This window comes from Panthera onca (genome assembly GCF_046562875.1).
Source record: "Panthera onca isolate mPanOnc1 chromosome Y unlocalized genomic scaffold, mPanOnc1 haplotype 2 h2.ChrY_unloc_3, whole genome shotgun sequence".
NCBI lineage: Eukaryota > Metazoa > Chordata > Mammalia > Carnivora > Felidae > Panthera > Panthera onca.
Genome location: NW_027675866.1, coordinates 1,957,800 through 2,029,888, shown reverse-complemented (window position 1 = coordinate 2,029,888; position 72,089 = coordinate 1,957,800).

Here is a 72,089-nt window from a genome sequence, read left to right as displayed (position 1 = left end):
GTTGTAAGAGAGATGCAAAAGTTACCTATGATTTGAAAAACAAATCACAACAAACAAACACCTAAAGCTGTCAGCTGATATTTCAGCAGAAAGTTGGCATGCTGGGAAAGAGTGACATGATATCTTCAAAGGCCTGAAAGGATAATCCCTCGACCAAGAAAACTTTACCTGGAAAGATTATCATTAAGATTTGAAAAAAAAGAGATAAAGAGTTTCTCAGACAGAAGATAAAGAAGTTTGTCACCACTAATCAGCAATGCAAGACATGTTAACGGGGGGGGGGGGGAATCATAATTAGATATTACAGAATTATGAATAAAAAGATGTAAAATATGACAACATACACATAAAATTTGGAGGAGGGACTTAAAAAAGTTTCTCTTTGTATTTTATTTTACTAAAATAATATGTTTTATTTCATGTTTGAGAGAGAGAGACAGAGTGTCAACAGGGAGGGACAGAGAGAGGGGGAGGCACAGAATCTGAAGCAGGCTCCTGGCTCTGAGCTGTCAGTACAGAGTCCAACGTGCAGTTCAAACTCACGTATTGTGAGACCATGACCTGAGCTCAAAATCGCACACTCAACTGACTGAGCCACCCACTTGCCCCAAAGGTTAATCTTTTTAAATTTCTAGAATGTGTTTATATTTAAGTGACCACCAAATTAACATAGACTGCTGTTTCCTTGAGATGTTATATGTAAGCCTTGTGATAATAAACTCAAAACACAAAATACATGAAAAATAAAGAAAAAGAAAGCCAAGTAAAGCACAACACAAATCCATCTATGAGAAAGAAAGAGAGTACGGAAAAAAAGAAACAGAGACTTTCAAAAGCAACCAGAAAACAAAGAACAAAATTACAATTAGTACATAACGGTCAACAATTACTTTAAATATAAATGGCTGAAGTGCTCCAGTCCAAATACGTAGGGTAACAGGATGGACAAAAAACAACCCTCATCCATATGCTGCCTAGCACAGACTCACTTCAGACCTAGACACATACAGACTGAAAGTGAAGGGATGGAGATACATTTCCCGTGCAAATGAAAGCAAACAACAACAAGGACAACAACAACAACATCAAACAACAACAACACCTCAGAACCAGGTAGCAACACCTATATCAAACCAAATAGACTTTAAAATCCTCAATAAAATATTAGCAAACTCCTCTCAACAACACACTAAAATGATTAAGTGGCTTTTATTCCAGGGAAACAAAGATGGCTCATCCAATCAATCAACATAATATCCCACCTCAACAAAACGAAGGGTAAAAATCATATGATTATACCAATAAATGCGGAAAAAGCATATGACAAAATTTAACATGTATTCATGGTAAAAGTTCTCAAAAAGTCGGGGGGGTGGACATGCCTCAACACATAAAGATATTATTTTTTATATTGTTTATATTAAGTTCACACCTAACATCTCAATGGTGAAAAACTGAGAGCTTTCCCTCTAAGATCAAGAACAAGATAAATATGTCTACTTTTGCCACTCTTGTTTAATATAACACTAGAAGTCCTAGCCACAGGAATCAGATAAGAAAAAAGAAATTAAAGTCATCTACCTTTGTAAAGAAGCTGAACTGTCACTATCTACAGATGACATAAGAATATGCTAGAAAACCCTAAAACTTTCCCCCAAAAACTACGAGAAGTAATAAACAAATTAAGTAAAGTTGCAGATATGGATTTGATACACAGAAATTGGTAGGGTTTCTATATAATAATAATGAAGTCACAGAAAGAGAAATTAAGAAAACAACACCGTTCCTAATTGCACCAAACAAAGAGAGAGTAAAATAGCTAGGACTAAACTTATCCAAAGAAGTGAAAGACCTGTAGTGTGAAAACCATAAGTCAATAATGAAATTGAGGACGACACAAACAAATGGAAAGCTATCCCATGATCATGGATTGGAAGAATCAATATCATTAAAATGTCCATATTACTCATAACTATCTACAGTTTCAATGCAATCCCTATCCAGATACCAAAGGCACTTTTCACAGAACTGAAACAACTAATACTGAAATATGTATGGGACCGCAAAAGACCCTGAAGAGTGAAAATAATCTTGAAAGACAAAACCATACCTGGAGGTATCAAAATCCCAGATTTCAAGATGTAGTACAAAACTTCAAGTAAAGCAATTAATATGGGTAGTGGCCCAAACACAGACACATAGATCGATGGGACAGAATAGAAAGCCAGGAAATAAACCCAGGCTTATGTGGTAAATTAACCTATCACAGAGGAGGCAAGAATAAACTATGGGGGAAAGACAGTCTCTTCAACAATGGTATTGGGAAACCAGGAGATCTACATGCAGGTAGCTAGGACCTAACCCTAACGCTGGCCTGGGCTCTGGCCCTATAGGGACCTAGCATGGACGTCTGAAAGAAATAACGGATTGGGGCCAATTACCATTGGGGAAACTCCTATGTGGAAGTCACACTCTCTCCATGACATTTCCATGGCCGTGATGGAGATGGAGGAGGAGATCCTGAGACAGTTTCAGTCTGGCCCACCCATATGTTTGGCTCCGCTCTTCCAACGCTACCCCTGACCCATAACTGCACATGGGTCCTCATTTCAGTCCTGCAGGGAAATCACATCACTGTGGGGTGTTGGAGCAAAGGCACTTCCGGAGAACCAACCCTACCCTACCCACTACTCTGCCTCTAAGCGGGATCACCTTCTAAGGCTGAGAAAAGAAGCGGTGGGGCATGGATTCCTCCTTTTTCTACCCTGTGTTCTCTTCAAGACCTCAGGACATTGAATGCTGCCCACACTCACTGGCGATGATAGTCTGCTTTACTGAGTCCACCAAATCAAATGCTAATCTCACCCAGAAACACTCTACAAATATCCAGAGAAAAAATGTTTAGTCTGGGGCACCCCATGGCCAACTCAAGTAGACACGTAATAATAACCATCACAGGGTCATTCCTGTTTTGCTTCCCTTCCCTCATTCACCTCCTATTGCTAACTTTCAAGTTCTGAAGTCCTTGCTTTTTATATTCTGACCAGTGTATAGCGTTAAGAGAAATTTGAGGAATGTTGTCTTGTGCAGGGACTAGTGTTTCAGTTAATATGAAACTGTTTTCGGTCAGGTAAGGGAAAAAGATCTTAGCTAGGGCACCAACATACTCCATGGTACTTTATCAGGGTTGGCCCTCAGCTTTCCAAACCCTTTACATGCTAATGGGAAGGCAGTGTAACATGGGAAGAAGAGCATGCATGTTGGCATAGGAGCAGAGCTGGTGCCCATCCCAGCCACACCACTTGTGTTTGTGTTATCTAGGATCAATTACTTAACATATCTGAAAGTCAGCTGCCTAATTTATAAAATGGAAATAATAACAAAGCGTCAAAAAGTTTAAATGACAGTATTGGCAAGGTGCTTAATCCAACACCTGACAACACGGAACAAGTGCTCCACCGATGATAGCCATCATTATCCTCATTTGAACAGCTAAGACAGGCTAATATTCTGTGTGGGGTCAGATACCTACGGGTGGATCTCAGGTCTTCTGACACTGATTCTTTAATTTGGAGGGAGCCCAGGGCCAGGATGGCTGAATGAGTACAAGGAGGTAGACCAGTAAGCCAGTCCTCTATCCACCTCTTATTTGATAGTCCAGTTGTATATTCATCCCTTTCCTTCCACTAAAAGAAATGCAAATCCCTCCCTCTAGAAGAAATAATACACAGACGCTTGCATGTAATATTAAGTGTTAGGCTCTGTAAAACTGGCACATGCATCATCTCATTTAATCTCACAATGGCCCTTCATATGGGAGTCCTTATTCCAATTTCCAGGTGAGGAAATTGAGACCTAGGAAAGTCAAGTGCCTTCCCCATAACTTGTTTATGACTGTGTTAGACAACAACCCTAGACTCCTACTCCATGTCCAGTGTGTTTTCTTCTGTGCCACAGTTTGTTCTCTTCCAAGGCGAACACTGATAAAGAATCACTTGAGCATAGCAGTAAAAAAAAAAAAAATCATTTAAGACGTCTAGTTTTCACCCAAACACTGCTTTCTGGGTGATTTTGGTGTGGTTTCTCTCTGAGAAACAAAGGTGAGAAATTCCAAACCTCGGCCTTTGTTACAGCGTTATGAAGACCAGTAGAAATTAGTAAAGCTCACTGGCAGATTAAGGTTTCCAAGTTGAAGACATTACTTTGAATTCTCATATTATGGGTGTTAAAGTGGAAGCTGGGATTTCACATAGCTTTGACAATCACCATCAATTCCTTTCTTCAAGATTTGACTGCATATTTTCATTCTTTCCTTTTTTTTTCTTTTTTAACTATACTTCCAATCTGCCAGCTCATCCCTAGTTTCTCCCTATGTCTAGCAATGGCCATTCTCCATATGTCCACATTAAATCTATCATCAAAGAAGAATAAAAAGATAAAAGAACAAAGCCAGAGAAGTAAGACTCAATACTAAAATGTAAATTGGTGTTAACACTTCTACTTCCAGCCAAATGTAATAACAAAAACCAGATTTATACTCCTTATGGAAGCAGCTAAAAGCGTAGACAAAATATGTAAGAAGCTGTTCTCAAAACATCAGACATCAGACAGTGAAGGGCAGTGATCCCTGATATTGGCAAATAAATGAAATGGTACCTATAGTGCCCTAGCTTATTGACTAGGTGGGGATTTGAGTCTGTGGTTTAGAGAGGAGGAAACTGGCATAGCCCAACAGTTTCCCTGAATTGTGGAGGAGGTAGTCACTGATTCAGGAAGACTGCTATGTTTCACAGAGCAGAGTGACAAAGAAGAGAAAGTTGTTCACAGAGAGAACTCCAGAGTTCAACAGATTGCCTGCCTTGAGTATTCAATTGGATATGGATAAACTCTTGTGTATGAGGAAACTGAGACCAGGGGAAGGAACAATACCCACTGCCATACAGGGTCAGGAATAATGCCTGACAGCCAGTGTGGAAGACCTCACAATTTACATGCCATTTGGAAAATACTTGATTTTTGTGTCAGCACTGGACAAAAATTATCCCTAAACTAAGTGCTGCCTGTGCCTTGCCCAAAATATATTTAAAGAAAGACCTGAAAGGATCAAGCTATTTCTAAGTAACTAAACTATGTCCCAAAACAAAAACCAAGAATATTTTTAGGAATCTAGAAGTATCCAGCCTCTGACAGGCTAAAAGTGACCATGTTCGGCAACCCATAAAAATTATCAGGCATGCAAAGAAGCAGGAAACTAAGACACGTAAGGAAGGGGAACTGAACTGACACTGACCCAGAAATTACACAAATGATATAATTTATACATAAGAACATTCAAATAGTTATTATAACTATTATCAGTATATCCAAGAAATTATAGGGCAGAATGAGCATGTTACATAGAGACATGCAAGTGATATGCAAGACCTAAACCAAACTTCTCATGACAAAAGCAATGACTAAGATAAGAAATCTGGTCTATGATTACTGAATGGAATTAAAGGCATATAGACAGTGCAGAAAAAAAAAAGTTTCATGAACCTAAAGACATAACAATGGAAATCATCTGAAATGAAACACACAGAGAAAATGTGACTGCAAATCATCCAATATACATGTAATTGTATCTCCAAGGAACACAGACAAAAAAACTAGTTTCAGTAAATAATGAAACTAATTTGAATTTATAGTTGTTAAGGTTGATGCAAACTAAAAATATATAGTTCCAATAAATTCAATGAACCTCAAGGACAGGAAATAGGAGGAAAACTACACCAAGGCACCCCACAATCAAATTGCTTTAATCCAGAGAAAGGGAGGAAAAAGATTTCTCATCAGAACCAATGCAATCTAGAATACAGTATGATAACTTTTTTAAAGTACCTAAAGTAGGAGACCATTATGATCTTGGATTAGGCAAACATTTCTTAGCTAAACCACCAACAATATGATTCATTACAAGAAAAAATATGATTGATTGGATTTTATCAAACTAAAACTTTTGCTTTTCAAAGATCAAAGAGTTTGAAATAGAAGACTGAAGCTGGGAGAATATATTTACAAATCACCTATGTGAAATGGGACTTATATCTAGAACATATGGGCCATCCGCAAGATTCAACATTCTGAAGCGAAATAATCCAAAAAAAGGCAAAAGATTTGAAAAGACACATTACCAAAAAAGACATATGTACAGCAGATACACACATGAAAATGTGTTGAGCATCATGAGGGGAAATGCAAATATAAACTACAATGAGATAAATGAGATAGAATGAGATCAACTACTACTTCATACCTACGAGATGTCTAAAATCAAAACACAGGGCTCCGAAGTGTTAGCTAGGATATGAAAGAACTGGAATTTTCACATACTGCTGATGAGAATGTAAAAGTGATAAAACTACCCTGGCAAACAGTTTGACAGTATCCTAAAAAGCTGAACATGCAACCTATTCTATGATTCAGCCAAATCTACTCTCAAATATTTTCCCTAGAGAGAATAAAGTTTATGATCATACAAAACAAAACAAAACAAAACAAAACAGAGAGAGAGAAAAGAAAAGAAAAAAATGAATGTTTATAGAAGCTTTGTTTTTAATAGGCTAAGGAGCAGCTGGTGCTTCAGTTGGTAGATTTCTTGATTTCTTGATTTCTGCTGGGGTCATCATCCCAGGGTCGTGTTATTGAGACTCACATTGAGCTCCGCACTAAGCATGGAGGCTGCTTAAGATTCTTTTTCTCTTTCCCTCTGCTCTCTCTTTCTCTTTCTCTTTCTCTCTCCCTCCCCCTCTCCCTCTCCCTGTCTATCTCCCTCTCCCTCTCCATCTCCCTTTCCCTATCTCTCCCCCACCTCTCCTTCCACCCTCCCCTCTCCTTCTTCCCCCCTCTCTCTCTAATAAAAAGAAATAAATACGCCAAATGTGGAAATAATACAAATGTCCACTGAAATGTGAACGGATAAAGAAGTAGTAACAGACTATTGAAACACACAACACTATGGATAATATTCAAAATACCAAGTGAAAGAAGTCAACTCCCCACCCCTAAAAAATAAGGAGTATGTCTTATATAATTTTATTTGTATACTATTCTAGAAAGTGCAAGATAATATGTAGGGACAGAAAACAGACCAGAGATTGCCTAGGAATGGGAATCTGGAAGACGTGGGGGACGGAGGGATATCTAAAGGATACGAGGACATTTTTAGTGGTGACACACATATTCTTTTCCTTGTTGTTATGTATACATTGGTGTATATGTAACCAAAATTTACCAAATTATGTAATTGTATTTATTAGTATTAGTATTAATTATTAATTATTAATTAAGTAATTTATTTATTAGGGCTTTTTAAAATTTTTTTAACGTTTATTTATTTTTGAGACAGAGAGAGACAGAGCATGAACAGGTGAGGAGCAGAGACAGAGGGAGACACAGAATCTGAAACAGGCTCCAGGCTCTGAGCTGTCAGCACAGAGCCCGATGCGGGGCTCGAACCCACGGGCTGTGAGATCATGACCTGAGCCGAAGTCGGACGCTTAATCGACCAAGCCACCCAGGCATCCCATAGGGCTTTTTTTTCGGAGAGAGAGCTGAAGCGTTCATAACTGGGGGAGAGAGGCAAGGGAGAAAGAGAGAATCTTAAGCAGACTCCATGCTTAGCATGGAGCCCAATTAAGGGCTTGATCGAACCTGGGATCATGACCTGAGCCAAAATCAAGAGTCTGATGCTCAAGTGAGTGAGCCACACAGGTGCTCCACCAGTTACGTACTTTAAATATGTACAGTTTGTGTATATCAGTTAAACATTAATGAAGTTGTTAAAAAAAACAAACATGATTAGATATTGTGTCTTTTGACCTCTGGGACTGCTATTTCAAACCTGGTCCACCAGCATCTACTGATTCTCGGAATCCCCAGTATCTTTCATTAACTCACATAAGTTCTTCAAAAAAAATGTAACTTGGGAAAAGGGGAAATACCCTGGCAGTTATCACGTGTATCAATTATAAACGTCACAACACTTAGAACTATGATCCATATATAAGAGGGGTGATATAGCATATGTTTCCTTTAGACAACTGAGAGCTGGTTGACTCCCAGCACCCCATTACCCTTGTAGACTTGTTAATTACTTGTTTACCAGTTAATGGTCCTCTGCCTCCTTATACTGTATAAGAAGGGACTTGGTCTGTCTTGGTCACTTCTGTGTTTATAATGTTACAAAACCAGGCTGGAACGCTGGCAGAAAAACCAAGCGGCACTCGGAGATCTTCTTTGGGTTGCAGATCTTGGTGGAACGGCGGGCTCAGAGGACCCTGTTTCTCCAAACTTCTGAGCGCTGAATGCAAGTGGAGCAGGAAATTTACAATCATCAGCTGCCATATCTGTGGGGGTTTTCCTGCACACAGAAAACAAAGGAAGAAGACCCAGGAGGAGGGGTCTCTAAGATAGAGACCAGAGTTCGTTTTAGTCCCACCGGCCATCTTTGGTGCAGTATTTTATTCACTCCTCCAACATTATCCCATTTTATGCCTTTTACAACACCTTTTTAGTAGGTATCACCTTTCAGTTTTTTAGGTTGGTACCCTCAGAAGGCTAAGATGCCTGCAGTAGTTTGGCGAGCAACAGTGTTTTCAATAAAATGTACCATGGTATTCAGTATACAGGGCACAATGGATACAAGTAAAATTAGGGAGAAGAGGGGCCCTGCCAGGGCAGGAAGCCAGGATCCCAATCTGTGAGATCTCATTTGTTCCATTGATTGGTACTTTAATGTTGTCAATGGTGAATTATTATTATTAATTATTATTATTATTATTATTATTATTATTATTATTATTATTATTATTTTTAGTTCCTTAATCTTAGTTGTAAGTATTTCTGACTGGTTTAAAAAATAGCAACATTCCTCCCCCGAAAAGATGCAAGTCCCTCCATTTTCTGAAGTGAGGAGGTCGGGGGCTTGTCTATTTTGGGGGTTACTGGCACCAGAGAGTTTTTTGGTTTTCTAAGGTTACCAGAGAATTGGCCACCCGTTCCATGTCTTCATTTAGCTCTTGAGATAGTCTATGGTACAGTCCTATGCATAAACCTATGCCCCCTTCTCCAGTTCCTATTCCTGTCACAATTTCTGAGCCTATCCGAATGGGTAGCAGGACTGCCCGTTTAGCCTGAGACTTGGGGCTAAAGGTTGTTAGGAACTGATCTTCAGTGTATACAAATATCCCTGGGGTCCGGAAGATGGAATAACATTTCTGAGTCCAGTTGGCCTCTAAGCATCGATAGGCTGAATTAGAACACAGATAGAACACCCCAAGGGTGCAACGTATTTCCTTGTCTGCAATCTGGTGTAGGTCTCCTGGGAGCTTTCCTAAACGTGTGTGTGTGGGGGGGGGGGAGAGGGTAGCCCATATAATAACTCAAAAGGGGAGAATCCAGTGCCCCAGGCGGGCATTGTGCACACACGAGGGCCAGCCAAAATAAATCTGGCCATAGGGGTGAGTCTCTTGGTGGAACTTGGCCAGGGTTTCCTTGAGGGTGCAATTCATCCGCTCTACCTTTCCCTGAGCTCTGGGGGCGTTAAGTAGTGTGCAGTTTCCAGGCAATGTTAAGGGACTTTGTTAGGGTTTGTATAATGTCCGCTCCAAATGCAGCTCCATTTTTACTGTGTGTGATTAAGCCCAATCTCCTGTAGAAGAGCTTTGGCCACCTCGTGACTTCATTCCATTCTGGTCTGGAATGCTTGGATGCATCCCAAATTGTTGCAGATTGTTCCAAGAGGGTACCTAAACCCTTTATTTGTTTGTGTGTTGGTAAAGTCCACCCCTAAGTCCATCCTTTGTGTACCAGGCAGGGGCTGTGGGGCAGAGCAAGCATTGTTTTTGGCACATGTTACACATTATTCACTGACAGCCTGGCATAATGCCAGCAGCGTAGTTCTTTTTGAAGAGGACCTGTAGAGCAGTTTTCCCTAAGAGGGTGAGTTAGTGATATTCCTTCACTAGGTGCTTTCACATTGATGACGGGACAAGACTCACCATCCGTCTTTGCTTAGTGTGCCCACTTCTGTCGAGGCCCAACTTCTTTCTTCACTCGTGTACAGGGGTGGGGAGGCTTCCTTCTGGGGCGCAAGAGTCAGAGTGTAGGTAGGAGCTTCACCTAGGTCACCTGAGGCAGCCACTCTGGCTGTTTTGTCAGACAGGTGATTTCCTTGATTTATGGGGGCATCTCATTTCTGAGGTCCCTTACAGTGTAGGATAGCTACTTTGTCTGGTAGCCATATGGTCTCAAGAAGCTTTAGTGTTTCTTCCTCGTTTTTGATAGTTTTCTCTGAAGCGGTAAGGAGGCCTTTTTCTTTATAGATGGCCCCATGTACATGCACAGTAGCGAAGCCATACCAGGAATCGATGTAGATGTTAACTCATTTACCTTTGCGAAGGATGTTGGCTCAGGTTAAGGTGTACTGAGTCCAGCCCATTGTGCCGAACATCCTTCCGACAAGGCCTTGGCTTCCTGAACTCCCGTGGTTGTGATTACTGCATACCATGCTCTTTGGCTGCACTCCTCTAAATAGCTGCTCCCATAGCTGAACAGGGTGATCTCTGGGCTTGTTATACCCTGGTCTTGGAGGTCTGGGAAGTTGGCGTAGACTTCATCCACTACTCCAGAACAGTCATGGTCAGGTTCTCCCTCCTCTGTGGGAAGGAAGGTGGCCAGGTTTAGTGTTCCTTTACTGTTTTGAGAGTGAGCCTTGGGTTCTCATAGAGAAGGCCTTGGGATTGTGTCAGCTGAGAAATGGAGAGGAAACGATATCCTTGGGTGCTTGTGAGCCACACGACCGTGTGTGGGACCTTAACATTAAATGTTTGGCCAAGTGTGAGCTTGTCTGCATCCTTCATGAGCAGGACTGTGGCTCTGATCTCTGAGGCACAGGGGCCATCCTGCAGCCACAGGATCAAGTTTTTTTTTTTTTTTCTTTGTTTTTTTTTTTTTTGACAATCAGAACACTGGCCATTGCCAAGGCACCATGCTCTGAGTGAGCACTCCTTTTCATGTAGAAAGAAGTTAAAGGCCTTTCTATGTCAGGCAAACCAAGGGCTGGGACTTGACCCAGAGCCAACTTTATTTCTGTGAAAGCGGCCCTCGCCTCCTCAGTCCATGCGAGGGACTCCCAGTTTGGTCCTCCCAACAGGTCATAGAGGGACCTCACTATGGCTGAGCATCTGAGGATTCCCAATGCGAAAGAACCCTCCGGCCCCTAAACATTCACACAAGCCTTGTTTTGTTTGGGGCTGTGGCAGTGTGGTGCCACACTTTCTTCCTTTCCGGTCCTCGTTCTCTTTTTCCTTTTGTGAGGAGGGAGCCTAAGTATTGGACCTGTGGCAGACAAATCTGTGCCCTTTTCCATGAGGGTTGTACCCCAAGTAGGATCAGAGCTGTAGGAGGGCCTGTGTACCTTTCATACAGTCTTTCTGAGTGTCACTGGAAAGGAGGAGGTCTTCTACATATTGGAGAAGGATATACCCTGTGGTTTCCTTCGGAAAGTCAGCGAGATCTGAACCTAGGGCTTCCCCCAGAAGAATGGGCGAGTTGTTGTAACCTTGGGAAAGTAGTGTCCAGGTCAGCTGCATCTGACACTCTGTAACGGGCTTAGTGCATTCAAAGGCAAACAATGATTGACTTTGTGGAGCCAGGCAGAGGCAGCAGAAAGCATCCTTTAGGGCGAAGCACGCAACCCTTCTGGCTGACCACGGAATTTGGCTGAGGAGAGAATACTGAGGGTTCGGAATGACTGGGTGTAAGGAAACCTTCACTTTGCTAATGGCCCTCAAATCCTGTACTGGTTGGTGTCCTCCTGACTTCTTGCCTGGCAAGAGTGAGGTATTCCAAACTGATTGGCACTCAGTTAGAATACCTCTTTCTCTGAGCTTGGTCAGGTGCTCTTGTATGCCCATTCTAGCCTCTAGTGGAATGGGGTACTGCCTTGGTGTCTGAGGTTGAGCTTCAGGGATCAGGTCAACAATGATTGGGACACAATTCCAAGCTATTTTCAGGCGGGTTATCATCAGCTCATAGCGAGCTGATGTAAGCCTGAATTCTTAGGGGTTACCCGGTAAGGCCTGGGCACAGAACTGTCTCCCTTCTTCTTCCCTTGGCAGGGGTATCGCCAAGACCAAGGTTTCCTTCTGCCTTGGGTTTCATTGGAGGCTAGTGTGTCCAGTGGGTTCAAAAGGTATCTGGGCCCCAAGTTTGGAGAGTAGATCCCGGCCCAGGAGAGGAATCGGGCAGTCACGTAAGTATAGGAACTCATGCCGGACCTTGTGACCCCCAAGTGCACCTTGTTGAGCTTGACAGAAGGGCCGTTGCATTGCCTGTGTCCCAGTAGCCCCAAGTATGGTTGCTGTCTTTTGGCCTAAGTGCTCTACCAGGGAAGTAACAAAGGAGTATTCAGCCCCAGTGTCAACCATGAAAGTTATTGTTCAGCCCACCACCTCATTTCAACCGTGGGTTCATGGGGGCCAAGAAACAAAGAGTCCGGTACCCCTCAGTCCAATTCTACCCCGGCCAGATCAAGAGGGTTCTCACCTCGAGGTTCCTCCAGATATTGGCTGGGTTTTGAGGTCCCCATCCAATTCGGACATTCTTACAATTTCCCTTACCTTTTCAGTATGCACACTGGTCCCTTGCTAAGGGGCTATGGGCTTCCCCCCTTTTTCTGGTTGGGGTTTTCCCATCTTTGCATTATCTGTTCTTTAGTTCTGCTGTGAGAAAGATGGCCTTCTTTTTAGTCTTCACGTCTCTTTCAGCTGCAAATTTCTGTTCCTGAAAACTGTACTGATGACCTCTAACAGCTGAGTGATATTCATCTGGCAAGCCCTCCAACTTCTGGAGCTTTCGTCGGATATCTGGGTAGCCTGTGCCACAAAAGAGATATTTACCATCTGTTGACTCTGGTCCCTCGGGGTCAAACGGTGCGTATACACGGTACACTTCACATAATCTTTCATAGTAGTCTCCGGGAGACTCCCCAGGGTGCTGTGTGACTGATGATATTTTAGTCATGTTCATGGGATTGTTGACTCCAGCTCACACTCCCTGAAGGAGGGCTTCCAGGTATCATCAGACGTGGCCCTGTCCTCCTTCTGTGGTGAAATCCCGTGTTGGGCGTTCTTCACGCATGCAGCTTGAGCCCAGACAGTAGGGTCATTGATTCCTGGAGATGTGTGATCTCCTAGGTACTGTCACGTTTCTGTCATTCTTATTTTTAATTAAACAAAGTATGGAGTAACTGTTGACAATCTTCCCAAGTCTGTGAGTAGGTCTGGAAGAGGGACTCCATCAAGTCAAACATTGCTTGTTTCTTTTCGGAGTATGGTGGAGTGTTGTGTTTCCACTTGAGGAGGTCGGTTGTAGAGAAAGGTAGATAACCCATCATGGAATGGCTGGTCTGGACTGGTCCATCCTCTTTCTGTCTTTCAGGCTCTCTTGTCTCCGTTACATGCGTTTGGAGAGTTTTAGGTCTGGGTCTGGGGCGCAGTCTGGCTGCTGGCCCATGTGGGGGTAGGTTATCTGGGTCTGAGAGGGGCGGGGAGATGAGCAGCACTGACTGCAGTGGCAAGTGCACTGACTCTGGCTGTGGCTGGAGAGACAGATGCAGGAGTAGTCTCAGGCTCAGAGGGAGGGAGGCAGGAGCTTGAAGAGTTATAAGGAGGTGGAAAGACAATATCTTCGTCCACATCTCCTTTAAAAATTAGAGGAGCAGTGGATCACTTCTTTGACTCCCTGGTGAGCTTCCAGATAAAGTGGCTAAAACCTTTGCCTGGCTCTGTTTGCTAATGATGAATCACCTTCAAGGCAGGAAATCTGGGACAATTTCAAGCCAGGAGTTGATGTACAGAAATGTATCAGGGTGGCCTGGGTTCCCAGTGACTATTAGCCAAACCTGCTGCACTATTTGAGCATCTAATGTCCCTTCTGGAGGCCATCCTGCATTGAATATGGGCCATTCTAGTTCACAAAATTTCCTTAACTTCCTGGGTGTCATTGTCACCCCATGGTAACCTGAAAACCCCTGTTCACATTTTTTCATCATGACCTCAAAAAATCGTAGGCTTACTCTGTTTTCATCCCATTATTAATTTCTTTCTCATATTTGGTGTCACAAAGACAGACAAAGTTAGGGTATACCGCCAGATGAGAGGACTATTCACATACTCCTCTGGTCGCATTCCTGAGGGAAAGTTTAGGTGAGGTTTGGCTATAGTGGACTCTGCTTTGTGACTTGTAATGGGAATCTGATCTGATACCGCCCTAGACCTTATACTTTCACAATGACACAGGGGAGCCCATTTAGACTCCAGAGACCTTGGGGACCTTAAGAGTGCCCGTCCATGAAGCCACAAACTCTAAATCGACTGGCAACCCTGGCTTAGCTGCACATTCTCTCTCTCTCTCTCTCTCTCTCTCTCTCTCTCTCTCTCTCTCTCTCACACACACACACACACACACACACACACACACACACACACGCACACACACATGCACACCAGAGTCTATTACATTTCCTTCCACAAAATTTCCTACCTGGGACACCTATTAAGTCCTCTGGGAATTGATCATGTCCCCCTTCCACTCTTTTGGGTATGCCTGACATCTTCGGGGCCCCGGCTTTACCAGTTCCATGGAGCAGGACCTGCCCAAGACAGCGGAGAAGGAGGCTGCCGAAATTCAGGCAGAGCATGCACTTTCTCCCTTGCTAGCCTTTGCTTTGCCACCACCTCACTGTTCTCCCAAACTAGTGGCAACAATGGGCCAGTGCGGTTGGGTTTCCTAGTCAGCAATATAGTATGTTACGGAACCAGGCTGGAACACTGGAGGAAAAACCAAGTGGCACTCAGAGTTTGGTCAGAGAGTTTGAGAGGCCTGAGAAAACTGAAACTTAAAAGCTTAAGTTACGGGAAACTGAAACCTAACCAAGCCTAACTAGCTTGTTCTGCTTCTGTACAATTGCTTGGCGCGCCCGTGTATTCCTGATCAATCATTGTTGCTTGGCACATCCGTATATTCCTGATCAATCATTGTGATACCCGTACCCCCGGTTGTGGTCTGACCTCAAGGCAGGAACCAATCGCATACTGCTAAGTGTCCAACTTTAAACACCAACCAATCGCAGCTCTGTAACTGTGGAAAATTCCTGATTTCCCCATGACTTGTTTGTACCTGTCTATGAAAGGGGTGTAAAAACCTCTCTCGGGGCCTCTCAGCGTCACTGGCAATTAGTGCGCAGAGGTTCAGGTTCGAACCTGCAATAAATGACCCTTACTGCTTAACTTTGACTCTGGACTCTGGTGGTTCGTTTCTGGGGGTCTCTTGGACTCTGGGCATTTCAAGTTTGGCTCACCAAAGGTCTGAGCGTGGAGTCCAGTGGGGAGGGTAATTTATAGTCGTCAGCTTCCATATCTGTGGGGGTTTTTGCACATGCACCAAACAAAGGAAGGAGAATCCAGAGGAGAGGTCTCTAAGCTAGAGACCAGAGTCTGTTTGAGCCCCGTTGACCATCTTTGGAGTACTTTATTCACTTCTTCCACAAGAATAGAGCCCTAAATATCACATAGTATATGCTCATTAAATCTATATTAAGTGAATGAGTTCTATTGCTTCTGTATCGGACATATAACAAGAATTTTGACAATCTATATGGTAAGAGTCCCCAGACCATCACATTATAGGGATTTCAAGGTTTTGTAGTCTTCACACAATATTAAGGTTTTGTTACAACCACCATAAGCTAACCCTACAACCTCCCATCCTGGATCATATAATGCCCCTGTCTCCTCTTCATTCACAGTCTTTTGCAACTGAGTGCAGACAATTCCATAATGTGGTCTTGGTTCAGAAAGCCAAATTCCTCAGTTTTTCTCAGTCAGACAGAATTAAATCTTACTGTGAACATCTGCCAGTAATGTTGCAATAGAGATGAAGAAGATCAATTCAAGTTGACTCCCTGAACTGATCCCTATAATCTCTTTAGGGCATGAGTACAGTTAAACAGAAATGCTGCACTCAGAATTATGTCTACTGCTTTTCCAAGGAAAAAAAAGCAAGCATTAAAAAAGTAAGCCTTTTCCCTGCAGAGCAGCTTAATCAGGGAGAGTGAGTGGTGTAAAGTGGGTGAATTCTTCTCCAGGGCCTTAACTATTGCAGAGACTCAGTTCAACCTATGGGGGTGTATAACAGAAACATGAAACCTGAGAGCTGCCATTGTTGGGTAACAATGTTCTCTAACTGTGCCTTAGGCATTGACATGATAATCCAAGGGAGAAAAGCACTAATTATAAGTGGCATAGACGTGGACAATTTCTACATGCTTCAACACCTCTTGATAATAGTTAATCCTGTCTGTCTTTGCACGTGAACATTCCGTTGTTGGTCATTTTTGCCATGACAGAAATGGTCCCCTGTGTTTCCGTGGGCTTGTAAACTTAGCCTTCCTGAATAGGGTTGGAGACATCAAAAGGGTATCTCTTGGTACCTGTTGTTTCATTTTGTTCGATAGTTATGGACCTACCCCTATAAAAGGATTCAGAATTTTCGTAGTATGTCTTAAGACTGAATTGGAAGCCCGTTTCCTTTATTCAATTCAACTTAACAAAGAGGGTATTACATGTCAGACATTGTGAAACATATAACTGAAGGAATAGTACTTCCCAAAGATTGACCCTCAAAATCAGTACGCCTTACTAATGATGCCTTGTTTTTTGGAAGGTCATGAAGGTGTGGATCAAGGTAAGAATGGATTAAAATTAAATAGAACCAATAAGAAAATATAAAAGTACATTTGCACTTAGTAAGGATAACCAATAATTCATGAAATGTTGTTTATTTCATTTATTTATATGTATGTGTATGTGTATGCTTATAGTGGGTTTTGGTGAAATATGTGTTCCTTACAGTAGGTTGGGGATAAAATATTTGAGAGACGCTGTGCTAATGCACCTTATCAGGCTGCCTGGTGCCTCTGTAGCTTGGGTTCTTGATAGGGCTTAGGTTCATCCGCTTCATGTGCTTGCATGAAATTTGGAAGATATGATGGCTAATTTTATGTGTCAACTTTACTGGACCATGGAAGTCCAGATGCTTGGTCAAACATTTTTCTGGTGTTTTGTGATGGGAAATACTTGAGTCTGTACAGTGAGTAAAACAGATTATTTTCATAATGTAAATGCGCCTTATCTAATCAATTGAAGGCCTGAATAGAATAAGGATGATTCTCTCATGGATACTAGGGAATTATTCTTGCCTGCCTGAATGTCTTTAAACTGAGACATTGGCCTCTTCCCCAGACTCAAACTGAAACAGCAGCTCTACCTGAGATTCAAGCCTGCCAGCCATTGGACAAGAACCACGCCATCAGATCTCGTGTGTTTCCAGCTAGCCAACTCATCCTGCAGATCTTGGGACTTGTCACCATCCACATTTATGGGAGCCAATTTCTTATAATAAATAAATAAACAAACAAACTAACTAACTAACTAACAAACAAACAAATAAATATAAATACATAAATATAAATATATATTTATTTAATAAATTCATATTCATATGAATATATAAATATAAATATAAATATATAAATAAATAAAAATATATAAATATATTATAAGCTATAATATATATTATATATATATGAGAAACAGAAGTTTTCTCTGTTGAATCTTACTAATTCAGAAGGTGAAAACTATTATCTATTGGTTCTACAGCTGTTTTTTGTTGTTGTTGTTTACAAACACAATGTGGTAGACATTATTCTAACAGAAAAAAAATAGCACCCAACATTCCATACCTTAATGCTGACAACCCATGAAAATGAAGAGATACCTTTTCTGTAGTCGTGTTGTATTATAGAGAGAGATTTTCTGGACCAACCTAGTATCATCATGAACCCATGCATCATACACCCATGCAAAGCAGAGTGTTTTCTCTGGCTGGCCATCCCACAATCTGAAAATAAAGACCTCACTTGTATAACTGCAAGGAACTTAATTGTCCAAAACCCAAATAATCTCAGAAGTAGATTTCTCCAGATAAGAACCCCACCTACTGACACTTGACTCTTACCTAGTGATACCCTAGGCCCAGAACACCAGTGAGTCTGCCTGGACAGACCAGTGAGTCTGTTGGGGTTATTCTGGCAAGACAATTCTGCAGTGCTGTCTTTGGATTCTGGGAGTGCAGTGTACACCCCACTTAACTAACACTTCTCCTGATGTTTTGAACACACAATTCCTCATATTAAGTCACTGCTTGGATAGAAGGTAATTTCTGCCATATGCTACTGAAATTTGACGATTGTACTTCCACGTATCTCCTACTAGTTAAATGCAACGATACCTGTAGCTTATTTCGAACTCAAGTGAAGCAAAACACAAAACTCTAAAGAACGGACCACTCCTTACTTCTTGAAAATACCTCTTCTTTTCTTTTTGATAACATTTGACTCTCCTGGTTTCTCTTTTATATTCCCTCTACTAATTTTCATTCTATTTTCCTGCCTGATTTCCATTCATCAAGCATGCATTGAGCACGTACTAGGTTGTAGGCACTGTATACAAAGAACAGAGGTCTTATCTAGAACTAATAATGGACCTTGTTATCCAGGGATTTGCCACTGTGCAAACAAATTAACTATACTGAGTTGATAACATCTGTAATAGAGGTGGATAAATGTACCCTGGAATTGCAAAGAAGAAAACACATGAGTCTCTGGGGCACCCAGGGAGTGCTTTGCAAAAATGAGAGTCACTTGAAGAGAGTCTTCTAGAGAAGGCATATTTCAAATCGACAGAGTAAGGAAGGGCATTCCAGGCATGAAAAAAAATAAATAAATAAAAATTAAAAAAAAAGAGGAAGACACAGAAGTTTGAAAATGTGACACATTAAAGGAGTAGCAAAGTTTCCTTTGGATGGATTTCTTGTGGGGATGGGAGGTTGGTAAAGAGTGAGGATTGGTGTAGAAGGTGACATATGAATTGGATCCTAGAAACAGTTTACAGGAGATAGTTATTGTGCCCGAATGACTTTGATGACTACCCATTGTATTCAAATAAACCTGAAGAGACTTCTTGGCTTAGTTAGAAGGTTGCTCATCATCTGTTTAATTCTATAAGGTTAATCTCATCCTATGTTCCTCTTCTCTACCAACCATTCACTCATTTACTCATTTATTTATTCAGTCAGTCAGAGAGGGTATGTGTGGGGTGCATATCACGAAGAATGTGGAACTCATTATAAGGACTTTGACTTTTATTTTCAATGAGATGGAAAGTCAGTTGAGTAGTCTGACCAAGTTCATATTTCAGTTTTATTTATTTGGTTATTTATTCATTCATTCATTCATTTATTTACTTATTTATTTATTTATTTATTTATTTATTTATTTATTTATTTATCTATTTATTTATTTATTTAATGAGAGTGCCCACAGGGGGATAGAGAGACAGAGAGACAGAGAGACAGAGACAGAGAGAGAGAGAGTGAGAGTGAGAGAGGGAATCTCAAACAGGCTTCATGCCTAATTCATGCCTAGCACAGATCCTAATGCACGTTCTGACTCCATGAGCTCATGATTTCTGCATCATGACCTGAGCCAAAATCAAGAGTCAGATGGCTAACCACCTGAGCTGCCCAGGTCACCGTAATTTATGTTAAACAAATCATTCTGACTACTGTCTGGAGAGCAGGATGGAGTGGGAAGCAAGCATACAAGCAACAACAACAACACAATAAGGAGGTTACTATAGTAATCCTGAAATAACTGTAGGTTGAATAAGGATGCAAGAAGGGCACATAGTGAGAAAATTATGATCATGTGTACATTATAAATGTGGATATAATAGGATTGCTTGTGGTTGAATATAAGGTATGATAAAAACAGATATAAAAGATGATACCAAGTTTGTTTTTGTTTTTGTTTTTGTTTTTGTTTGCTTGTTTTTTTGGGCTGGACCACAGGTTGGTGGTAGTTTTGAGTTGTCTGTTAGAGATCATGGGTTTTAGGGGAAACATCAGGACTTGCTTTTTTTTTTTTTTTAATTTTTTTTTTATTTTTGGGACAGAGAGAGACAGAGCATGAACTGGGGAGGGGCAGAGAGAGAGGGAGACACAGAATCGGAAACAGGCTCCAGGCTCCGAGCCATCAGCCCAGAGCCTGACGCGGGGCTCGAACTCACGGACCACGAGATCGTGACCTGGCTGAAGTCGGACGCTTAACCGACTGCGCCACCCAGGCGCCCCAGGACTTGCTTTTTTTAACATTGTGAGTTTTGAGATGCTTATCAGACATCCAAGCTGCATTTTTGTGAATGCAGTTAGATATAGGCATCTGGAGTTTAAATTAAGAAGTTTCGTGTGGACTCTAGGCTGGAGTACTTAGTATGAGATCGCATGAGATCAGCTAGAGTGAGAATGGATGAGAGAGAAGACATGCAAGGACTGAGCTCTGGGGTCTCTAACTCTTAAAGTACTGCAAGATGTGGAAAAACTAGCGAAGGAAACTAGACACAGTGCCCACTGAAGGAGTAGGCGAGACATGAGGAGGGTCTCGAGTCCAGGAAGCCTGGTAAGGAATGTGTTTCAAGGAAGGAGGTATCAAATTGGTCAAGTGCTGATGGCAAGTCAAATAGGATGAGTTCAAATAAATGATCATCAGGGTCACATGGGGGGGGTCACTTGGTTAAATGTCTGACTCTTGGTTTCACCTCAGGTCATGATCTCATGGTTTGTGGGTCCAAGCCCCAGGTGGGGCTCCATGCTGACAGTGTGGAGTCTGTAGGATTCTCTCTATGCCTCCATCTGTCTCATAACCTCCCCTGCTCACTCTCCCTTTCTTTCAAAATGAATGCATACACTTTAAAAACTACTAAAATATAAATAATCACTGTGTTTTGCAAAGCGGATGTCATTGACCTGTGATGAGAACCGTTTCAGTAGCACCGGGGAAAAGCCGAATTGGAGTGGTTTCAACAGAGAATTGGAGGAGAATGACTGTAGACAGGGAGGAAGGCAATTCTTTCAAGGAGCATTGTGACAAAATGTGGGAGAAAAATGAGGCAGCAGTGGGAAGGGAAGGGAGCAGGGTCAAGAGAGGGCTTTGGTTTTTCTTTCTAAAATTTGAGAAATAAAAGCATTTTTGTAATTTCCATATTGCTGATGGAAATGATGATATGGCAGAGTGGGGGAGAACTGCTGACAGAAATGTTCTTAACAGGGCGAGAGTGACTTTAGTCTAGTGTCCAAAAGATAATTGGCCCGGAGAGGAATGAACAGATCCTTCATATTAATGTTGGTGAGAGCAGAGCACAAGGGAATAGGTGTAGATGGAATGGTAGATGCGATAGGTGATTTTGCAAATTCTCTTTTCACTGACCTGGTTTTCTCAGTGCGGTAATAGGCAAAGTTATAAGACCAGAGTGAAGAAGGGTTGGGAACAGTTAGAAGTTTGCGGAGAAGGAAGTTGTGAAATAGAGGTCTAGGGGTGTGAGTAAGTAGCCTTCTGACCTCACTTTGGTCAGTGGCCATCAAGTAACTTTTGTGCTGCTTTTCTCCAATTACATTGGATGTTGCTATGCGTAGGAAGTAGATTGAACTCCCTGCGGTTCCCCACTTCTTTACCTTTGCATAGGTAAGTTTGCATCTGCCTGAGAAGCCCTCTCTACCCTAATCACTCATATTTCAAACCTGCCTCAACCATTACTTACTTAATCCCACCAGGCGGAGTGAATTAGTCCCTTCTTGGAACTCTTGTGGTACCATGTGCAGTACCCTGTACTGTAATTTTTGCCATATTGCAATAATTTGCGTCCCTGTCTCCCTAGATAATTTGGCCACTCCTTGAGGGTGTCAATTTGGTCATTGCACTTCCTCGTATACAGTTTGACTTGTGGTTAGGCTTTGTTAATTGCCAATTGAATTGAATTGAATTGAGTTGAATTGAATTGAGTTGAATTGAATCGAATGTATTGAATTGAATTGAATTGAATTGAATTGAATTGAATTGAATTGAATTGAATTGCATGGAGAGAATTAGCAGAAGGGATTGGCAGGTAGGAAGGGCAGAGCCTAGAAAGAGTGGTGACATTTAGAACAAGACTTGTCTGATCTATAAGGAGGGGAACTCCTGCTCATGAGAGTGGGAAAGGTAACTGTTTACTCACCTGTAGTGGTGGAGTGAATGGAGCCAAAACCCCAAATGGACTTCTGTAAATTGTGTCAACAATTCTTACTTCTATCGTGTTTGCGTTGAGGACCAAAAGAGTTCATATATGCAGAAGGATTTTGTACATAAAAATGTGCTGCATAATGTAAGATACTCTTTCTCACAACACTCTGTGCCAAGATTAAAGAAATGTGTTGATTTTATATATTTTACTAAAGGATAGCGTGTATAACAGAGGAAGAGAAGGATGGGTTTAAAAAATGATTATAGTTATACTCGTCTTGTTGACCTTTCTGCTCTTCAAAGTCTCTTTGGAAGATATCATCCTGGTCTCTTTCAGTTACAGATGCCTCTTATTGTCTCTGAGACAATAGCCCTAATATGATCCAATTTGCTAAGCCAGGTGGTGTGGAAGACAGAGAAAACGGCCAGCTCATTCTGCAGGAAGCAGCATATAAGGAGCCCACTGATCTGACAGGCTTGTGTCACAATGCACCAGTGTGGGAATTGCCCAGGCTCAGAAAAGGCCAGTTTTTCACAACATTATACAACTCAAGAGAACTTTCTAACACAGAGGCAATGTTCACAGTTGCACAGAAATCACATGTCTGATTCTTGATGCTGACTAGAAGTCAGCCAGTTATTTTAACACAGGTTATAACTGTCACTGGTTTCACTTCACTTTCCCTTAAGTTTCAGGTTTCTTAAGGGCAGGGACCATGTTCTGGGCTTCATAACCTCTGCTCACACTTGTCTACCATGGTATTTCATGGGCGCTCCGTTATCATCTGTTATTCATTGGGTTTTTTAGTAGGTGTCAGGCAGCTTTCATGGTGACCACGTATTGGCAGATCATCAAGAGAGTGGCAATAGTGGAGCTTTCTCTACTATATGAACCACATGTTATTATCTTAAAATTCCTGGAACATATGTATGATGTCCTGTATGAATGATTGTGAGTTTATGACACTCATATTCTACTCCTTTTTCCCAACAGTTTAAAATACGTTTATGGCAGTTTACCTTCCTTTCATTCCCTAACTTAAAATATTTTACTTCTTTGGCTTTGGACTACCTGCCTACATGCTAAAAGATGCAACACTAGAAAACATGATTGCATTTTGATGTGTTCTTAGCAGGCTGCCTTAATTGCCAGCTCTGTTGGGTGGGTTGGATATCACTGTTACTTCTGGCAGGATCTTCTGAGATACAAGTATATTTCTTGGGCAAAGTAGCATGTTGAGTCCATCATCATTTGGAGTGAAACTCAGTCTACGTCCAGTAGAGTTGGTCCTATTGGTCACATGAAGGAATGAAAACCAGGCCGTATTCGTTTCGATGTCATAACATTCTGGGACGTGTAGTGATGTCCATGAGAAAAAAAAAAAAAGAATCAGACAGGGGACTCCATTTAAGAGACGTCTCAGCAAGCAGAATCAAGATGCCAGAATGAGGAACAAAGATAAATGCTGTCTAGGTTGTAGAGGTTGGAGACATTGCTCCAGCAGAGAGAAAGTTCCTTCAGGGTTAAGGGAGAGGCTGGATAGTGATCCTCAGGCCCCTTGTTACCACCTCCAGGCCATGATCTTTCTACTCCCCTGAAATTCCTGCCTTCACCTCCTTAGTCCATCTATTCAATCCCAGAGCGCCACCCTTTTTTTCATGGACATTTCTGGAATCCCTTCCTACTCTTCTTTCTCCTCATGTTGCTCCCGCCTCTGTTGTGGGCAATTTCAGAATCCTGGTAAAATTGCTCTAGCAATGTAGCTTCAGTGTTCTTTAAATTCTCTGGCTCCCACAACCTTAAGAGTCAGTTTCCTCCAGTAGCTAACTTCCGTGATGGTGCTCTGAGCTCTATGATCATCCAGATGTCTCCTGCTAGAATGTGAAACTTAACGTGCCAATATCTCAGAAGATAACCTCCCCTAACCAGGTGTCTCACTACTTGACTTCACAACTTCTCTTCTTCAGCCTGATAGACTTGTGGTCCCTACTTCCTCCCTCTCATTTCCCTGTATATCATCCCTTGTGGCTCCACTTCCCTTCCTAATGCAGTGTATACACCTCAGTATGTCACTTTGTGTTGGAACCTCCTAGTCCTCTGCTGCATCGGCTTTGGTGGCCTTGAAGCTTGGATGAGTCCTCCTCTCTGTCAGCCAATCCTCTGTCTCACTCAGCCCAGTGAACTGTTACAGGGACTCACAGTCACTAGGGTCACTCACTATGATTTTATGGTTGCTGATGGCAACCTACCCCCACAGCTTCTTGCCAATCTTAAGCGGTCTTCTCCCCACAGCAGCTATTCCATACCTCCATCATTTCCCTCAACCTATCTTTTTCACCTTTCCCTGGGAAATGACTCTTATTTCATAGATAGAACTTAGATTGTAGACACTTTCAAACTCTCACTCAGACCTCATAATCACACCTTTCAACACAACTTTCAACCCCAACCCCAGTATGAGAGACAAAAATGTTCCTATTCCCACTCTAGATTCATTAATTCATTCGGCAGTCACTGAGAGCCAACTGAGTCCTACGAAGCACTGTGCTATATGCTTGGGACATTAGAGATGAGGAGGCAGACCCTACTCACAAGGCGCTTACAATCACAAGGAGCTTACAATCATGTAGGGGAGGCAGATATTATGGTGTAATGATCCCAAGATGCATGGAGCATTAGGAGAGTGTGAAGGGAAAATCCATGTAACTCAGCCTTCAGGGGAAGGAGATGAAGTGTTGTAAGGGACTTTTCAGGTGGCGTGCTATCTTGAACTAATCCTTAAAGAGTGAGTAGGTATTAATTAGGCAAGGTTGGAGTAGGAAGGACACAAGAGGTTCAGGCATTACACAGTAGAGAAAAATCACACTGAATATAGGGAGGGGGTATAAGTAAAAATAGGAAATTGAGTCATTCCGATTCTTGACTGGGTCCTACACTTTGTAAAGAGGTCATCTCACAAAGAACCTCAAACGATCACATTTTCCCACAATTTCCTTCTGCATTTTTTATTCTTTATCCTAGTGTAATTCTTCTCCTTCCCTCACCAGTATGATTCAATTAGTAACTCACTTCTGTGGATACTATGGCAACCACATTTCCTCTATGCCACACCCTTCTGTGTCTTTGCTTGGCATCAGTGGAGCCTCATGATGGAGCTCATATCTCTCCTCCCCTTAGAGTGGACTTTGGAACATGCAAAAGTTATTACATCACTGCCTTCCAAGCTGTGGTTCCCCCACACTCCAGCATGATAGAAAACACCTTTCCCATCCACACCCTGCCCCCACCTTTGCATCCTTACTGGTCCTGGGCCAGTTGCTCATGCCCTTAGACTCCCGCATGATCAACTATCAGCAAATTCCTTAAGATGCCCTATTGTTTTATACCTAGATGTCTTCCCCATCACCATGGGTATGTTTTGATGCAGAATCTTAATTGGTACATATTTTAATGCAGGCTAAAATAACTATCAAATATCTAACCTATTCTCTCTTTTTTTTTTTAATTTCCCAGATAACAAGGGTAATAGATGCTTTTTTTTTTCATTTTAAAAATTCTATTATTGAAGTATAGATTACATACAGTGTTATTTTAGTTTCAGGTGTGTAAAATAGCGATTTGATAATTCTATACATTATTCAGTGCTCACCATGGTAAGTGTAATCACCATTTTTCACCATATCATGTTGTTATAATATCAACTATATTTCCTGTGCTGTACTTTTCACCTCTGTAAGTTATGTACTTTATGACAGGAAGTTTGTAACTCTTAGTCACCTTTCCCTATCTTACACACCCCACCCACTTCTCTTCTTGTAACCACAAGTTTGTTCTCTGTATTGAAGAATCTGTCTGTTTCTTTCTTTGTTTTGTCTTTTAGCTTCTACATAAAAGTGAAATTATATGGTATTTCCTTTTATCGGAATAATCCCACATAGCATAATACCCTCTAGGTTCACACATGTTGTTGCAAATGGCAAGGTTTTATTCCTTTTTTTACAATGAAATTATATTCCATTCTATGGACACTACATTTCTTTATGTATTCATCTGTTGACAGACACTGGGGCTGCTTCCATAGCTGGGTTATCATAAATAATGCTTTAATAAACACAGAGGTGCATGCGTCTTTTCAAATTGGGGTTTCCCTTTTCTTTGGGTAAATACCCAGTAGTGGAATTATTGGATGATGTAGTATTTCTGATTTAATTTCTTGAGGAACCTGCATTCTGTTCGCTAGAGTGGCTGCACCTATTTACATCCCCACCAAGAGTGCATTGGTGTTACTTTTTCTCTTACCTTCTCACCAATACTTGTTATTTCTTGTCTTGCTGATACCAGGCAGAGTAGGGAGGGGAGGAAGTTGGGATCCAAATTGCAATATTGAAATATCAGAGGAATGTTATTGTCATATTCATAAACTTCCCTATACGTATCCTAAGGAAAACTTTTTTTTCTTTGACGAGCTTTTTAAAGGTAATATACACATGGTAAAAATTCATATAGTAGCAAAAAAAGTTATTCAGTGAAAGTAAATCTATGTCTTCTCTAGGCCTCCATTATCCTTCCCCAGAAGAAGACCACCTTTAACAGTTTGTAGGGTTTTTTTTCCAGAATCTCAAAGTATATAATATGCATATTATGGTATATGCATACCTCACATGAAACATGAAAATATATATATATATATTAGGCATATATATATATATATATATATATATATATATATATATATATATTAGGCATATATATATATATATATATATATATATATGTATCGTATGTATATATATATATATATATATATATATATATATATATATATATATATGTATCGCTCTCCATTTTATAGATACATGATTTTTGTGATTGTTAAAAGGTATGACATGCCATTTGCCCTCTTAAAAATTAAAGTGTCTGGTCCAATGGGACATTATTTTTTAAATATACTTCATGGTATTCCTACCCTGGCTGCATTGGAGGTATTTAATCTGTCCCCTGTTTATGTGTATTTAATTTGTTTCTAGTCTACGACTATAGACTATATATGCTGCAGTGAACATATGTTTGTGTACATATGCAGTGTACATATGTTTGCCTGCCAGAGTCCAGCAGAGTGTGGGTGTTGCCTCTAAAATCTTACCTGGAAAGAGTTTAATGGGGGAACTGTGAACACAGGTGCTGGCGAGATAAACGGGCTCAAAACTAAGTGGTCGAGTTCTTGGGGACTAGCAAGAGAAGACTTCACCTCTCCCAGGCACCAAGGGACAAGGAAAGGACAAGTGTTACTAGAAGCCAATGAGCCCACAGCTGGGAGAGAAGCCACCTAACAGGAGATGTGGCCATAGACTGAGGAATAAGCCACTGCCAAAATTCCAGAGTTCACAGTACATATAATGACTGCTTTTCTTTTGCTCTCTGGCTACCTATTAGTATACCTGCCAACGATGGATGGAAGCCAGAGGACAAGAAAGCCTAAACGATGCAGTCCATGGAGGTCAGCTTACTGGCAGGCATAAGATGATCAAAAATATATCTGCAAGGATGAATGGAGGATTAGCAGTCGCTGCCTTAATATTGTTTGACTTATAGTTATTGGACTTCACAAGGGTGTGAAAATGATAGCATTGTTTACAAATTGTACTTTCAAGAGCATCTGGCTGGCTCAGTGGTGTAAGCATCTGACTTTAGTTCATGTCAAGATCTCACGGTTCATGAGTTCAAGCCTGCCTCAGGCTATGCTGACAACTTGCATCCTGGGGCTGACTTGAGATTCTGTGTCTCTCTCTGTCTCTCTGCCCCTCCCCTGCTCGCACTCTTTCTCTCTCTCTTTGTCTCCAAAACTTGAATAAACTTTAAACGTTTTAAAAGATAAATTGTACTTCAAGTTTAAATTTTTGACCTCTCCCAGTGCTAATGAGACGCGATACGACCCTCTCCTGTGATGCCTGGCAGAGCAACCAGCCACAGCTCCCAGTCCACCACATGATCATGGTGGTGAACAATCTATATGCTTACAGCCATTCTGTACTCACACAACCGTTGTGTTTATGCTTTCAACACAGTATTCACTGAAATACATGAGACAGTTAAACTTTAATGTAACATAGGCTGTGTGTTAGATGATGTCTCATAGTTTCAGCTAATGCAACTATTCTGAACACACATAATAGAGGCTAGACTAAACTATGATATTCAGCACATTATGTGTGTTAAATGCATTTTTGACTTAGCATAATTTCATCTCACAATGGTTTTATCCATCCTAAATCAAGGATGATTTGTAATGTAAAAATCTTGGGAAATTTCCTAGAACTGGAATTGTGGTATCAGTAGGACAGAAAGAAGCTCTTCCACATCCATTCCTCCACCTCCTTCCTTTGCTGGTTATTACCAGCGCTTAGCTGTGCCTACGGGCACTCGGAATTAGGACTACATACCCCAGCTTCCCTTGCAGCCAAAGCAATATAAGAGGAAGTGTCATGTGGCAGCTTTTCTGAGAAAGTTGAGACAGCTGTGTGCCTGGTGTCCTTTATTTTTTCTTTGATGTCATTCACATGCGGCCTTGGATCCTGAACTCTAGGGCCAAACCATTTGGATGGAAAGTGAACTGAGATTCTTCCAGCAAGAGCTGGTAGGAACTAGATTTCTTTGCACTTCATAGAATATAGCTGCCCAATCAGACTTGAGCTGTATACCTCCAAATTTCACTTATTTGGGAGAGAAATCCACTTTTACCCTATTGAAATCATAGTTCTTCCTCGTTCTGTGTTGTAGGGAAAAACCTAACACTCATGAAGGTATACAGATAACAGGTATAAATAGTTTGAATTTTTATGGGTTTTGTCAAGTTTGGTATTTTGAACTGAATTTTTAATACTGACTTTGAATTCAGCTACTCCATTCACAACACATGACTTAATCTTCTTGTGCCTCTGATTTCTCAGAGGGGTAGTAATATAAAGCACTCCAATTTGGTTGTTATGAGGAATAATTAAATTAAAATATGTGAAAGAGGTCAGTGTCTGTCCAACATGCCAAACACTCAATGAATGTTATTACTGTTATTTTTACCATTATCATGTTTAACGGTCTTCAAAACAAGACGTACCAGTTAGCCAATTACATTTCTGAAATGCCTTTTTCCTCTTCCCTTATCTATAGTGTGCATTACCAAAGTTTTTGTCCAATAGATGAGTAGTAGTATTTCATTTTTATTTACAATTGCTTTCTAAAATTGTGGTTGTACATCTTGACATTGTTTAAAAGTCATTTATGCTTGTTTTCTGGTGAACTTCCTTTTTCTTTCCTCTATTCCTTCTATTGGATTTTTGTTTTGTTTTACAGTGTGGCTTAAAAAAAAAGCAATACAAGCATTATGGGAATTTGTCTTCTGGGTTTCTATTGGTGGTGCAAATATTTCCACTAATTTTCATTTGCCTTTATTTTCTTTTTTTTTTTCTTTTTTTAAAGTTAATATTTATTTATTTTTTGAGAGAGAGAGAGTGCGAACAGGGAAGGAGAAGAGAGAGAGGGAGACACAGAATCTGAAACAGCCTCCAGACTCTGAGCTGTCAGCAAAGAGCTAGATGCAGGGCTCAAACCCACAAACCATGAGATCGTGACCTGAGTTGAATTTGGACGCTTAACCTACCAAGCCACCCAGGCACCTCACTTTATTTTTTCTTTTTCCCTTTTTTTTTTTTTTTTGGCTTTATTTTTTCTTTACAAAATTAAAAAAATATATATATTCAATATAATAAAAATGATCCTTCTCTACTATCATTACATCTGAGCTTAATATCCACCCCTATTTTAGAAAGATCGTTGTCATTCTGTATTATAAGAATAATTCCCCCATGTTTTCTCCTAGGTCTTCATAGATTGACTTACATAAAAAAATATCTTCTCCATTTGTAATAAAACTGGGGGAGGCAGTGAGATGAGATTTAAAGTGATTCTGCAGATGACTGTGTTGGAGCGTTGGCAAAAATGAACGCTTTGACACATAAATCTTACCTAAGAAAGTTATAGTTTCCTTTGATCCACATAATAGATACTTCTTAAACAAAGCATGTGGGAAGCCATCCTCCTTGCAGGTATGGGGTAAGCTTGCCTCCTGGGCTTTTTTTTTTTTTTTTTAATTTTTTTAATTTTTTTTTTACTCTTGGGGGGAAACGCATCGGTTGTTTATAATGGAATTTTGTATTTCCAGGTTAAGGTGCTGCCAGGTACAGCCTAACTAATTTACAGTTTGTAAGACTGCCTCTCACACATCGCTTCCTGGTAGTAGGCAAAATTTCTTTCTCTGCAACCAGGACCATACTGCCACTTGTTCACAGGTTAAGTAATGATGCCAAGACATTTTTATGCCTATGCTACCAATGGCCCATCTGTGGACAAGTGCAGGCAGATACTGCCTACCTTTTAAGGCCAAGGAGGTATTGAGCCCAGGGCCTTCCACTGGGCTCCACCATTGTTTCTGCTCTCTCTGGTGTTTGTCAGTTGTGATCATCACGGTTGAGAACACACGCTCTAGAGTAAAACTATCTGACTATGTACTTCCATCTTGAGCTATAGGGAAACAAATAAAGTCCCCTTACCTTTTTTGTTCTTTGCTTTCTCTTTTGTGAAACGGACATTACCACAGTGTGGAAATTAAATAAGTAAATAAATAAATACGTAAGTGCTTAAAAAATCTTAGCAACAAGTGCTCAGTAAATATTAAGAAGGCTTATCCCAATAGAGAATAGAAAAATAACTTTCTTGTTTTCTCCTAGGATTTTATAGATGCATTTTTATAAGAAAACATATAACATTGGTAACAATATTATAACATATAATAATATGAAATTATACAAATTAAGACACGTATGAGAAAAGTACTGAAACTTCATGAATAGTATCATTGTTACTATTATTCGAATAATGCATTTGCTTTCAAAGGTTCACTTAGCTATATACTAAATTTGCATATGCTTTGAACCTAGTTCTGGATTCTCTATGACGATTCATTCATTGGGCTTAGCCACATTTGCTTTATAACATAATTTATCATCTGGTAGAACTCACCTAATTCATATGCTTCCTTTTCAGAAACTGTTTTCTGGATCAGCTTGAATTTTGATATTTATACAAAATCTTAGAACCAGCTGATCTGATTTAAAAAATCCATATTTTATTGGGCTTGCAACAAATTTACATAGTAATTTAGAGATGGTTGGCATTCTTACAATAATAACTTTTCCTATTCCAACACAAGGAATGTTTATATTTAAGCTTTTTTTAATTTTTTTTATTTAAAATTTTTTTTTAACGTTTATTTATTTTTGAGACAGAGAGAGACAGAGCATGAATGGGGGAGGGGCAGAGAGAGAGGGAGACACAGAATCGGAAGCAGGCTGCAGGCTCTGAGCCATCAGCCCAGAGCCCTACGCGGGGCTTGAACTCATGGACCGCGAGATCGTGACCTGAGCTGAAGTCGGACGCTTAACCGACTGAGCCACCCAGGTGCCCCAAGCTTTTTTTTAAATATCTCTCAGAAGAGTTTAAAGTTTTCTGAAAGGCTTATTCACATATTTCTTTCATGTTTCTTGTTAAGTTCCCCCCTTCCTTCCTTCCTTCCTTCCTTCCTTCCTTCCTTCCTTCCTTCCTTCCTTCCTTCCTTCCTTCCTTCCTTCCTTCCTTCTTTCCCCCCTTCCACCTCCTTCTCCTTTTACTTCTGTTATGGCAAATGGTGCCAATTCTCTGACTATAATTCTAATTACTTCTTGTTCGTATGGGAGAATGATAAATTGTTTACCTTGTGAGCCTGGATCATGTAACTTCATCAGGAAGACTCATGAAAAATCTGATCTCCCTTCCTTCATCGCAGTTATGTATAATTGACATTTGTTGGAAGGAGATAAACAGAGTCAAGAGAATTTCGGTCTTAGAAGAGAAGCCCCTGAGGTGAGAGTAGCCTGAGAGAGCAATTGGAGAGGGAACAAATGTGACCCAGAAAGGAGCTCACTGAACAATGTGATTGGGATACCCCCCCAAAAGCAGGTTGATTAGGAATAGCACCAATCAGTAATTGTCAGATATGATCAAAGCTGTACAAGGGCCACTTTAAAGTGTTAGATGTTTTCCTTAAATACAAAAACTTTTGTATTTAACCAAGAAATTAAAAAGTTACCCAAGATAAAATCAGTAAAATTAAAACATTTTTCTTTTAAACAGAAAATTCAAGGAAACCAAATTATTAAAGGAAAACATGGTAACATTATAGAGCTTTTTGTTATGAAAAAATCCTATGTACATATGCCAATAAAATAGACAATGAATGTTTTGGAGGCAATGTAAATGACTACACTGGTTTAAGAAAAAGCAGCAAGAGAATGAAAGCGATGCGAGTCATTTCTTTGAAAAACTAGAATAACCCCATAAGTCTAACACTGGAGCAAATGCGTAAGACTTGGGGACCAGCTAACCTGGCTGAGATGTTTCTTGCCAACACTTACTTAGTTCTTACTCATACCAGGGGAGGTTCTGAACATTTCACAAGTAATTCATGTCATTCTCCTAAGGGCCCTAGGAGGGAGGGGTTACTATTAACCTCCTTTTACACATCAGCAAATTGAAGAAGTTCAGAGGTTAAGGAACTTGTCTGCTCCCAAGGTCAACACAGGTGGCATGTGATGGAACTGAGAGGTGGCATGAAATAGTGTCCTCTAGTGCCAGCGTACCCAAGTTTACATCCTGTCTCAGCAGTACTAGGTGTATGATCATCGGCACACTTTTTTTTAATGCTTTTGTGCTTTAGTTCTCATATATGTAAGACCAAGAGATGAATATAATAATCATATAAAGAGTTTAGAACAATATCTGAAACATAGCAAACACCCCTTATATAGAATCCTATTATTACTGCTATTATTATTAAAACAGGACAGGACAGAGAATACCTAAAAAGACATAATAACACATATGCAAACAAATGAATTTCCTGATACCTAAAATATCAGAAAATCCAGTAATTTATTTAGGTGCTCTAAAGTTGTTTTTTTTTTTTCTTTTCTTATAAATTGAATTTATTTTTAAATATTTTACGTTTTTTAAACAATATCTTATTTATTTTTGAGAGAATGCAAGCAGGGTCAGAGAGAGAGGAATAGCATATCTGAAGTGGGCGTGATGCCTACACCAGTGACCCAATGTAGGGCTTGAACCCACGAACTGCGAGATCATGACCTGAGCCAAAGTTGGATGGTCAACCAACTGAGCCACCTAGAAGCCCCTATTTTTTTCACATATAGTGTTATATTAGTTTCAGATGTACAATATACTAATTCAGCAATCCCTTACAATACCCAGTACTCATGGCAACAAGTGCACTCCTTAATCCCCATCACATATTTCACTCACTACATCTGCACCCCCCCCCCAACACTGGTAACCATCAGTTTGTTATCTATAATTAAGTGTATGTTTCTTGATTTGTCTATTACTCTTTTTCCCCAACTTTTGATCATTTGTTTAGTTTCTTAAATTTCACCTATGAATGAAATCATATGGTATCTGTCTTTCTCTGACTGATTTCTTTTGCCTAGCATTATACTCTCTAGCTCCATTCATGCTGTTGCAGATGGCAAGATTTTATTATTTTATATGGCTGAGTGCTATTCCACTGTGTGTGGGTATTATACATAATATACCACATCATATAATTATGTGTGTATAATACCACATTATAATACCACATCATATATACATACTAAATCTTTATCCATTCATCATTTGATGGACGCGTGGCTGTTCCTTATCTTTGCTATTTTAGATAATGCTGCCAAAATTATCAGGGTTCTTGTATCTCTTTGAATTATCGTTTCTGTATTCTTTGGGTAAATACACAGTAGTGTGATTGCTGCAGTTGTATTTTTCACGTTCTGAGGAACCTACTATGTTTTCCACACTGACTGCACCAGTTTGCATTCCTATCAACAGTGGAAAAGTTCTTTTTCCATATCCTCATCAACACCTGTTGTTCATTGTGTTGCTGCGTTTAGCTATTCCAACAAGAGTGAGGTGGTATCTCATTGTCCTTTTGACTTGCAATTTCCTGATGGTAAGTGATGATAAACATCTTTTCACGTGTCTGTTGGCCATCTGCATGTCTTCATGGAGGAGTGTCTGTTAAGGTCTTCTGCCCATTATTTAATTGGATAATTTCGTTTTTCAGTATTGAGTTTTGTAAGTTCTTTATATAGTGGATACTAATCCATTACTGGATATGTCATTTGCAAATATCTTGTCCCGTTGTGTAGGTTGCCGTTCATTTTGTGTATTTTTTCCTTAGCTGTGCAGAAGCTTTTTATTTGGATGCAATCCCAATAGTTTATTTTTGTTTTTGTTTCCCTTGTCTCAGGAGATATACCTAGAAAACGTTTCTTTGGCTAATGTCAAAAAATTACTGCCTGTGTTCTCTTCTAGGATTTTTATGGTATCAGGTTCAGGATTTATATCTCTAATCCATTTTGGATTTATTTTAATGTGTTTTGTAAGAACGTGGTCCAGTTTCGTTCTTTTCCATATTTCTGTCCAGGTTTCCAACACCATTTGCTGAAGAGAATACCTTTTTCCCATTTTATATGCTTTCTTGCTCTGTCAAAGATTAATAGACCAGATAGTTGTGGGTTTATTTCTAGGTATTCTATCTGTTCCATTGGTCTACGTTCCAATTTGTGCCAGTACCATGCAGTTTTGATAACTACAGCTTTGTAGTATAACTTGATATCTGGAGTTTGTGATGCCTCCAGTGTTTTTCTGTCTGTCTGTCGGTCTGTCTGTTTGTTTGTTTAAGATTGCTTTGCTCTTCAGGTTCCTTGGTGGTCCCATATAAAGTTTAGGACTGTTTGTTCTAGTTCTGTGAGAAATGCCGTTGGTGTTTTCATTGGGGTTACATTAAATATGTAGATCGCTTTGGTAACATAGACATTTTAACATTATTTGCCCTTTCAATCCATGAGCATGGAATTATCCATTTCTTTGTGTTGACTTCAGCTTCTTTCAATCTTATTTAATAGGTTTCAGAGTATGGGTTATTCACCTCTTTGTATAAGTTTACCCCTAGATATCTTATTTTTTTGGTCCAATTATAAATGGGATTGTTTTCTTAATTTGTCTTTCTGCGGCTTCATTATTAGTGTATAGAAATGCAACAGGTTTCTTTGTGTTGATTGTATCTTATGACTTTACTGAATTCGTTCTTCAGTTCTCACAGTTTTGTCCGTGGAATCTTTCAGGTTTCCTACAGCAGAGTATCATGTCCTCTATAAATCGAGAACATTTTTATTCTTCTTTATTGATTCCATCGCCTTTTACTTCTTTTTGGTGTCTAATTGCTGTGGCTAGGAGTTCTAGTACTGTGCTGAATAAAAAAGTGGTGGGAGTGGATATCCTTGTCTTCTTCCTAAGCTTACGGGAAAAGCTTTCAGGTTTTCCCCATTAAAAAAGATTTTAGCTATGAGTTTTTCATAGATGGCCTTTATTATGTCGAGGTATTTTTCCTCTAAACCTATTTTGTGGAGGGTGTTTATCATGAATGGATGTTGTACTTCTTCAAATGCTTTTCCAGCAGCTATTGAAATGATAATGGGGTTCTTCTCCTTTATCTTATTGGTGCACTGTAACATGTTAATTGATTTGTGAATATTGGACTATACTTGCAAACTAGGAATAAATCTACCTCAATTGTGGTGAATACTTTTTTTATAATGTATTATTAGAGTCAGTATGCAAGTATTTTCTTGAGGATATTTGCATCTATGTTCATTAAACATATGGGCTTGTAGTTCTTTTTCTTAGTGGAGTAGTATTCTGATTTTGACATAAAGTTAATGCTGGTCTCCTAGAATGAAGTTGGAATTCCTTTGAGAAGAACAGGGAGTAACATTTCTTTAAGTTTATAGTAGAATTAATCTGGTCCTGGACTTTTGTTTCTTTAGAGCTTTTGGATTTCTAATTTATGTTTGAGATTCTATCTCACCGTCTCTGTGCCTCTCCTCTGTATTCTCCCTCTCTCTCTCTCTCTTTCTCTCTCTCTCTTTCAAAATAAATTACTTTTAAAAAGATAAGTTGAGACGTTTTAAAATCATATACAATATCAGCAATTATGGCAATATTGTCAGATGGAATGAATTTGAGAAACTTTTAAATATTGACATCAAACTTGTCATCGAATTTTCAATAAATAAAAATTTAAGAGGTTTTTTTGCAAGATCGAATATCAAATCATATTTTGAAGGAGTTTTTTAAAAATCATATATTAAAGCATAACAATTTTGAGAAGGAATGTTGGAAATAAAATTGTAAACAAAACAAAATACCTAATTTTTTGATTAAACAATTTGATCACACACTCACACCCACAAGACTCCTGAAGGAGTCCTAGTACTGATGCCCTTGTGTGAACTTCGCTGTTTCTGAAATGACCTCAGGTTACGGATGGGTGGCCCAGATTGCAAGCCAACAGAGGGGAGGGTCGTGGGGAGGTGGGGTTCTTCAAGGGCACAAACACACCATCCTCTCCCGTGTGCCCTCTGCCCTCTCATCATCAGCCGTGATGAGTCGGGTGATGCTCTTCCTCTGTGTCCACAGGCTTAACCCGTGTGTCCAACACGCCATGTGAGACTTGTGAGAAGACTCCCAAGTGCAAACACCAGCAGGCGCTCAGGGAGGTCACCTCGTCCCAGGCAACCTGTGTTCCTTTGCCTGAGTGCCTGGACAAAGGCTGCCTCGGCCACATAGGGAACGATGGACTTGTGCAGCCTTAGCATTCTGTGCAGAGGTCCCAGGCAGGCCTGGAGCTTAGAAAGGACTGAGATGAGCCTCACCTGCGAAGACGTGAGTGCTGGGGTACTCCTTACAGAGCAGTTGGCTGCTTGCCAGAGAGGTCTGTGCTAGGGATGGGGAAAAGCTCCACCAGCAACAATTGCACCCATCCCAGCGATTACTGTCAGGACTCAGGAGGGAAGGGACTGCACTCTTGTATTCTGGCACCTGACCGTCCCACATAAGCACCTCATTCACAGAGACCCCTGTGTCTCTCCTTGTCTCTCCGGCGGCTTACACACCCAATCCTGCACACACAGAGACACATGGCTACACAATCGCACGAACATATGCACGCTCACACTGCCAGCACCACCCCGGATCTCAGGCCCATTTTGCCACAGATGCCCACACACACTCGCAGGAACTCACGCTGGATCTCTGCCCTCACGCGTACTCTCTGCATGAAATCCCACTCATAAGCCTCGCTGCTGCCCACAACCCACACCTGCCCCTCCCCCTCACACATCTCCCATCCTGAGCCACTGTCTGAGGACAGGGCTCGGGGTCAAAGGAGCCCCGGGTGTGGGAGGAAGCAGCAACGTATACTGGCATCGACTGTGAGAAGTCTGCCTACTCCTGAGTTCTCCGGGGACACGGGGCCTTAGCTCTGATCCTGACTGGAGGCTTTGCTGACTGGATTCTATCTCACCAAGGACACAGCACCCCTCTGGGATCAAGGGTCCTGGCTGAAACCCCCCGAGTCCTGGCCACACTGTACCAGGACCCAATGGACCAATTTGGTCCCACTGTGCAATCCCCTTCCCTGCCTTTCGGCTCTGGCCTATACAACAAGTCTCCAAATAACAGGTCTGTCTCTTCCTCCTCCTCCTTCCAGTCTCTGCCTGCCCAAGAAGGCAGGCCTCTGTGCACATGGCAACACCGGCCCCACCCCAGTACTGCACCTCTCCTGCACACACAGAATCACCCGGGCAGCGGCAGGACAGTCACACTCAGGTCCCTTCCTCATCGTCCCTCCTCAGGTCCCCATAAACACACACACACACACACACACACACCAAAAACAGAAGGGTTTTTAGCTTCCTGTATGTGTCCACATAAACATCGTGGAAACTCTTCAAGGCTGCCACATGTGATCACTTCCCCAATTCTCTCCAGGGCACGTAGAAGACAGGAGACTCATCCACCCATCTCTTCTAGTGCTGGTGGCATCCTCCATTGTTTCTGCATGGGCAAAGATAGAAGCTCTGCGCCATTCATGCTCACACAGATGCAGAGCCCCTGACGCATGTGGGCACACGCAGACACATTTGCGTACACGCACACACACGCACCCCCACGCAACAGACACCAAGAATGATACGGGATATTTGCAGATACATCCCAGATGGTGTCACTCTTGTGCCTCGCCCTTTTGCGATCCCCCTTGCTTTCTCACCCAGGGATTCATTTCCAACCCCCAATGGCCTTGGACCAGTTCTAAGAATGGCTGTCGGGTTGCGGGAGGACATGGCGTGGTGGGGCACATGGAAGGAAGTGCGAGATTCTCACCACAGTGGCGCCTGGGGACACGGCAGCTCCTGACCCAAAGGCTGGCAGGCAAATCCAGACTGAAGGAGCAGGGGGAAGCCAGGGACAGGGCGGACATCCACGGGGAGCATTTGTGGTGAAGCACTGCTCCTCCCGAGTTGCTCTCCAAAGCCCCAGCCCACAGCACAACTGCATTTGGTTTGCAGGCTTCGACCCTCTGTGTGTTTGCAGCTGAGTCTCTGCAGGTCCCCTGTCATCCTCCCACCCTCTCCCCATGCTACCTGTGTCCCTGTCTCAGCGGACCTTCCATTTCCAAGCCAATGTGTGGCCCACGTTCCCTTGCCCATACAACACACAGGTCAACACACCGCATACTGGGGTTCTCACCGACATGTGCGCACGTTTGATCACTGTCTTCTGGTCCCTTCCTCCCTCAGGTAGTACTGCAGGGGATTGGGCCACAGGTCCTCGATGATGATCTGGAAGAGGACACAGGCCGGCGCCACATTGGGCATCGCCCACTCTCCTCTCTGGCCGGGGGCCACCCACATCCCCACTGCTGACGAAGGCCTCAGGGGCTCCACCTCGGCAATCCTGTTCGCCCCTGGGCAGCTGTGCTCACACAGCCAGTTGATCAAGTTAAGGCTGGTGGGGTCATGCCTGCGACTGGGAGCTCCATGTTGATAATCCCAGAACCACTGGAATGGAGTGGAATGTGATGCCCTGTAGCCTGCAGGAAGAGAGGATTTGAGGAGCAAGCTGATGGCCTCCTCCCCACCCACCTCCCCCTCCCCCTACCCCTACCCCCTGCCCCTGATTCATGCTCCTCATCCCCCTGCCCCACACCATGATGGGACCCACACCCTACCAGCAAAGCTAAGCTGATACTCCTTAATGATCACTGGGTTCCGGAAGTACGGGTTGGCCCCAAAGAAAAACATCACTCTGCAGCGGTACTTGGGATGGCCCACTTCTCCCACCTGCCGTGAGCAATGGGACAGGAGGGGGCAAGTGTCCTCCCTCGGGGTCCTGAGCTACTTGCCTGGCTGTGAGGGTGAGCACCTTTGCCTCACCCTCTCCTGTCTAAATCCCACACCCAACGGGACGGCCCCCAGCCACATCCTCCCCGGTCTGACCTCCAAGTCGACCACTGAGCTGAGCACGTCTTTGTCCTGGGCACCGATCATGGCCGACAACTGGGGGTGATTCAGAATCTGTGCTGTGTCAAGGAGCTGTGCCTTCAGATGCTGTGGAAACAGACACAGCCCCCCTCCAACCCTCCCAGGCTAAGAGCAAGGGACTAAATCATGGCATGTGCAGAAAGACCAGGAAACACTAGTCCCCACTCTCCTCAGCCTCTGCAAATGCATCAGACCCCATCGACACTGGGCAGTCCCTTGGCTTCCTGTACCTCCCACGTTGTCTGCACACAGCAGGGAGAGACTCCACTGCCTGCACGCCTCACAGTTCCTTCCTATATCTGACCTGTGTGGGCTGCCAGCAGCCCATCATAGCTTGTGATGTCGGCATGTGCTCTGACCCCTCCGCACGGCTGGGTTTCTTGGCATATTCCCGTGAAGACCTATGTTGTCACCAGCCTCCTGAGTCCAGATGGAATAACATGGCTTACAGGAACCCGACTGCACACTTACGCTGCAAGCAGAGGGTGTGGGAGGGAGAAAGAGATCGAGAAGCACGGACGAGGAGGGCCGAAGAGGGAAAAGGATTAGACACAGTGACACAGCCAGTCCGGAGAGAAAGACATGGGTGGGACCGAGCCGGAGCCTGAGGACAGAGAGGGAAGCAGGGGTGGAGATACCAGGAGAGAATCCTCTGTGTGTGTGTGTGTGTGTGTGTGTGTGTGTGTGTGTGTGTGTGTGTGTGTGTGTCAGGGTCTGAGGAGGCAGCTTGTACCCCATTCGGAGTGGGTCTCAGTCGTCCTACTGTCTGGCAAAGGGGCGTGGCGTGGTTCCACTAAAGGTCATGAGTGTGTGTCTGAAATGCTCTCTTTTGAAGGAACTGCTAGGAAACGTGCACAGCATGTGAATGTGAAGGTGGGTGTGCGGCCTGCGTAACTCTCCCATTTTGCAGCGAAATATTTCCTTGCCTTATCTGCTCTGAGTGAAGGCTGCTTTGTGCTACCCTAGCTCTGGTAGCATGGGGACACATGGCTCGTGTCTGCAAGTAATATCTGAGACCAGCCTGCAGGCCAACGTTGGCGGAGACCTAGAGGAAACAGACCCAGTCACCAAGTCCCCCCATGCCCAACAACCGCCCCTGTCCAAGGCCTTACACTGGATCCCAGACCACACCAACCCAGGGCCAGGGACCATTCCACAGCTCTCCTCTCTGGGGGCCATCGCCCTGAGGCACCCTGCTCTCAGTGCCCAGCCCTCCTGCACAACAGCCCCCGGCATCACCCACCAGCACAAGGAAGGATACCGCCTGGGCCCAGAAGCCAGGGATGTGCTTGATGACGCACCTTCTGTGATCCAGGTGAGAAAACCGCCTCCGAAGAATCCTGCGCTTCAGCCGCCATAAGGTCCTGGAATCCTGGGCATTCCCAGCGCTGATCTCCAGCTGAAGACGCTCCAGCGCTGCCAGCGGGTCCTGGGCTGAGGCAGGACGCAGCGCTGGCTCTTGCTGCTGCAGCGGCTGTGAGAGCTGGGGCCCCTCCTCCTCCTCTGCATCTGCCTCGCGCTTCTCCTCTTGCTCCTGAATCTCCTCCTGCTGCTGTCTCTCAACTTCCACCTCCTCCTCCTCGTGCATGTCCTCTGCTTCTGGCTTGGCTTCCTCAGAATTCTCCTCTCCAGCCACCTCAGCCTTGGTCGCCTCGCCGTCCTCTTCCTCCTCCCTCACCTCAGCCGCCTCAGCCGCCACCATTCCGATCACCACCTCAGCCGCCACGATTCCGTCATCCAATATCAGCACCAATTCCTCCGCTGGGCTTGCCACCTGTATCTCACACCCGGCCTGGGCTTCCTGCACAGGATGGGCGCTTGCCACCCCTGAACCTGGGGACTGCGGCCAGCCCATGCCGTCCGGCGCTCCTGCATTCCCGCGGGGCCGGGACTCTCCACCTTTCTCATCCGGGACGATCAGGGCCCAGGGTCGACGGGAATCTCCGCTTTGTCCGGACCGCGACACGCTGGCCATGACGCTCGGCCCCGGCCCCAGTGTAGCTAGGGCAGCCTCAGGACAAGGACAGGAAATGGCAGCAGGTGGGGGGAGCCTTGGCCGCAAGACCATTAGCTCCCTGAAGCCTCCCGCCGCAGCCCGCCAAAGTTGCGCGCAGGCGCACAGGCTCTGGGATTTGAGGACTCTGCATTGGCTGTGGCTGCTGTGGAGGAGGGGCCGAGACAGAGGCAGTGAAGAGTGTGCGCATGCGGCCTGGGGGCGAAGTGCTTCCAGGGCAGGTCAGGCCAGCTGGCCAGGTTCGGGGAGCAATCAGTTGCAAGACAGCAAGACAGGGTGCTGGCCGCCAGCAAGCGCGCGCCAATGGCCGGTCCAGGCTCTGGAGCGAGTGCCAAGGTGCCAGCGTGGCCCCCGTTTGCCGCATGTCCTCTTCAGCGCTGTCACCTTCCAGGCCTGAATTGCGAGGTCCCGGTATCGCACAGTCTGTGGTGGCTTGTACACCCTTTCTCCAGAGGCCTCACTACGGGCACCAGAGCATTCAGCACAGGAACGTCCATGCCGTGAGCCACTGCCTGCTCCGTCCCTTGCCCCTTCTTCATGAAGCTGGGGCAAGGCCTGGAGAAGTCCTTAGTGTCACGCCTACCGGGGCCACATGGCCGTCCGCACGGTATCTCCTCCTTGGCCGTCAGGCTGAGGGCGGCGGTAAGGTGGGTGCCCACCCAGAACCAGTGACACCCACCCTAGACCCACCCCACCGCCATGTCCTTGCAAGAAAACAGCTCAGTAGACCTCACTGCACTGCAATTCAGAGCAAAGAACAACCCCCAGAGCCCCATCTGCCACTGGTGCCCTACTGATCTCCGTACAGAGCGCCAGGGAGATGGGGTAGTAGGATTTAGCAGCTTGCTCCGGTCCTGAAATCTAACCTTCCACTAAAAGGAGGACGACTCCAACCAAGCAGGGCACTTAGGGGCCCTTCACCAAGAATTGGAAACTTGTCTGTGTCTGTCTCTGAGAAAGCCCAGTGCCTGCTTTCACTAGTACACACAAAAGCAGATGAGTTCAGTTCACATTTCCCAGGCGCCAACGAGAATTCTGAAGAAGCATGCACCCAGACACAGAATGTCCACTGAGACAGACAGCGAGAAAGAGACATACAGAGAGACAGAGCTATAGAGGGAGAGAGAGAGATACGTGCAAGCAGATGAAGGAAGGATGCGTGGAGGAGAAGACCGGCCTGGAGAGGGAGAGTCCCAGGGAGATTGGCGGGAGAGACAGGGAGGAGGAACAAGACAAGAAGAGACAGAGGGGCACCTATTACAAGGAAGACAGACTGAGACAGGGGGAGGCATTAGTGATGGAGAGGAGGGAGACGAAGACAAAGAGAGCTGGAAGGAAAGTGGGAGGGAGGGACAGGAAGAAGACAAGGGAGGGGGAAGCAAGTAGAGGGTAGGAGGAAGGAGAGCAGGGGCAGCCGAGGCGGAGACAGGTGGGCTGACTCTGAAGACAGGGCAACTACAGTGTGCAGTTTCACCTGGTGAAATTCACCTGTGCTATTTGCACATAGACGAATGGTGTACAGTGGTCAGCCCTCAGCACAAAAGGCACTGCTCCCACCTGGACCTTAAGGGCAGTCTGAAACGATCCCTGAACTAGAATGAAGCTGCAATGAGGTCATTCGGGATGAGGAAGAGGGCACCGCAGGGAAGAAAACAAGGACCCGATCCCCACAGGCCTGCTGGAAGCCCTGTACTTACCAGCAGGAGACAGGAAACGGAACTGCCAGAAAGAGACAGCATAGATTTAGGCACAGCACGTGCGGGAAGAAATCACCTCTCAAACCTCGGCAAATTCAAGCAAAAGCAGAGGGTGCACATCCATGAATGTCAACGCTTTCCGAGTGGAACCAACGAAGTTCTCACAGATGCCCAGGAAATGTGCTCAACTCTGAGGCCCCTCGCCTCTGGCAAGCTTCTCATCCAAAGTGACTCATCACATAGAAAGGGTGCACCGTGAGCAAAAGAGCCAAGGTCTCCTTCAGATCCCCGGACGCAGACAGGTGATCCGCCCAGTAATTTCAAGCCAACGTATGGTTATAAAGGTTACCTTCCACCACAGTGATGGAGGAAACTCGCACCCGAGGGGAGGACAATGAGGACGTAATGGACAAATTAGGGACCAGAACACACAGGAGGCACACGGAAATCAGACACACACTGGCAGGGGGAAGTCTCTCCCAGCCAGGAACATGCCACGTGGCAAAAGAGTAAGTGGGAAAACGTTGCTGGACCGCTTTTCACAATTTACGCCTGCATCTGCAATGTGCAAGCCAGTGATGTTTGAGCCCCTCAGATGCAAAGGGTTTGAAAACAGAAGGACAGAAAATAGAGATGTGACTGAATGCTCACAGCAAGGCAGCTGCATTTGGGGACATTAACTGGCTGGCAGTGAGTGCATGGCCAATCCTCTGACGAAGGTCCTACCGGCACGGAATGATTTCTAGCTCCTGGAACATATAACAGAACATGCAGAAGCCCCTCCACCTGACAGCAGGAGAGCAATTGGATCTGTCAGTGGAAGAAAGGGGTTGAATTCAGAGGGAAACACACTCAAGCACAGAAGCATACTCCAAAGACAAGACAGGCCACCAGAGCCACAGCTGACACAACACACAGGTGTGCAGAGACGAAGGTGGTTACACGGGTACAGCTGTGCCCACTTAGGCCAGGCAAGGAGGCATCACCAGAGAGGTGTCGGCAAAGGCAAAGCCAGGAAAAGTCATGGACACACCAGGGTCACTCAGGGAGACAGAGGAGCACAGGCAATGCAAGACATTTCCTGCGCACAGAGAACAACGATCCCGACAGACCAATGAGAGACATGTGTGGTTCAGAGACATGGAAGTCAGAAGGCTCCTGAATTGCTGAGGGTGTCCTCTCTCGAGGGACAGCACTCTGGGGCCCACACACGCTGGTGTTGGGGTGGAAGAGGCCACTGGGCAGCAGATAGAGTTGTGCAGGGGGTTTAGCAGCTCCTGGACCCTAGGGCTCCCCGGGGAGTGCTGCGGATACGGGAGGACAACCGGGGTTGCCGGGTGTGCAGCATGAGGGCTGTAATCCCTTGGACACAGAGCACCGAGGCCTCTGACCACGGACCTCAAGTGTCCACACTCGAGGGTTTGGCTCTGGGTGCCGTGAGTGCATTCTACACCCACACCTTGTCCGTACCTTGTCTTTGGGACAGGCCGGGCGGAAACGTCACCCTGGCCCCTAAGGAGGTATTGGCTGGAGATATTAACATGTGGGGGACCCTGTGTTCACCTGTCCCGTAAAGTGTTCCTGCTCGGCAAGACCTATCAAGTAACGGCCTGCTTGTGCAGAAAGATGCCCCAAAGGGCCCAGCCTCATGACCACTGAGGCCGTATTCCCACTGCACACTCATGGGCCATACTTTCTTTGGATGTTCACACCCAAAGACTTGGGTCAGCACAGGGAGCTTTTCCAGGGTACCCCAACATTTACTCATCAAGCAGCTGAGAAGACGTGCCTCTCCAGCCAGTGTGCAGACAGCAGCGAGAGAAAGGCCTGCCTTCCCTTCTAGAGAGTGCGACAGCCTCTGCCCTGGAAGAGGTAAGGCTTGGTCGCACAGATCCTCAACTCCACAGCGTGCTGACACCCCGCTGACCATGTTGTCTGCATATGATAGGGGCAAGAGGCCTCCATGCATTGGGACTGCCCACGCCTTCTCTGGAATAGAGCCACTGCAGAGAAGGCTCTTGTACTGCAGAGCTGTGCAGTGAGGATCCTGGGGGGCTTGGGCAGCTTGGGAGACAGGAATATTAGTGTCGGGATGTCAGTCTCAGGTACGCTGTGCTGGGGGCCGTGTTACGTGGGGATACAGAAGAGCCTGCGATGGACAAGGCTGAACTCTGTCTACTGCACTGCTAGCACGGTGGAGCTTTTGCCCCATCCCTAGCACAGACCTCTCTGGCAAGCAGCCAACTGCTCTGTAAGGAGTACCCCAGTACTCACGTCTTCGCAGGTGAGGCTCGTCCCAGTCCTTTCTAAGCTCCAGGCCAAGACTGCCTGGGACCTCTGCACAGAATGCTAAGGCTGTACAAGTCCATCGTTCCCTATGTGGCCGAGGCAGCCTTTGTCCAGGCACTCAGGCAAAGGAACACAGGTTGCCTGGGATGAGGTGACTTCCCTGAGCGCCTGCTGGTGTTTGCACTTGGGAGTCTTCTCACAAGTCTCACATGGCGTGTTGGACACACGGGTTAAGCCTGTGGACACAGAGGAAGAGCATCACCCGACTCATCACGGCTGATGATGAGAGGGCAGAGGGCACACGGGAGAGGATGGTGTGTTTGTGCCCTTGAAGAACCCCACCTCCCCACGACCCTCCCCTCTGTTGGCTTGCAATCTGGGCCACCCATCCGTAACCTGAGGTCATTTCAGAAACAGCGAAGTTCACACAAGGGCATCAGTACTAGGACTCCTTCAGGAGTCTTGTGGGTGTGAGTGTGTGATCAAATTGTTTAATCAAAAAATTAGGTATTTTGTTTTGTTTACAATTTTATTTCCAACATTCCTTCTCAAAATTGTTATGCTTTAATATATGATTTTTAAAAAACTCCTTCAAAATATGATTTGATATTCGATCTTGCAAAAAAACCTCTTAAATTTTTATTTATTGAAAATTCGATGACAAGTTTGATGTCAATATTTAAAAGTTTCTCAAATTCATTCCATCTGACAATATTGCCATAATTGCTGATATTGTATATGATTTTAAAACGTCTCAACTTATCTTTTTAAAAGTAATTTATTTTGAAAGAGAGAGAGAGAAAGAGAGAGAGAGAGAGGGAGAATACAGAGGAGAGGCACAGAGACGGTGAGATAGAATCTCAAACATAAATTAGAAATCCAAAAGCTCTAAAGAAACAAAAGTCCAGGACCAGATTAATTCTACTATAAACGTAAAGAAATGTTACTCCCTGTTCTTCTCAAAGGAATTCCAACTTCATTCTAGGAGACCAGCATTAACTTTATGTCAAAATCAGAATACTACTCCACTAAGAAAAAGAACTACAAGCCCATATGTTTAATGAACATAGATGCAAATATCCTCAAGAAAATACTTGCATACTGACTCTAATAATACATTATAAAAAAAGTATTCACCACAATTGAGGTAGATTTATTCCTAGTTTGCAAGTATAGTCCAATATTCACAAATCAATTAACATGTTACAGTGCACCAATAAGATAAAGGAGAAGAACCCCATTATCATTTCAATAGCTGCTGGAAAAGCATTTGAAGAAGTACAACATCCATTCATGATAAACACCCTCCACAAAATAGGTTTAGAGGAAAAATACCTCGACATAATAAAGGCCATCTATGAAAAACTCATAGCTAAAATCTTTTTTAATGGGGAAAACCTGAAAGCTTTTCCCGTAAGCTTAGGAAGAAGACAAGGATATCCACTCCCACCACTTTTTTATTCAGCACAGTACTAGAACTCCTAGCCACAGCAATTAGACACCAAAAAGAAGTAAAAGGCGATGGAATCAATAAAGAAGAATAAAAATGTTCTCGATTTATAGAGGACATGATACTCTGCTGTAGGAAACCTGAAAGATTCCACGGACAAAACTGTGAGAACTGAAGAACGAATTCAGTAAAGTCATAAGATACAATCAACACAAAGAAACCTGTTGCATTTCTATACACTAATAATGAAGCCGCAGAAAGACAAATTAAGAAAACAATCCCATTTATAATTGGACCAAAAAAATAAGATATCTAGGGGTAAACTTATACAAAGAGGTGAATAACCCATACTCTGAAACCTATTAAATAAGGTTGAAAGAAGCTGAAGTCAACACAAAGAAATGGATAATTCCATGCTCATGGATTGAAAGGGCAAATAATGTTAAAATGTCTATGTTACCAAAGCGATCTACATATTTAATGTAACCCCAATGAAAACACCAACGGCATTTCTCACAGAACTAGAACAAACAGTCCTAAACTTTATATGGGACCACCAAGGAACCTGAAGAGCAAAGCAATCTTAAACAAACAAACAGACAGACCGACAGACAGACAGAAAAACACTGGAGGCATCACAAACTCCAGATATCAAGTTATACTACAAAGCTGTAGTTATCAAAACTGCATGGTACTGGCACAAATTGGAACGTAGACCAATGGAACAGATAGAATACCTAGAAATAAACCCACAACTATCTGGTCTATTAATCTTTGACAGAGCAAGAAAGCATATAAAATGGGAAAAAGGTATTCTCTTCAGCAAATGGTGTTGGAAACCTGGACAGAAATATGGAAAAGAACGAAACTGGACCACGTTCTTACAAAACACATTAAAATAAATCCAAAATGGATTAGAGATATAAATCCTGAACCTGATACCATAAAAATCCTAGAAGAGAACACAGGCAGTAATTTTTTGACATTAGCCAAAGAAACGTTTTCTAGGTATATCTCCTGAGACAAGGGAAACAAAAACAAAAATAAACTATTGGGATTGCATCCAAATAAAAAGCTTCTGCACAGCTAAGGAAAAAATACACAAAATGAACGGCAACCTACACAACGGGACAAGATATTTGCAAATGACATATCCAGTAATGGATTAGTATCCACTATATAAAGAACTTACAAAACTCAATACTGAAAAACGAAATTATCCAATTAAATAATGGGCAGAAGACCTTAACAGACACTCCTCCATGAAGACATGCAGATGGCCAACAGACACGTGAAAAGATGTTTATCATCACTTACCATCAGGAAATTGCAAGTCAAAAGGACAATGAGATACCACCTCACTCTTGTTGGAATAGCTAAACGCAGCAACACAATGAACAACAGGTGTTGATGAGGATATGGAAAAAGAACTTTTCCACTGTTGATAGGAATGCAAACTGGTGCAGTCAGTGTGGAAAACATAGTAGGTTCCTCAGAACGTGAAAAATACAACTGCAGCAATCACACTACTGTGTATTTACCCAAAGAATACAGAAACGATAATTCAAAGAGATACAAGAACCCTGATAATTTTGGCAGCATTATCTAAAATAGCAAAGATAAGGAACAGCCACGCGTCCATCAAATGATGAATGGATAAAGATTTAGTATGTATATATGATGTGGTATTATAATGTGGTATTATACACACATAATTATATGATGTGGTATATTATGTATAATACCCACACACAGTGGAATAGCACTCAGCCATATAAAATAATAAAATCTTGCCATCTGCAACAGCATGAATGGAGCTAGAGAGTATAATGCTAGGCAAAAGAAATCAGTCAGAGAAAGACAGATACCATATGATTTCATTCATAGGTGAAATTTAAGAAACTAAACAAATGATCAAAAGTTGGGGAAAAAGAGTAATAGACAAATCAAGAAACATACACTTAATTATAGATAACAAACTGATGGTTACCAGTGTTGGGGGGGGGGTGCAGATGTAGTGAGTGAAATATGTGATGGGGATTAAGGAGTGCACTTGTTGCCATGAGTACTGGGTATTGTAAGGGATTGCTGAATTAGTATATTGTACATCTGAAACTAATATAACACTATATGTGAAAAAAATAGGGGCTTCTAGGTGGCTCAGTTGGTTGACCATCCAACTTTGGCTCAGGTCATGATCTCGCAGTTCGTGGGTTCAAGCCCTACATTGGGTCACTGGTGTAGGCATCACGCCCACTTCAGATATGCTATTCCTCTCTCTCTGACCCTGCTTGCATTCTCTCAAAAATAAATAAGATATTGTTTAAAAAACGTAAAATATTTAAAAATAAATTCAATTTATAAGAAAAGAAAAAAAAAAAACAACTTTAGAGCACCTAAATAAATTACTGGATTTTCTGATATTTTAGGTATCAGGAAATTCATTTGTTTGCATATGTGTTATTATGTCTTTTTAGGTATTCTCTGTCCTGTCCTGTTTTAATAATAATAGCAGTAATAATAGGATTCTATATAAGGGGTGTTTGCTATGTTTCAGATATTGTTCTAAACTCTTTATATGATTATTATATTCATCTCTTGGTCTTACATATATGAGAACTAAAGCACAAAAGCATTAAAAAAAAGTGTGCCGATGATCATACACCTAGTACTGCTGAGACAGGATGTAAACTTGGGTACGCTGGCACTAGAGGACACTATTTCATGCCACCTCTCAGTTCCATCACATGCCACCTGTGTTGACCTTGGGAGCAGACAAGTTCCTTAACCTCTGAACTTCTTCAATTTGCTGATGTGTAAAAGGAGGTTAATAGTAACCCCTCCCTCCTAGGGCCCTTAGGAGAATGACATGAATTACTTGTGAAATGTTCAGAACCTCCCCTGGTATGAGTAAGAACTAAGTAAGTGTTGGCAAGAAACATCTCAGCCAGGTTAGCTGGTCCCCAAGTCTTACGCATTTGCTCCAGTGTTAGACTTATGGGGTTATTCTAGTTTTTCAAAGAAATGACTCGCATCGCTTTCATTCTCTTGCTGCTTTTTCTTAAACCAGTGTAGTCATTTACATTGCCTCCAAAACATTCATTGTCTATTTTATTGGCATATGTACATAGGATTTTTTCATAACAAAAAGCTCTATAATGTTACCATGTTTTCCTTTAATAATTTGGTTTCCTTGAATTTTCTGTTTAAAAGAAAAATGCTTTAATTTTACTGATTTTATCTTGGGTAACTTTTTAATTTCTTGGTTAAATACAAAAGTTTTTGTATTTAAGGAAAACATCTAACACTTTAAAGTGGCCCTTGTACAGCTTTGATCATATCTGACAATTACTGATTGGTGCTATTCCTAATCAACCTGCTTTTGGGGGGTTATCCCAATCACATTGTTCAGTGAGCTCCTTTCTGGGTCACATTTGTTCCCTCTCCAATTGCTCTCTCAGGCTACTCTCACCTCAGGGGCTTCTCTTCTAAGACCGAAATTCTCTTGACTCTGTTTATCTCCTTCCAACAAATGTCAATTATACATAACTGCGATGAAGGAAGGGAGATCAGATTTTTCATGAGTCTTCCTGATGAAGTTACATGATCCAGGCTCACAAGGTAAACAATTTATCATTCTCCCATACGAACAAGAAGTAATTAGAATTATAGTCAGAGAATTGGCACCATTTGCCATAACAGAAGTAAAAGGAGAAGGAGGTGGAAGGGGGGAAAGAAGGAAGGAAGGAAGGAAGGAAGGAAGGAAGGAAGGAAGGAAGGAAGGAAGGAAGGAAGGAAGGAAGGAAGGAAGGGGGGAACTTAACAAGAAACATGAAAGAAATATGTGAATAAGCCTTTCAGAAAACTTTAAACTCTTCTGAGAGATATTTAAAAAAAAGCTTGGGGCACCTGGGTGGCTCAGTCGGTTAAGCGTCCGACTTCAGCTCAGGTCACGATCTCGCGGTCCATGAGTTCAAGCCCCGCGTAGGGCTCTGGGCTGATGGCTCAGAGCCTGCAGCCTGCTTCCGATTCTGTGTCTCCCTCTCTCTCTGCCCCTCCCCCATTCATGCTCTGTCTCTCTCTGTCTCAAAAATAAATAAACGTTAAAAAAAAATTTTAAATAAAAAAAATTAAAAAAAGCTTAAATATAAACATTCCTTGTGTTGGAATAGGAAAAGTTATTATTGTAAGAATGCCAACCATCTCTAAATTACTATGTAAATTTGTTGCAAGCCCAATAAAATATGGATTTTTTAAATCAGATCAGCTGGTTCTAAGATTTTGTATAAATATCAAAATTCAAGCTGATCCAGAAAACAGTTTCTGAAAAGGAAGCATATGAATTAGGTGAGTTCTACCAGATGATAAATTATGTTATAAAGCAAATGTGGCTAAGCCCAATGAATGAATCGTCATAGAGAATCCAGAACTAGGTTCAAAGCATATGCAAATTTAGTATATAGCTAAGTGAACCTTTGAAAGCAAATGCATTATTCGAATAATAGTAACAATGATACTATTCATGAAGTTTCAGTACTTTTCTCATACGTGTCTTAATTTGTATAATTTCATATTATTATATGTTATAATATTGTTACCAATGTTATATGTTTTCTTATAAAAATGCATCTATAAAATCCTAGGAGAAAACAAGAAAGTTATTTTTCTATTCTCTATTGGGATAAGCCTTCTTAATATTTACTGAGCACTTGTTGCTAAGATTTTTTAAGCACTTACGTATTTATTTATTTACTTATTTAATTTCCACACTGTGGTAATGTCCGTTTCACAAAAGAGAAAGCAAAGAACAAAAAAGGTAAGGGGACTTTATTTGTTTCCCTATAGCTCAAGATGGAAGTACATAGTCAGATAGTTTTACTCTAGAGCGTGTGTTCTCAACCGTGATGATCACAACTGACAAACACCAGAGAGAGCAGAAACAATGGTGGAGCCCAGTGGAAGGCCCTGGGCTCAATACCTCCTTGGCCTTAAAAGGTAGGCAGTATCTGCCTGCACTTGTCCACAGATGGGCCATTGGTAGCATAGGCATAAAAATGTCTTGGCATCATTACTTAACCTGTGAACAAGTGGCAGTATGGTCCTGGTTGCAGAGAAAGAAATTTTGCCTACTACCAGGAAGCGATGTGTGAGAGGCAGTCTTACAAACTGTAAATTAGTTAGGCTGTACCTGGCAGCACCTTAACCTGGAAATACAAAATTCCATTATAAACAACCGATGCGTTTCCCCCCAAGAGTAAAAAAAAAATTAAAAAAATTAAAAAAAAAAAAAAAAAGCCCAGGAGGCAAGCTTACCCCATACCTGCAAGGAGGATGGCTTCCCACATGCTTTGTTTAAGAAGTATCTATTATGTGGATCAAAGGAAACTATAACTTTCTTAGGTAAGATTTATGTGTCAAAGCGTTCATTTTTGCCAACGCTCCAACACAGTCATCTGCAGAATCACTTTAAATCTCATCTCACTGCCTCCCCCAGTTTTATTACAAATGGAGAAGATATTTTTTTATGTAAGTCAATCTATGAAGACCTAGGAGAAAACATGGGGGAATTATTCTTATAATACAGAATGACAACGATCTTTCTAAAATAGGGGTGGATATTAAGCTCAGATGTAATGATAGTAGAGAAGGATCATTTTTATTATATTGAATATATATATTTTTTTAATTTTGTAAAGAAAAAATAAAGCCAAAAAAAAAAAAAAAGGGAAAAAGAAAAAATAAAGTGAGGTGCCTGGGTGGCTTGGTAGGTTAAGCGTCCAAATTCAACTCAGGTCACGATCTCATGGTTTGTGGGTTTGAGCCCTGCATCTAGCTCTTTGCTGACAGCTCAGAGTCTGGAGGCTGTTTCAGATTCTGTGTCTCCCTCTCTCTCTTCTCCTTCCCTGTTCGCACTCTCTCTCTCTCAAAAAATAAATAAATATTAACTTTAAAAAAAGAAAAAAAAAAAGAAAATAAAGGCAAATGAAAATTAGTGGAAATATTTGCACCACCAATAGAAACCCAGAAGACAAATTCCCATAATGCTTGTATTGCTTTTTTTTTAAGCCACACTGTAAAACAAAACAAAAATCCAATAGAAGGAATAGAGGAAAGAAAAAGGAAGTTCACCAGAAAACAAGCATAAATGACTTTTAAACAATGTCAAGATGTACAACCACAATTTTAGAAAGCAATTGTAAATAAAAATGAAATACTACTACTCATCTATTGGACAAAAACTTTGGTAATGCACACTATAGATAAGGGAAGAGGAAAAAGGCATTTCAGAAATGTAATTGGCTAACTGGTACGTCTTGTTTTGAAGACCGTTAAACATGATAATGGTAAAAATAACAGTAATAACATTCATTGAGTGTTTGGCATGTTGGACAGACACTGACCTCTTTCACATATTTTAATTTAATTATTCCTCATAACAACCAAATTGGAGTGCTTTATATTACTACCCCTCTGAGAAATCAGAGGCACAAGAAGATTAAGTCATGTGTTGTGAATGGAGTAGCTGAATTCAAAGTCAGTATTAAAAATTCAGTTCAAAATACCAAACTTGACAAAACCCATAAAAATTCAAACTATTTATACCTGTTATCTGTATACCTTCATGAGGGTTAGGTTTTTCCCTACAACACAGAACAAGGAAGAACTATGATTTCAATAGGGTAAAAGTGGATTTCTCTCCCAAATAAGTGAAATTTGGAGGTATACAGCTCAAGTCTGATTGGGCAGCTATATTCTATGAAGTGCAAAGAAATCTAGTTCCTACCAGCTCTTGCTGGAAGAATCTCAGTTCACTTTCCATCCAAATGGTTTGGCCCTAGAGTTCAGGATCCAAGGCCGCATGTGAATGACATCAAAGAAAAAATAAAGGACACCAGGCACACAGCTGTCTCAACTTTCTCAGAAAAGCTGCCACATGACACTTCCTCTTATATTGCTTTGGCTGCAAGGGAAGCTGGGGTATGTAGTCCTAATTCCGAGTGCCCGTAGGCACAGCTAAGCGCTGGTAATAACCAGCAAAGGAAGGAGGTGGAGGAATGGATGTGGAAGAGGTTCTTTCTGTCCTACTGATACCACAATTCCAGTTCTAGGAAATTTCCCAAGATTTTTACATTACAAATCATCCTTGATTTAGGATGGATAAAACCATTGTGAGTTGAAATTATGCTAAGTCAAAAATGCATTTAACACACATAATGTGCTGAATATCATAGTTTAGTCTAGCCTCTATTATGTGTGTTCAGAATAGTTGCATTAGCTGAAACTATGAGACATCATCTAACACACAGCCTATGTTACATTAAAGTTTAACTGTCTCATGTATTTCAGTGAATACTGTGTTGAAAGCATAAACACAACGGTTGTGTGAGTACAGAATGGCTGTAAGCATATAGATTGTTCACCACCATGATCATGTGGTGGACTGGGAGCTGTGGCTGGTTGCTCTGCCAGGCATCACAGGAGAGGGTCGTATCGCGTCTCATTAGCACTGGGAGAGGTCAAAAATTTAAACTTGAAGTACAATTTATCTTTTAAAACGTTTAAAGTTTATTCAAGTTTTGGAGACAAAGAGAGAGAGAAAGAGTGCGAGCAGGGGAGGGGCAGAGAGACAGAGAGAGACACAGAATCTCAAGTCAGCCCCAGGATGCAAGTTGTCAGCATAGCCTGAGGCAGGCTTGAACTCATGAACCGTGAGATCTTGACATGAACTAAAGTCAGATGCTTACACCACTGAGCCAGCCAGATGCTCTTGAAAGTACAATTTGTAAACAATGCTATCATTTTCACACCCTTGTGAAGTCCAATAACTATAAGTCAAACAATATTAAGGCAGCGACTGCTAATCCTCCATTCATCCTTGCAGATATATTTTTGATCATCTTATGCCTGCCAGTAAGCTGACCTCCATGGACTGCATCGTTTAGGCTTTCTTGTCCTCTGGCTTCCATCCATCGTTGGCAGGTATACTAATAGGTAGCCAGAGAGCAAAAGAAAAGCAGTCATTATATGTACTGTGAACTCTGGAATTTTGGCAGTGGCTTATTCCTCAGTCTATGGCCACATCTCCTGTTAGGTGGCTTCTCTCCCAGCTGTGGGCTCATTGGCTTCTAGTAACACTTGTCCTTTCCTTGTCCCTTGGTGCCTGGGAGAGGTGAAGTCTTCTCTTGCTAGTCCCCAAGAACTCGACCACTTAGTTTTGAGCCCGTTTATCTCGCCAGCACCTGTGTTCACAGTTCCCCCATTAAACTCTTTCCAGGTAAGATTTTAGAGGCAACACCCACACTCTGCTGGACTCTGGCAGGCAAACATATGTACACTGCATATGTACACAAACATATGTTCACTGCAGCATATATAGTCTATAGTCGTAGACTAGAAACAAATTAAATACACATAAACAGGGGACAGATTAAATACCTCCAATGCAGCCAGGGTAGGAATACCATGAAGTATATTTAAAAAATAATGTCCCATTGGACCAGACACTTTAATTTTTAAGAGGGCAAATGGCATGTCATACCTTTTAACAATCACAAAAATCATGTATCTATAAAATGGAGAGCGATACATATATATATATATATATATATATATATATATATATATATATATATACATACGATACATATATATATATATATATATATATATATGCCTAATATATATATATATATATATATATATATATATATATATATATATGCCTAATATATATATATATATTTTCATGTTTCATGTGAGGTATGCATATACCATAATATGCATATTATATACTTTGAGATTCTGGAAAAAAAACCCTACAAACTGTTAAAGGTGGTCTTCTTCTGGGGAAGGATAATGGAGGCCTAGAGAAGACATAGATTTACTTTCACTGAATAACTTTTTTTGCTACTATATGAATTTTTACCATGTGTATATTACCTTTAAAAAGCTCGTCAAAGAAAAAAAAGTTTTCCTTAGGATACGTATAGGGAAGTTTATGAATATGACAATAACATTCCTCTGATATTTCAATATTGCAATTTGGATCCCAACTTCCTCCCCTCCCTACTCTGCCTGGTATCAGCAAGACAAGAAATAACAAGTATTGGTGAGAAGGTAAGAGAAAAAGTAACACCAATGCACTCTTGGTGGGGATGTAAATAGGTGCAGCCACTCTAGCGAACAGAATGCAGGTTCCTCAAGAAATTAAATCAGAAATACTACATCATCCAATAATTCCACTACTGGGTATTTACCCAAAGAAAAGGGAAACCCCAATTTGAAAAGACGCATGCACCTCTGTGTTTATTAAAGCATTATTTATGATAACCCAGCTATGGAAGCAGCCCCAGTGTCTGTCAACAGATGAATACATAAAGAAATGTAGTGTCCATAGAATGGAATATAATTTCATTGTAAAAAAAGGAATAAAACCTTGCCATTTGCAACAACATGTGTGAACCTAGAGGGTATTATGCTATGTGGGATTATTCCGATAAAAGGAAATACCATATAATTTCACTTTTATGTAGAAGCTAAAAGACAAAACAAAGAAAGAAACAGACAGATTCTTCAATACAGAGAACAAACTTGTGGTTACAAGAAGAGAAGTGGGTGGGGTGTGTAAGATAGGGAAAGGTGACTAAGAGTTACAAACTTCCTGTCATAAAGTACATAACTTACAGAGGTGAAAAGTACAGCACAGGAAATATAGTTGATATTATAACAACATGATATGGTGAAAAATGGTGATTACACTTACCATGGTGAGCACTGAATAATGTATAGAATTATCAAATCGCTATTTTACACACCTGAAACTAAAATAACACTGTATGTAATCTATACTTCAATAATAGAATTTTTAAAATGAAAAAAAAAAAGCATCTATTACCCTTGTTATCTGGGAAATTAAAAAAAAAAAGAGAGAATAGGTTAGATATTTGATAGTTATTTTAGCCTGCATTAAAATATGTACCAATTAAGATTCTGCATCAAAACATACCCATGGTGATGGGGAAGACATCTAGGTATAAAACAATAGGGCATCTTAAGGAATTTGCTGATAGTTGATCATGCGGGAGTCTAAGGGCATGAGCAACTGGCCCAGGACCAGTAAGGATGCAAAGGTGGGGGCAGGGTGTGGATGGGAAAGGTGTTTTCTATCATGCTGGAGTGTGGGGGAACCACAGCTTGGAAGGCAGTGATGTAATAACTTTTGCATGTTCCAAAGTCCACTCTAAGGGGAGGAGAGATATGAGCTCCATCATGAGGCTCCACTGATGCCAAGCAAAGACACAGAAGGGTGTGGCATAGAGGAAATGTGGTTGCCATAGTATCCACAGAAGTGAGTTACTAATTGAATCATACTGGTGAGGGAAGGAGAAGAATTACACTAGGATAAAGAATAAAAAATGCAGAAGGAAATTGTGGGAAAATGTGATCGTTTGAGGTTCTTTGTGAGATGACCTCTTTACAAAGTGTAGGACCCAGTCAAGAATCGGAATGACTCAATTTCCTATTTTTACTTATACCCCCTCCCTATATTCAGTGTGATTTTTCTCTACTGTGTAATGCCTGAACCTCTTGTGTCCTTCCTACTCCAACCTTGCCTAATTAATACCTACTCACTCTTTAAGGATTAGTTCAAGATAGCACGCCACCTGAAAAGTCCCTTACAACACTTCATCTCCTTCCCCTGAAGGCTGAGTTACATGGATTTTCCCTTCACACTCTCCTAATGCTCCATGCATCTTGGGATCATTACACCATAATATCTGCCTCCCCTACATGATTGTAAGCTCCTTGTGATTGTAAGCGCCTTGTGAGTAGGGTCTGCCTCCTCATCTCTAATGTCCCAAGCATATAGCACAGTGCTTCGTAGGACTCAGTTGGCTCTCAGTGACTGCCGAATGAATTAATGAATCTAGAGTGGGAATAGGAACATTTTTGTCTCTCATACTGGGGTTGGGGTTGAAAGTTGTGTTGAAAGGTGTGATTATGAGGTCTGAGTGAGAGTTTGAAAGTGTCTACAATCTAAGTTCTATCTATGAAATAAGAGTCATTTCCCAGGGAAAGGTGAAAAAGATAGGTTGAGGGAAATGATGGAGGTATGGAATAGCTGCTGTGGGGAGAAGACCGCTTAAGATTGGCAAGAAGCTGTGGGGGTAGGTTGCCATCAGCAACCATAAAATCATAGTGAGTGACCCTAGTGACTGTGAGTCCCTGTAACAGTTCACTGGGCTGAGTGAGACAGAGGATTGGCTGACAGAGAGGAGGACTCATCCAAGCTTCAAGGCCACCAAAGCCGATGCAGCAGAGGACTAGGAGGTTCCAACACAAAGTGACATACTGAGGTGTATACACTGCATTAGGAAGGGAAGTGGAGCCACAAGGGATGATATACAGGGAAATGAGAGGGAGGAAGTAGGGACCACAAGTCTATCAGGCTGAAGAAGAGAAGTTGTGAAGTCAAGTAGTGAGACACCTGGTTAGGGGAGGTTATCTTCTGAGATATTGGCACGTTAAGTTTCACATTCTAGCAGGAGACATCTGGATGATCATAGAGCTCAGAGCACCATCACGGAAGTTAGCTACTGGAGGAAACTGACTCTTAAGGTTGTGGGAGCCAGAGAATTTAAAGAACACTGAAGCTACATTGCTAGAGCAATTTTACCAGGATTCTGAAATTGCCCACAACAGAGGCGGGAGCAACATGAGGAGAAAGAAGAGTAGGAAGGGATTCCAGAAATGTCCATGAAAAAAAGGGTGGCGCTCTGGGATTGAATAGATGGACTAAGGAGGTGAAGGCAGGAATTTCAGGGGAGTAGAAAGATCATGGCCTGGAGGTGGTAACAAGGGGCCTGAGGATCACTATCCAGCCTCTCCCTTAACCCTGAAGGAACTTTCTCTCTGCTGGAGCAATGTCTCCAACCTCTACAACCTAGACAGCATTTATCTTTGTTCCTCATTCTGGCATCTTGATTCTGCTTGCTGAGACGTCTCTTAAATGGAGTCCCCTGTCTGATTCTTTTTTTTTTTTTCTCATGGACATCACTACACGTCCCAGAATGTTATGACATCGAAACGAATACGGCCTGGTTTTCATTCCTTCATGTGACCAATAGGACCAACTCTACTGGACGTAGACTGAGTTTCACTCCAAATGATGATGGACTCAACATGCTACTTTGCCCAAGAAATATACTTGTATCTCAGAAGATCCTGCCAGAAGTAACAGTGATATCCAACCCACCCAACAGAGCTGGCAATTAAGGCAGCCTGCTAAGAACACATCAAAATGCAATCATGTTTTCTAGTGTTGCATCTTTTAGCATGTAGGCAGGTAGTCCAAAGCCAAAGAAGTAAAATATTTTAAGTTAGGGAATGAAAGGAAGGTAAACTGCCATAAACGTATTTTAAACTGTTGGGAAAAAGGAGTAGAATATGAGTGTCATAAACTCACAATCATTCATACAGGACATCATACATATGTTCCAGGAATTTTAAGATAATAACATGTGGTTCATATAGTAGAGAAAGCTCCACTATTGCCACTCTCTTGATGATCTGCCAATACGTGGTCACCATGAAAGCTGCCTGACACCTACTAAAAAACCCAATGAATAACAGATGATAACGGAGCGCCCATGAAATACCATGGTAGACAAGTGTGAGCAGAGGTTATGAAGCCCAGAACATGGTCCCTGCCCTTAAGAAACCTGAAACTTAAGGGAAAGTGAAGTGAAACCAGTGACAGTTATAACCTGTGTTAAAATAACTGGCTGACTTCTAGTCAGCATCAAGAATCAGACATGTGATTTCTGTGCAACTGTGAACATTGCCTCTGTGTTAGAAAGTTCTCTTGAGTTGTATAATGTTGTGAAAAACTGGCCTTTTCTGAGCCTGGGCAATTCCCACACTGGTGCATTGTGACACAAGCCTGTCAGATCAGTGGGCTCCTTATATGCTGCTTCCTGCAGAATGAGCTGGCCGTTTTCTCTGTCTTCCACACCACCTGGCTTAGCAAATTAGATCATATTAGGGCTATTGTCTCAGAGACAATAAGAGGCATCTGTAACTGAAAGAGACCAGGATGATATCTTCCAAAGAGACTTTGAAGAGCAGAAAGGTCAACAAGACGAGTATAACTATAATCATTTTTTAAACCCATCCTTCTCTTCCTCTGTTATACACGCTATCCTTTAGTAAAATATATAAAATCAACACATTTCTTTAATCTTGGCACAGAGTGTTGTGAGAAAGAGTATCTTACATTATGCAGCACATTTTTATGTACAAAATCCTTCTGCATATATGAACTCTTTTGGTCCTCAACGCAAACACGATAGAAGTAAGAATTGTTGACACAATTTACAGAAGTCCATTTGGGGTTTTGGCTCCATTCACTCCACCACTACAGGTGAGTAAACAGTTACCTTTCCCACTCTCATGAGCAGGAGTTCCCCTCCTTATAGATCAGACAAGTCTTGTTCTAAATGTCACCACTCTTTCTAGGCTCTGCCCTTCCTACCTGCCAATCCCTTCTGCTAATTCTCTCCATGCAATTCAATTCAATTCAATTCAATTCAATTCAATTCAATTCAATTCAATTCAATACATTCGATTCAATTCAACTCAATTCAATTCAACTCAATTCAATTCAATTCAATTGGCAATTAACAAAGCCTAACCACAAGTCAAACTGTATACGAGGAAGTGCAATGACCAAATTGACACCCTCAAGGAGTGGCCAAATTATCTAGGGAGACAGGGACGCAAATTATTGCAATATGGCAAAAATTACAGTACAGGGTACTGCACATGGTACCACAAGAGTTCCAAGAAGGGACTAATTCACTCCGCCTGGTGGGATTAAGTAAGTAATGGTTGAGGCAGGTTTGAAATATGAGTGATTAGGGTAGAGAGGGCTTCTCAGGCAGATGCAAACTTACCTATGCAAAGGTAAAGAAGTGGGGAACCGCAGGGAGTTCAATCTACTTCCTACGCATAGCAACATCCAATGTAATTGGAGAAAAGCAGCACAAAAGTTACTTGATGGCCACTGACCAAAGTGAGGTCAGAAGGCTACTTACTCACACCCCTAGACCTCTATTTCACAACTTCCTTCTCCGCAAACTTCTAACTGTTCCCAACCCTTCTTCACTCTGGTCTTATAACTTTGCCTATTACCGCACTGAGAAAACCAGGTCAGTGAAAAGAGAATTTGCAAAATCACCTATCGCATCTACCATTCCATCTACACCTATTCCCTTGTGCTCTGCTCTCACCAACATTAATATGAAGGATCTGTTCATTCCTCTCCGGGCCAATTATCTTTTGGACACTAGACTAAAGTCACTCTCGCCCTGTTAAGAACATTTCTGTCAGCAGTTCTCCCCCACTCTGCCATATCATCATTTCCATCAGCAATATGGAAATTACAAAAATGCTTTTATTTCTCAAATTTTAGAAAGAAAAACCAAAGCCCTCTCTTGACCCTGCTCCCTTCCCTTCCCACTGCTGCCTCATTTTTCTCCCACATTTTGTCACAATGCTCCTTGAAAGAATTGCCTTCCTCCCTGTCTACAGTCATTCTCCTCCAATTCTCTGTTGAAACCACTCCAATTCGGCTTTTCCCCGGTGCTACTGAAACGGTTCTCATCACAGGTCAATGACATCCGCTTTGCAAAACACAGTGATTATTTATATTTTAGTAGTTTTTAAAGTGTATGCATTCATTTTGAAAGAAAGGGAGAGTGAGCAGGGGAGGTTATGAGACAGATGGAGGCATAGAGAGAATCCTACAGACTCCACACTGTCAGCATGGAGCCCCACCTGGGGCTTGGACCCACAAACCATGAGATCATGACCTGAGGTGAAACCAAGAGTCAGACATTTAACCAAGTGACCCCCCCCATGTGACCCTGATGATCATTTATTTGAACTCATCCTATTTGACTTGCCATCAGCACTTGACCAATTTGATACCTCCTTCCTTGAAACACATTCCTTACCAGGCTTCCTGGACTCGAGACCCTCCTCATGTCTCGCCTACTCCTTCAGTGGGCACTGTGTCTAGTTTCCTTCGCTAGTTTTTCCACATCTTGCAGTACTTTAAGAGTTAGAGACCCCAGAGCTCAGTCCTTGCATGTCTTCTCTCTCATCCATTCTCACTCTAGCTGATCTCATGCGATCTCATACTAAGTAATCCAGCCTAGAGTCCACACGAAACTTCTTAATTTAAACTCCAGATGCCTATATCTAACTGCATTCACAAAAATGCAGCTTGGATGTCTGATAAGCATCTCAAAACTCACAATGTTAAAAAAAGCAAGTCCTGGGGCGCCTGGGTGGCGCAGTCGGTTAAGCGTCCGACTTCAGCCAGGTCACGATCTCGTGGTCCGTGAGTTCGAGCCCCGCGTCAGGCTCTGGGCTGATGGCTCGGAGCCTGGAGCCTGTTTCCGATTCTGTGTCTCCCTCTCTCTCTGCCCCTCCCCAGTTCATGCTCTGTCTCTCTCTGTCCCAAAAATAAAAAAAAATTAAAAAAAAAAAAAAGCAAGTCCTGATGTTTCCCCTAAAACCCATGATCTCTAACAGACAACTCAAAACTACCACCAACCTGTGGTCCAGCCCAAAAAAACAAGCAAACAAAAACAAAAACAAAAACAAAAACAAACTTGGTATCATCTTTTATATCTGTTTTTATCATACCTTATATTCAACCACAAGCAATCCTATTATATCCACATTTATAATGTACACATGATCATAATTTTCTCACTATGTGCCCTTCTTGCATCCTTATTCAACCTACAGTTATTTCAGGATTACTATAGTAACCTCCTTATTGTGTTGTTGTTGTTGCTTGTATGCTTGCTTCCCACTCCATCCTGCTCTCCAGACAGTAGTCAGAATGATTTGTTTAACATAAATTACGGTGACCTGGGCAGCTCAGGTGGTTAGCCATCTGACTCTTGATTTTGGCTCAGGTCATGATGCAGAAATCATGAGCTCATGGAGTCAGAACGTGCATTAGGATCTGTGCTAGGCATGAATTAGGCATGAAGCCTGTTTGAGATTCCCTCTCTCACTCTCACTCTCTCTCTCTCTGTCTCTGTCTCTCTGTCTCTCTGTCTCTCTATCCCCCTGTGGGCACTCTCATTAAATAAATAAATAAATAGATAAATAAATAAATAAATAAATAAATAAATAAATAAATAAATAAATAAGTAAATAAATGAATGAATGAATGAATAAATAACCAAATAAATAAAACTGAAATATGAACTTGGTCAGACTACTCAACTGACTTTCCATCTCATTGAAAATAAAAGTCAAAGTCCTTATAATGAGTTCCACATTCTTCGTGATATGCACCCCACACATACCCTCTCTGACTGACTGAATAAATAAATGAGTAAATGAGTGAATGGTTGGTAGAGAAGAGGAACATAGGATGAGATTAACCTTATAGAATTAAACAGATGATGAGCAACCTTCTAACTAAGCCAAGAAGTCTCTTCAGGTTTATTTGAATACAATGGGTAGTCATCAAAGTCATTCGGGCACAATAACTATCTCCTGTAAACTGTTTCTAGGATCCAATTCATATGTCACCTTCTACACCAATCCTCACTCTTTACCAACCTCCCATCCCCACAAGAAATCCATCCAAAGGAAACTTTGCTACTCCTTTAATGTGTCACATTTTCAAACTTCTGTGTCTTCCTCTTTTTTTTTAATTTTTATTTATTTATTTTTTTTCATGCCTGGAATGCCCTTCCTTACTCTGTCGATTTGAAATATGCCTTCTCTAGAAGACTCTCTTCAAGTGACTCTCATTTTTGCAAAGCACTCCCTGGGTGCCCCAGAGACTCATGTGTTTTCTTCTTTGCAATTCCAGGGTACATTTATCCACCTCTATTACAGATGTTATCAACTCAGTATAGTTAATTTGTTTGCACAGTGGCAAATCCCTGGATAACAAGGTCCATTATTAGTTCTAGATAAGACCTCTGTTCTTTGTATACAGTGCCTACAACCTAGTACGTGCTCAATGCATGCTTGATGAATGGAAATCAGGCAGGAAAATAGAATGAAAATTAGTAGAGGGAATATAAAAGAGAAACCAGGAGAGTCAAATGTTATCAAAAAGAAAAGAAGAGGTATTTTCAAGAAGTAAGGAGTGGTCCGTTCTTTAGAGTTTTGTGTTTTGCTTCACTTGAGTTCGAAATAAGCTACAGGTATCGTTGCATTTAACTAGTAGGAGATACGTGGAAGTACAATCGTCAAATTTCAGTAGCATATGGCAGAAATTACCTTCTATCCAAGCAGTGACTTAATATGAGGAATTGTGTGTTCAAAACATCAGGAGAAGTGTTAGTTAAGTGGGGTGTACACTGCACTCCCAGAATCCAAAGACAGCACTGCAGAATTGTCTTGCCAGAATAACCCCAACAGACTCACTGGTCTGTCCAGGCAGACTCACTGGTGTTCTGGGCCTAGGGTATCACTAGGTAAGAGTCAAGTGTCAGTAGGTGGGGTTCTTATCTGGAGAAATCTACTTCTGAGATTATTTGGGTTTTGGACAATTAAGTTCCTTGCAGTTATACAAGTGAGGTCTTTATTTTCAGATTGTGGGATGGCCAGCCAGAGAAAACACTCTGCTTTGCATGGGTGTATGATGCATGGGTTCATGATGATACTAGGTTGGTCCAGAAAATCTCTCTCTATAATACAACACGACTACAGAAAAGGTATCTCTTCATTTTCATGGGTTGTCAGCATTAAGGTATGGAATGTTGGGTGCTATTTTTTTTCTGTTAGAATAATGTCTACCACATTGTGTTTGTAAACAACAACAACAAAAAACAGCTGTAGAACCAATAGATAATAGTTTTCACCTTCTGAATTAGTAAGATTCAACAGAGAAAACTTCTGTTTCTCATATATATATAATATATATTATAGCTTATAATATATTTATATATTTTTATTTATTTATATATTTATATTTATATTTATATATTCATATGAATATGAATTTATTAAATAAATATATATTTATATTTATGTATTTATATTTATTTGTTTGTTTGTTAGTTAGTTAGTTAGTTTGTTTGTTTATTTATTTATTATAAGAAATTGGCTCCCATAAATGTGGATGGTGACAAGTCCCAAGATCTGCAGGATGAGTTGGCTAGCTGGAAACACACGAGATCTGATGGCGTGGTTCTTGTCCAATGGCTGGCAGGCTTGAATCTCAGGTAGAGCTGCTGTTTCAGTTTGAGTCTGGGGAAGAGGCCAATGTCTCAGTTTAAAGACATTCAGGCAGGCAAGAATAATTCCCTAGTATCCATGAGAGAATCATCCTTATTCTATTCAGGCCTTCAATTGATTAGATAAGGCGCATTTACATTATGAAAATAATCTGTTTTACTCACTGTACAGACTCAAGTATTTCCCATCACAAAACACCAGAAAAATGTTTGACCAAGCATCTGGACTTCCATGGTCCAGTAAAGTTGACACATAAAATTAGCCATCATATCTTCCAAATTTCATGCAAGCACATGAAGCGGATGAACCTAAGCCCTATCAAGAACCCAAGCTACAGAGGCACCAGGCAGCCTGATAAGGTGCATTAGCACAGCGTCTCTCAAATATTTTATCCCCAACCTACTGTAAGGAACACATATTTCACCAAAACCCACTATAAGCATACACATACACATACATATAAATAAATGAAATAAACAACATTTCATGAATTATTGGTTATCCTTACTAAGTGCAAATGTACTTTTATATTTTCTTATTGGTTCTATTTAATTTTAATCCATTCTTACCTTGATCCACACCTTCATGACCTTCCAAAAAACAAGGCATCATTAGTAAGGCGTACTGATTTTGAGGGTCAATCTTTGGGAAGTACTATTCCTTCAGTTATATGTTTCACAATGTCTGACATGTAATACCCTCTTTGTTAAGTTGAATTGAATAAAGGAAACGGGCTTCCAATTCAGTCTTAAGACATACTACGAAAATTCTGAATCCTTTTATAGGGGTAGGTCCATAACTATCGAACAAAATGAAACAACAGGTACCAAGAGATACCCTTTTGATGTCTCCAACCCTATTCAGGAAGGCTAAGTTTACAAGCCCACGGAAACACAGGGGACCATTTCTGTCATGGCAAAAATGACCAACAACGGAATGTTCACGTGCAAAGACAGACAGGATTAACTATTATCAAGAGGTGTTGAAGCATGTAGAAATTGTCCACGTCTATGCCACTTATAATTAGTGCTTTTCTCCCTTGGATTATCATGTCAATGCCTAAGGCACAGTTAGAGAACATTGTTACCCAACAATGGCAGCTCTCAGGTTTCATGTTTCTGTTATACACCCCCATAGGTTGAACTGAGTCTCTGCAATAGTTAAGGCCCTGGAGAAGAATTCACCCACTTTACACCACTCACTCTCCCTGATTAAGCTGCTCTGCAGGGAAAAGGCTTACTTTTTTAATGCTTGCTTTTTTTTCCTTGGAAAAGCAGTAGACATAATTCTGAGTGCAGCATTTCTGTTTAACTGTACTCATGCCCTAAAGAGATTATAGGGATCAGTTCAGGGAGTCAACTTGAATTGATCTTCTTCATCTCTATTGCAACATTACTGGCAGATGTTCACAGTAAGATTTAATTCTGTCTGACTGAGAAAAACTGAGGAATTTGGCTTTCTGAACCAAGACCACATTATGGAATTGTCTGCACTCAGTTGCAAAAGACTGTGAATGAAGAGGAGACAGGGGCATTATATGATCCAGGATGGGAGGTTGTAGGGTTAGCTTATGGTGGTTGTAACAAAACCTTAATATTGTGTGAAGACTACAAAACCTTGAAATCCCTATAATGTGATGGTCTGGGGACTCTTACCATATAGATTGTCAAAATTCTTGTTATATGTCCGATACAGAAGCAATAGAACTCATTCACTTAATATAGATTTAATGAGCATATACTATGTGATATTTAGGGCTCTATTCTTGTGGAAGAAGTGAATAAAGTACTCCAAAGATGGTCAACGGGGCTCAAACAGACTCTGGTCTCTAGCTTAGAGACCTCTCCTCTGGATTCTCCTTCCTTTGTTTGGTGCATGTGCAAAAACCCCCACAGATATGGAAGCTGACGACTATAAATTACCCTCCCCACTGGACTCCACGCTCAGACCTTTGGTGAGCCAAACTTGAAATGCCCAGAGTCCAAGAGACCCCCAGAAACGAACCACCAGAGTCCAGAGTCAAAGTTAAGCAGTAAGGGTCATTTATTGCAGGTTCGAACCTGAACCTCTGCGCACTAATTGCCAGTGACGCTGAGAGGCCCCGAGAGAGGTTTTTACACCCCTTTCATAGACAGGTACAAACAAGTCATGGGGAAATCAGGAATTTTCCACAGTTACAGAGCTGCGATTGGTTGGTGTTTAAAGTTGGACACTTAGCAGTATGCGATTGGTTCCTGCCTTGAGGTCAGACCACAACCGGGGGTACGGGTATCACAATGATTGATCAGGAATATACGGATGTGCCAAGCAACAATGATTGATCAGGAATACACGGGCGCGCCAAGCAATTGTACAGAAGCAGAACAAGCTAGTTAGGCTTGGTTAGGTTTCAGTTTCCCGTAACTTAAGCTTTTAAGTTTCAGTTTTCTCAGGCCTCTCAAACTCTCTGACCAAACTCTGAGTGCCACTTGGTTTTTCCTCCAGTGTTCCAGCCTGGTTCCGTAACATACTATATTGCTGACTAGGAAACCCAACCGCACTGGCCCATTGTTGCCACTAGTTTGGGAGAACAGTGAGGTGGTGGCAAAGCAAAGGCTAGCAAGGGAGAAAGTGCATGCTCTGCCTGAATTTCGGCAGCCTCCTTCTCCGCTGTCTTGGGCAGGTCCTGCTCCATGGAACTGGTAAAGCCGGGGCCCCGAAGATGTCAGGCATACCCAAAAGAGTGGAAGGGGGACATGATCAATTCCCAGAGGACTTAATAGGTGTCCCAGGTAGGAAATTTTGTGGAAGGAAATGTAATAGACTCTGGTGTGCATGTGTGTGTGCGTGTGTGTGTGTGTGTGTGTGTGTGTGTGTGTGTGTGTGTGTGTGTGAGAGAGAGAGAGAGAGAGAGAGAGAGAGAGAGAGAGAGAGAGAGAGAATGTGCAGCTAAGCCAGGGTTGCCAGTCGATTTAGAGTTTGTGGCTTCATGGACGGGCACTCTTAAGGTCCCCAAGGTCTCTGGAGTCTAAATGGGCTCCCCTGTGTCATTGTGAAAGTATAAGGTCTAGGGCGGTATCAGATCAGATTCCCATTACAAGTCACAAAGCAGAGTCCACTATAGCCAAACCTCACCTAAACTTTCCCTCAGGAATGCGACCAGAGGAGTATGTGAATAGTCCTCTCATCTGGCGGTATACCCTAACTTTGTCTGTCTTTGTGACACCAAATATGAGAAAGAAATTAATAATGGGATGAAAACAGAGTAAGCCTACGATTTTTTGAGGTCATGATGAAAAAATGTGAACAGGGGTTTTCAGGTTACCATGGGGTGACAATGACACCCAGGAAGTTAAGGAAATTTTGTGAACTAGAATGGCCCATATTCAATGCAGGATGGCCTCCAGAAGGGACATTAGATGCTCAAATAGTGCAGCAGGTTTGGCTAATAGTCACTGGGAACCCAGGCCACCCTGATACATTTCTGTACATCAACTCCTGGCTTGAAATTGTCCCAGATTTCCTGCCTTGAAGGTGATTCATCATTAGCAAACAGAGCCAGGCAAAGGTTTTAGCCACTTTATCTGGAAGCTCACCAGGGAGTCAAAGAAGTGATCCACTGCTCCTCTAATTTTTAAAGGAGATGTGGACGAAGATATTGTCTTTCCACCTCCTTATAACTCTTCAAGCTCCTGCCTCCCTCCCTCTGAGCCTGAGACTACTCCTGCATCTGTCTCTCCAGCCACAGCCAGAGTCAGTGCACTTGCCACTGCAGTCAGTGCTGCTCATCTCCCCGCCCCTCTCAGACCCAGATAACCTACCCCCACATGGGCCAGCAGCCAGACTGCGCCCCAGACCCAGACCTAAAACTCTCCAAACGCATGTAACGGAGACAAGAGAGCCTGAAAGACAGAAAGAGGATGGACCAGTCCAGACCAGCCATTCCATGATGGGTTATCTACCTTTCTCTACAACCGACCTCCTCAAGTGGAAACACAACACTCCACCATACTCCGAAAAGAAACAAGCAATGTTTGACTTGATGGAGTCCCTCTTCCAGACCTACTCACAGACTTGGGAAGATTGTCAACAGTTACTCCATACTTTGTTTAATTAAAAATAAGAATGACAGAAACGTGACAGTACCTAGGAGATCACACATCTCCAGGAATCAATGACCCTACTGTCTGGGCTCAAGCTGCATGCGTGAAGAACGCCCAACACGGGATTTCACCACAGAAGGAGGACAGGGCCACGTCTGATGATACCTGGAAGCCCTCCTTCAGGGAGTGTGAGCTGGAGTCAACAATCCCATGAACATGACTAAAATATCATCAGTCACACAGCACCCTGGGGAGTCTCCCGGAGACTACTATGAAAGATTATGTGAAGTGTACCGTGTATACGCACCGTTTGACCCCGAGGGACCAGAGTCAACAGATGGTACATATCTCTTTTGTGGCACAGGCTACCCAGATATCCGACGAAAGCTCCAGAAGTTGGAGGGCTTGCCAGATGAATATCACTCAGCTGTTAGAGGTCATCAGTACAGTTTTCACGAACAGAAATTTGCAGCTGAAAGAGACGTGCAGACTAAAACAGAAGGCCACCTTTCTCACAGCAGAACTAAAGAACAGATGCTGCAAAGATGGGAAAACCCCAACCACAAAAAGGGGGGAAGCCCATAGCCCCCTTAGCAAGGGAACAGTGTGCATACTGAAAAGGTAAGGGAAATTGTAAGAATGTCCGAATTGGATGGGGACCTCAAAACCCAGCCAATATCTGGAGGAACCTCGAGGTGAGAACCCTCTTGACCTGGCCGGGGTAGAATTGGACTGAGGGGGACCGGACTCTTTGTTTCTTGGCCCCCATGAACCCACGGTTGAAATGAGGTGGTGGGCTGAACAATAACTTTCATGGTTGACACTGGGGCTGAATACTCCTTTGTTACTTCCCTGGTAGCGCCCTTAGGCCAAAAGACAGCAACCATACTTGGGGCTACTGGGACACAGGCAATGCAACGGCCCTTCTGTCAAGCTCAACAAGGTGCACTTGGGGGTCACAAGGTCCGGCATGAGTTCCTCTACTTACGTGACTGCCCGATTCCTCTCCTGGGCCGGGATCTACTCTCCAAACTTGGGGCCCAGATACCTTTTGAACCCACTGGACACACTAGCCTCCAATGAAACCCAAGGCAGAAGGAAACCCTGGTCTTGGCGATACCCCTGCCAAGGGAAGAAGAATGGAGACTGTTCTGTGCCCAGGCCTTACCTGGTAGCCCGTAAGAATTCAGGCTTACATTCCCCTCCCTATGGGCTGATGATAACCCGCCTGAAATAGCTTGGAATTGTGTCCCAATCATTGTTGACCTGATCCCTGAAGCTCAACCTCAGACACCAAGGCAGTACCCCATTCCACTAGAGGCTAGAATGGGCATACAAGAGCACCTGACCAAGCTCAGAGAAAGAGGTATTCTAACTGAGTGCCAATCAGTTTGGAATACCTCACTCTTGCCAGGCAAGAAGCCAGGAGGACACCAACCAGTACAGGATTTGAGGGCCATTAGCAAAGTGACAGTTTCCTTACACCCAGTCATTGCGAACCCTCAGTATACTCTCCTCAGCCAAATTCCGTGGTCAGCCAGAAGGGTTGTGTGCTTCGACCTAAAGGATGCTTTCTGCTGCCTCTGCCTGGCTCCACAAAGTCAATCATTGTTTGCCTTTGAATGGACTGAGCCTGTTACAGAGCGTCAGATGCAGCTGACCTGGACACTACTTTCCCAAGGTTACAACAACTCGTCCATTCTTCTGGGGGAAGCCCTAGGTTCAGATCTCGCTGACTTTCCGAAGGAAACCACAGGGTATGTCCTTCTCCAATATGTAGAAGACATCCTCCTTTCCAGTGACACCAAGGAAGACTGTATGAAAGTTACACAGGCCCTCCTACAGCTCTGATCCTACTTGGGGTACCACCCTCATGGAAAAGGGCACAGATTTGTCCGCAGCAGGTCCAATACTTAGGCTCCCTCCTCACAAAAGTAAAAAGAGAACGAGGACCGGAAAGGAAGAAAGTGTGGCACCACACTGCCACAGCCACAAACAAAACGAGGCTTGTGTGAATGTTTAGGGGCCGTAGGGTTCTGTCGCATTGAGAATCCTCAGATGCTCAGCCATTGTGAGGTCCCTCTATGACCTGTTGGGAGGACCAAACTGGGAGTCCCTCGCATGGACTGAGGAGGCGAGGGCCGCTTTCACAGAAATAAAGTTGGCTCTGGGACAAGCCCCAGCCCTTGGTTTGCCTGACATAGAAAGGCCTTTAACTTCTTCATACATGAAAAGGTGTGCTCACTCAGAGCATGGTGCCTTGGCAATGGCCAGTGTTCTAACGGTCAAAAAAAAAAAAAAAAAAACAAAACTTGATCCTGTGGCTGCAGGATGGCCCCTGTGCCTCAGAGATCAGAGCCACAGTCCTGCTCATTAAGGATGCAGACAAGCTCACACTTGGCCAAACATTTAATGTTAAGTTCCCACACACGGTCGTGTGGCTCACAAGCACCCAAGGATATCGTTTCCTCTCCATTTCTCAGCTGACACAATCCCAAGGCCTTCTCTATGA